Source organism: Thalia democratica, chromosome 7 (genome assembly GCF_965202585.1).
Source record: "Thalia democratica chromosome 7, ktThaDemo2.hap1.1, whole genome shotgun sequence".
Taxonomy (NCBI): domain Eukaryota; kingdom Metazoa; phylum Chordata; class Thaliacea; order Salpida; family Salpidae; genus Thalia; species Thalia democratica.
In genome coordinates this window covers 30,080,269-30,152,357 of record NC_139171.1, presented here as the reverse complement: position 1 = coordinate 30,152,357, position 72,089 = coordinate 30,080,269, and the positions used below count along the sequence as shown (strand labels likewise).

Genomic DNA, 72,089 nt, shown 5'->3' with positions numbered 1-72,089 from the left:
TAGAAAAGCTCGATTTAAAATTTTATTAAGATTAACAAACAAATACACAAATCACATACTTACATCGGTATAACCATATTTAGTCAATCTAATACATTTCTCAGCTAAATTACTGTTTTCACTATAAATAAGTTTACACTCCTCTTCTGAAACTGGTAGGGATATGATATTTTCTTCCTCATTTCAGAACTGCATGATTCTAAACTTTCTATTGCATGCTTCGACATTTTAGCGTCATCACTAAGTTTAGTTGCCTGAGTTTGATATTTGTTTTTTACAATTTCGTCTACTCCCTCTCTACAACGAATAATAAAAATTACATAACTTTTAAAAATCCTAATGAAAATGATAAACGTATTTACTTTGAAGATATGCTTGTTTAATCAGTATTTCTCTGATGTTGTTTTTCAATGTTGTTAGTGCTTGTTCACTATCTTATTCAAGTGGAACTTGTTTAGTTTATTACGAGCACCCAGCTACATTTGCAGCTTCTTGTTGATGGATTATCCCATCTGTTTACTCCTAAATATTGATATATAATTTACTAATACACCAATCATCAATATGATCGCATAATTCTCTATTCAAGTAAAAATTAACGTTTAATAATTCATTTAATGTTAAAATGAATCTTAGGAAACAACTTTCTGCTTCACAAGCATAAGTATCATGTGAAGCATAATTGGTCAGATATTCATTCAGCAACTTTCTTTCAAAGTCATCTTCATTGTAATGTACAATATCAACTACTTTTTTATGAAGAGACCAATTATTACAAATTAATTCTTTTAACATTAAGAAACGAAAAATACAAATCTTATAACGCTTCTTTTCTTAGTAAGATTTTTCTCCATTCTGACTGTTTGTTATTGTATATTTCTTTAGACAATGTTTAAAAATGTTGTTGCACACTATTAGTGATGTACCGGACTCACTATCCGGGTCCGGCCGGATATTGTCATTTTTGTCTGATATCCGGATCCGGCTGGATTCTAATTTCAAAAAAAAAGTCCGGATCGGGTTACGGCCGGATTCTAATTTGTAAAATAAGTCCGGATCCGGTTCCAACTTGATGAGGACGTCATCAAGAGTTGCTTCCATTTGTTGTTCTCCATGCAGATCTGCTTTAATAATTTTCACAAGAATCCCATGTAGACTCTGAATGACTGCCATGTTCTCTGACATGTCAAGATGACTAGTTCCAACTACCAAACCAGCTTTTGAAAGGGCCTCAAATTTCTTATTATCCTTGGGAACCAAATCCTCAGCCATAGCCTTCTTCTTTATGATTTGTCTTATAAGCCCTATTCTCTGCTTAAATTCGTCAGGCATATTTTCTCGGTTTTTTACCCATTGAAACATTAGCCGGTCAAAATCAGTCAACACAATGGCATGAACCATAAGCATATTACGGAAGCCCGCTATGTCTTTGGAACCATCAGTATTTGTCTTAGAACATAAGTAAGGAAGAGATGGGCATCTGAAGTGTCTTATGAGACTAGTAAAGGTTACAAAGTTAGGTCTCTCACTTAATTTTGGATTGTTCCAAACAGCCCAAACATTCATAGGATGCATGTCACAGAACCTTGAAACCGTTAGACCATCGTTCTGAAGACGTACCATCGCCTTGGTTTCATGGTCAATCGAGTGACCCTCTACTTATTAAATCCGTACCTACTTATTAAGACACTTAAGCGCTTTGCTTTCTTTTCGTTTAAGCCTCTCTTGATACGCTCAAAGTTAGTTCCACGAACCAGCCACACATATACAATATCGTTAACATTCCTCCCAAATGTGTCATCATCCATACTTATTATGATACCACTCATTCTAGCTCTCTTATATATCTTCCCAAAAACCAAAAGTCTATCATATGAGTAGAATTCAACATCTGACATAGCTATGTCACCCTTGTACTTTGTGAGTGTCATATCATTGTCCAAATTAAGATGATAATCTTTGAATTCCTCTATAGACAGTTGCTTAGAGACAGCAACTTGCTGAGACCCAGAGTTAGAGCTTATACTCTCAAGCTTGCTTCTGACTGTTTCTACAACCCCTGTGCTCATGAGTGGAATTTTAACAAAATCACTGCCTTCATCAGCTGGAATTAAGTCATTCTCATACTTTTGCAATAAATCTATCTTCTCATCTATCTGGTTTTGTAAAAATTTCCATTTCATTTTCAATCAAAATTTGGTTACAACATAAAGAGTAACAGAGACATCAGTCACATGCGCCACATCGTTACTTGTACGACTTCATGTGACCAGAGTTTTCTTCGATTGAAATGAGCATCAGTTCAAATTTATCATCTATTATTTAAGCGGCTAGAAATAGTTATTAATAAAAACTAATATCTAAAGTTTTTTAAGAAATAATACTTACATCAGCAACAACGTTTTTTAAGTCTATTCCACACATATTTAGCACTTTTTTGAAGCCTCAGGCTATATCTGATGAAGTTTTTGTTTTAATTTTTTGTAAATGAAGAAATGTAGAAACAGTATCTTCATTTAATGTGCTTTATGTATGATATGCTCACACCTGCAAACATAAAATTGTCCAAACCAGTTTTTTATAATTACTTTCTATAGTTATCCTAGTAACCTTCATCTGTATTTACTGAAACAATTTTCACTGCCTGACATATTATACATGATATCACATAATGCTACTCATACATTTTTAGAAACAGTTTTTAATATATTTTTGCGACAGACTTGTGTATTTCTATATGAGCAGCATTAAACGCTATTAGTCAAAGTTGGTTTGAAAAAAAAAGATAATTTGAGTAGTTGAGTTTATTCAATGATTGTTATTCAGATGACACTGTTTACTGTCCGGTAAGATAGCCCGCTTATTCCCCCCTTTTACAACAACTGCCAAAAGAGTGGATATACTCAACATCATTTTGAGTTTCAAAGTTGTGTCTAAATATTTAGTTACAAAGTTTTAGAACCCGGGTTCTTTTTGGTGTGCTAAAATTAAATATTAGTCTTCTTCTTCGTACGGGAATGACTTCTCGCACTTAATCAACAAATCCCTATGCCACGACCACTTATGTGATCCTTCAGGTCTCCCCAGAACTTTTCTACTACTTTGCTATGAACCCAACGGTTAGAAGGATTGACAAAACTGATACTATGATTAACAATATAATGACAATAATCCATCGACGCCCCGTTGGCGTCTACAAGGTTATTAATGATTTTGTCCCCTTAACTGTTATGCTTTACAATGAATATATTTGGTATGATTTACAAGCATGCATCTTCTATCTATTGTTGAGTCAGACATAGGTGTTGAGTCAGTTTTTTAGCTGCATTTCTACCAAAAATATGTTCTACATCCTTTTAGACAATCAGTTTTATATCTTGAGCACCAGTAAAAGGTGTTTTTCTCTGTATTTAGTAATGTGCTATTGAAGACAACTTTTAGAAATTTTTTTTTTTTTTTTAATTGCTTTGTTTGAGAATTAAATTTTGGAAAGTTTTTAGAGTACAGCTCAGACTTGCTCATGAGCTCTTTTTGTTGTTTTTCTAAATGTTTCGAAATTTACTAGACATCCAGCCTTGATTGCTATACGTTATTTTACAAAGAATACACTGGGCAACTACTTTATCTGGCAAACTTTATTTACTTTTAGGTAACAAAAAGCTTTGATATAAGTATCTTTCATTCCATTTTCTTTTTTTAGGAGTTAATTAATTTTTTTGGTGTATCGTGATTGGACATTGCTACTTATCCAAAATTTAACTAATCACTTTTGAGTTCTTGAAAATTCTTTTTATTCTTACAATTCCTGGTATATCGTGGGTACATAAGTGTTTTGACTGAAATGAGTTCAGTACAACTAAATCTTTTTTGTCGTTCAGTATTAAAAAGCTTATCTACAATTTGGTTTGTAATAATTATTGTTAAGTTTATTAATGTTTTTATCAGTTTAATTTACAGATATTAAATTTGATACTTATACACAATATACAGAATAAAAATTTGTTTCAGTATTGTGAAAAAATTTAAATTTATAATGTACTGCACTTACATTTTTCCAGACGCAAACAATATGCTTGTGGTCAAAGTTATTTGATGTTATAAAATATTTGTTAGATAAATCGTTACTTAAAATTTTATCTAAATCATAAACTTTTTGAAATTTTAAATTATATTAAAAGCTTACTTTAATTTCAATGATTTATAGATAATAGTCACCCTTATTAGAAAACATTTGCTTAAAGTGGTTAAGTTGATGATTGTTTAATTCTATCAAACTATCAAATAACTCTCAGTAGTTAAAGTTTAATCTAAATCATAAAACTACTGCAATTTTAAGTTAGATTTAAAGCTTGCTGTGGCTTTAATTTCAAAAATGAAAAGTTATCCATGGTGTTACTACTACTAGGAAATATTGGTGAAATACAGACATTTTCTTCAGGGTTTTGAGCTATTAAGTTATTATTAGCACTACTCCCTTGGTTGCAATCAAGACAAAAAATAAAATCAGGACCGTGAGAGTGATCAACAAAACCTTGGACAGATTTTAGGACTTATACCACCCAAAGTAGAATATCAAATGAGACTTCTTTTCTGAACTAAATTGCTTTTTTGAAAATTCGTAAATTCTCTGCTTTGTCATTTCTCACTAAATGTTGAGCATACTAAATTTATTTCCACGGCTTGATCATCCTGAAAAGTTTTTCACTGGGCAAGAAGCTAAGCAAAATTGCTGTCCACAGTGAAATAATCGGAGCCCATTGCTCTTCAAAAACATATGAAAATTGGACAAAAGATTTTTTTTTTCCTATTCTTCATCTCGACCAGAAATTCTCAGATTTACAGATTCTTCTATTTTCTATAAATAATTTATTATTATTCCTCATTTTTATAAATATTTGCATTCAGGCTTCTTATATTCATAAAAACAATACTAATACAATTTTTTGTTAAATTTCACACTATACAAATTCAAGTAACCCTCCTTGTTTATTTCAGAAATACTAGGCTTAACAGATTCATACAAACAATCATAAGCAAAGTAACAATATTCTGAAATGGAAAAACAGACTGCTTAGATATATCACAATAAAACTTGTAATCCCATTTTTTAATAGCCTTAATTTCATTTCATTTTCAGAAGTACACTCAAAATGACATTTTGGAAGCATGAAAAACAGGTTAAACAATTTTAAAAAGTTTTTCAACTAAAATACATTTTAAACATACAGATATTTTTAGTTCACAGGATTTACAAAAAAAAAGTGGATAAATATTTTTTCATATTTTCGCAAACCTTTTAATTAATACTTAAGAATATTTAAGATGTATCCATTTAAAGCAACCTTCACAAAACAAACAATCATCTAAATTAGAAAAGTTTTTTAAACAAGATTTGCAGAAATCATCACTCCCAACATTAATCAATCCTAGGTTATTTACAGAGTCTACAGAATAAAAAGGATCTTCATTAATATCATAAAAGTTAAACTCATGTTAAGATATTCAACAACAATTTAAATGGAACTATCTCTATTTGTTGTGAAAACAAATGGAATTAGTTTTTGGAGGTTCAAAATCTTTTTGACGTACACTGCATACAAATTCAATTGTTACTCTAAATTATACGCACTCGTCTAAATATATTTAATATAAAGACATGCTTAGTTATAAGTTATTTTAGATCTCTTACTCAGTGAACTAAGATAGCCTTGCTTGTTTCCTTCTCCCTCATCAAAACAACCCCACCTGACTACCAAGAGAACTTCTAGCCTTTTGGAACCTTCTTGTATGGTAAGAAGGTCCCGGCTAAATGGTGACAGATTCTCATTGATGTACACATTATCAATATTTTTACTATGGAGTTTAGATTAGCATTAGCATTTTCTTTTTTTTTTATTTTTCATGATGTTAACCTCTCCTCAAACGGTCTCAATTTAACTAAAATAGGATTAAATACCTTATTCTTGTCTTCAGCCGTTCCGGTTGGTTTCATCCTTTATTAAACAAAACCATTTTTTTGGATACGTAAGTCAACCACCATCAAAGTGCTCATAACTAATCTTTCCAAATTTTCATTGTCTGCTACAGGTACCCCTTGTAATTCAACAACCTTCTTAAAAAAATGTTCATCTTGTTTACTTTCTGATACAGGTCACCACCCTACTCAATTTTTGCACCAGTTTCTGATAATTTAATGTTAACCAGCTTTCAGTAATTGTTTTATTTTCATTCTTGAAGCTAACAGACTTTTCTAAAACAATGACTTTCTTCTTATGAGTTCTAGTTATTATTATGGTACTTATAGGTATTTAAGCTTAGCAAATAGTATTTTCTATAAGTAAATTTCTAAATTCATTTGCTATATTTTTCTCGTTTTAGTCCTTAATGCTTGTTGTTAATTCTTAACTATACATTTTTCATTGACTTATTATCTAAATTTGGATCATCAACTGTATTATTTTTTTTTACTTTAAGATTAATATCAACTTTAACTTTTTTGATGGACACTGTCTCTCAGACCAACCTGATAAAAATTTTATCTAAAGAGTTTTCAAATTATACCAAATAACTTTTATCAAATTATACTCGTTCTGATAGTTTAATTTGTTACTCAACAGAACATGTTGTAGATTGTCTAAAAATAATGCATAAAAAGCATGATAAAAAAAGTTTAACCAGTAATTAGATATTTTTAAGTATTTTTAAAAATTCTGAAGTTCATGTTACTGTACTTTAGAAAAACTTCCACTTTCATGTTTTGACAGAGCTAAAATAATTTCATTAAGTTTTCCTTTAGTGTATCAAAGTTGTTTTTGAAATTTACTAGCCACCCAGACTTGATTGTTTTACGAATCATACACTGGACGACTACCTAATCTGGCAAACTTGATTTACTTGTAGGTAAAAAAGCTTAATGATGAGTATTACAGTTTACATTTGTTGGATAAGACTTTGTAGTCCATGCCAGAACTAGCTATTTTTTTATCATGCTCGTCTTTCTCTTTGCAATGTTCTCTTTAGGGAGCTTTCTTTTGGCACCACATAAAATGTAGTGGGATCAGACCGTAGTATTGCTAACAATTCTTGAAGTTGAATTAGTTTAAAACTTATTAGTATTTGATAAGATGAAATTTATGCAACTATATATAAATAATTTAAGTAGAAAACTAGTAAAATAGTAAATATTCAAAATTACAGTTGTTTGAAATTCCTTTAAAGAATTCTGAAATATTACTATTGTCATCTAAATTTGAAATAAATGTGAAAATTCGCTCATCTGCTTCTTTGTACTTGGCTTTTTTGTTGTAGGTTTGAACCCTGGTATTGCATGATCTAAGTTAAGGTCTCTTGTATTTTGAGTTGTTTTGAGCATTTGAATGAAGCTCCATAGATTAGGATGAGTTCCATTTAACATGCAGTAAAAGGCGCGATGAGCCACTTCAGCAAAAGTATTTATAAAAATTCTGAAGTTCTTGATATTGTTTCTTTAGAAAAACTTTGAGTTTCATGTTATGACAGTGCTAAACAATTTTATTTAGGTTTTCCTTTAGTGTATCAAAGAACCGCTTAGTATAGGTTTTGGTGTCACATTTATTAAATGTTTCCATAGTCAAATTAAAAAAAAACCCATGAAATATCACACTCTACATTTTTGACTTGCTGTGACTTACTGGTATGTTTCTCTAGCAATAGAATGAAATTATCTAGAAAAAGTTTTAATTGAGGTTGTGGTATAATTGGTTTAAATTGCATCAGCAACTGTAAGAGGTTACTGTCATTTGAAATAGGACTTTTTGAACTGAGTAAACAAATGTAGTAGTAAAATGGTGACTTATCTTAATATTTGTTGATTAAACTACCAGTGCAGTCAACATGTAAACTTACAAAATTGTTATTTCTCATACCTGTCTTAATAATATCCAAAGCTTATTGATTACAAAATAAAAATTCTATAAGGGACACATGGAGTTTCTCTTATGTGATTGATTTTTTGGTATAGGTTCTTTAAATTTAATAATTTAAAGTAGTGAATTTTCATTTTTAGTGTGTTAATGTTTAATTTGCCGTAAAGTAGAATTCCTAGGTATATTTATAAAAATATCGTTACGAGCATGCATCTTCTAGGTATTGTGGAGTCAGACATAGGAGTTGCGTCAGTTTTTTTTTTATCTGCCTTTCTGCCAAAAAAAGTTCTACAATTTTAAAGACAATCACTTTTATACCTTGAGCATCAGTGAAAATTGTTTTTTTCTGCATTAAGTAATGTGCTACTTCTATTTAGAATGTTGCAGGACTACTTTTAGCACCTTTTAGCTGCCACCAGATCTGGTTTCAGAGTTTAAAAACTGTTAACTTTAGTTTTTCAATGATATAAGGTCTGTGCTGCTGTTTTAATTTTATTTAAGGGCATAGGGGGGGGTAAACACCCTTTTTTGGTTTTTTATCTTATTTTATATAGTTTTTACTAAGCTACAAGATGGTTTTTACAGATTTAAAAAATTCAAAATAATTTTTGAGATGTAGCCGGTCAAAGTCGGAGGCAACAACAGGTTCCTTATGGGAGGCGCAAACTAAAACGGCAAAAATAGACTATTTTACTAAAAATCTATCTTCTCCTACGTTTTTTGAGATAACTACCTCAAATTTTCAGGAAATGTTCCTTGATATATTTAGAAAATTCTGTCGGAAGGAATTTTGAAAAAATTAAAAAATTAAAATTTTATATAAAAAATAAACAAAAAAAACAGTTTTTTTTTAGTTTTTTTGTTATAAAATTTTTATTTTTTATTGTTTTTAAATTCTGTTCCGACAGAATTTTCTAAATATTGCAAGGAACATTTCCTGAAAATTTGAGGTAGTTATCTCAAAAAACGTAGGAGAAGATAGATTTTTAGTGATTTCTAGTTATTTGCCGTTTTAGTTTGCGCCTCCCATAAGGTTCCAATTGTTGCCTCCGACTTTGACCGGCTATATCTCAAAAATTATTTTGAATTTTTAAAATCTGTAAAAAGCATCTTGTAGCTTAGTAAAAACTATATAAAATAAGGTAAAAAACCAAAAAAGGGTGTTGACCCCCCCCCCCCCTATGCCCTTAATACATAAACCATTGATATTTCATATATACCTATAATATCTGGAAAAATATTACATGAGAAAGGGAAAGATTTATTTTTACTCAAACTTCTTATATTTATATGAAGAAAACTTGAGCTTATATGATTTAAGTTTTTATTATCTAAAGATTTAAAGTTTTCACTAGAGACGTATTGGGTACTAAAAATAGTTGGTTCAATATGTATATTAAATTTTTTATTATATCTTATTGTTCATTATAAAAATCTAGTGTTATTAATTTTATTAAACTGAAAAATATCTTTATTAGAAAAATTGTAAAAGGAAAAAAAGTTTTTAAGAATCAGTATTATTTATTAAGCTATGTGGTATAAAAAATAACTATAATTAACAGACGTAAGAAGATGTTTGATTTCCATATGTCTTTTTACTAAAAATATTGTTGAATTTAAATTTAATACTAACAGTATATTCTTCCTTTATTGCTGATATATTTTAGATTCTTCATTTTTTCTCATGTAAACATTTCCTTTCATGATCCAGCTGAATTTCCATTGTTTTCTTTTTTGAACTGGTTTGCTACATTAAAGATTTTTAGATTTTTGTGTGTAAGGTTCTCATAAATATAAATCTGTTTTTGTTTCCCATTTGTAAGTTTAAATTCTACACTTGACAACTTTTTTATTTTTGTAGATTTAATTTCTTTTTTACTGGATACAAACTTTACTCCTATTGGTACATTAGTACTTTGCTTCTTGTCGTTTTTTAATTTTCAAACTATAAACAGACAAAATTTCATATTTTTCAATTTCTGGATCTACTTTTTTGAGTATTTCCAGAGCTACTTCAGTTGTTTTCTCACCATCTTTCATTTCATAGCTATTATCAAACAATCCCTATGAAAACAGTGGTCAAAGCTTGCCACTGAAATATTTCTTTCGGTTATAAAAATACTTTAGTCACAAAATTTCATACAGTTTTTTGTAGATTTGATTAGGGTAAAAAGTCTTTCAATGAACTTATCTGGAAAAACCTAATTTTTTTTCGTAACTTTCTAAATTATTTACATACTGACAAAACATAAAAATTTGTAAATGAATAACAATTTTTTATATCATTAATTTTTACTATGAAACTTAAAAGATTCAAATTAATACATGGAACAGTTGAGAGATTTTAAAGTAGTGAAGTGCTTACCCAATGTATCATTCAAACTTAAGTTATTTTCTTGCAATACTATCTTTAATTAATTTTAGGTGTTTTCCTTTGCTGTTTTCTTTAAGCTTAATTTTTCACCCAGCTTTGTAAATATATTACATTGAAAATCTTTTTCTTTAGTTTCATCACTATCTAAAACTGAAACTAAACTTTCATCATCTAGGAAATTTAGGAAAACTCAGGTGTTTATTCCTTACCAAAGTTATCATCCAGTTTACTTACAACAAACTGGTGCACTATCAGTAACACTTTTTCTAAATTTTTTCTGACAATGTTACTTTTCTGGTCATTAACATCAAGATTAAAGTTTAAAGAATATTTATTTGCAACATATTGGAAAAGTAGGTAAAGTAAAGAATTTTGCATGTTATAATTAAAGAAGTAAATATTTGGGTGGTATGGTTTGTTGAAAGAAATTTGAAAAAATCTCCTTGTTATTGCATTTTTGTTTGATGTTATTTTATCAAACGGATCACAAACGTTTGTGGTGATTAGAAATCCGGTCAATTTTATTGGAATACTTGGTCCTTGTTCCGTGACACTTGGTGGAAACAAGTTTTCATCAAAAGTGAATTTATAACATTAAAAAAAAGTATCTATTTCTGCATCATCAACTTTAATGCATTTTTTGTGAGCAGTCAATATAAATTTATCAATGCAGAAAACACCTTTATCAAAATTATTATAAAATTTAGGATTTGTAACGTCAAGTTAGTGACATCTACTAAAACTTTTCAAAATTATGATTATTAAATTCATTGTTTATTATTTATATACTCATACTAAAATTCTCATCTTGATACCGAGATAATAAAGCTATTACTAAATGATAAAAAAGATTTTTTGCTCTACTTAATTCATTACATTATTTATGGCTTTAGTTATGTGTGCTGCACACAAATGAATTACTGTAAAATAGGAAAAATTTGATGCAACTTTTAAATTCATCAATATATCAAAGGACCGCTGAATATAGGTTTTGGTGTCACAATTACTAATTTTTTGTATAGTCAAGTTATTGAAACCACTTGAAAATCGTACTCTATTTTTTTGACTTGATGTGACTTATTGGTATGTTTCTCTAACAATTGAAAGAACTTACCTAGGATTAAATTTTTACATAGAAAAATTCAAAGATCATCAAATATCATACGAATATATTTAATCTGTAGATTTGTAAGGTCTTTGAGTTTATTAATAACTTCTTTAAGTGTACCCTTTTTCAGTTTAATTTTTTTTTATTTTATGGTTGGAATTTTCGGCCAAGCTTTTATTTAGGAGTTTACAAAGGCAACGAACACTCACTTCGTTTTTACACAACTTACTCAGAGACAAAGCAATATGATTTAAAATATAGAAGACACATGCCTTTTCTCAGTTGCATCACAATCAAGACAAGACTCAGATTTTAAAATTGAATTTTTCTTTGTTAGAAACTAGTTTTGATTTTTACAGGTTGTTAAGCTTATTAATAATCTTACAATATTTTTTTTCAGAACATTAAACGTTACGCTGTAAAAGCTAGGTAAGAAAATAACTTACATCCAATCCAATTGTATGGTAAAAAATTTTAAAGCAAACAATGAAAAGTTTCTCAAAAGCTATACTTTTTAGACAATGTTTTTTTTTCCCAATAACCATTGACATTAATTCTGTTGACGACTTGTTCCATAAGGTGGTAAGACCTTCCCTTGATGTATACACTATTTATTACAGTTAGTTTTACATAATTGTTACATATCGCAGCCTTTTCAAAATCTGTTATTCACAGTTCTGGTGAAAGCGGTTTAATTCTATTTAGTGTAGTCAAAAGCCTGCTTTGCTGTATGTTTCTTGAGTTTTATTTTCAAGTAATGCAAATACCAATGGAAAAACCGCAGGTTCTTCATCTGTAGTGGTTTCCATTATTTTGCCGTGGATGGTATACAGCTGGCAGAAATGTCTAGGGGCGGTGCTGAACGTACCATCAGACATAACCTTTTTATACCTAGAAAGTAACTCAAGGTTTGTACTTGTGGCAAAAATTATTATTCTAGGGCCTTATTCACCATCAGAATCATACTGCAAAAAGTTAGTGCCATCATCTAGCTTGGTTAGAGCCTCCGGCAAGACTAAATCACGTAAGTTTTGGGGTTCAGGGATCACATTTCCAGCTGTTCTTCTTACCCGTCTGCTCAATCATTTTAAAGCGTAAAACTGCTTGGAAGTTGCATACCACAATTTTCTCAGCCACCTCCAGCGATCGATTAACATAGCTTATTGTGGTTACCATGCCGGTCTTGCTAAGGGTTTTTAGCTCTTATACTGTTTTACGTACCTGTTGATTAAATTTGTATAATTTAACTTTAAGTTATTATATATTATATTTAATTATTCTCATTAAATATTATTAATCAGCTATTAATAAATCTACCTGCACTTTAGAATATAAAGAATCTTAGCAAACAAGTTTTAAAATGTTACAAAGTCATTATATTGTGTTGAACAATAAAACAGCTACAACAAACTCAATTTTTATAATATTTTTACCTTTTTTTTATCTTCAATATTTAAATTTTCTACCAACAATTTTGAGTTTGATGGGAAATTAGGAGTTGCCAAAACTGAGCTATAAAATTATTTACTTTATATATATATCATAAACATAAATATTGGCTGAAAGTCTTATTTTTAGTAGTTTTTTACCAACTTGTTTCTGGATGATAAATTAAATGCATCAAATAAGTTTTAAGACAATTTATTGCATGTCTTAAATGCAGTGGCCTGACTTTGTTTTTTTTATAGCGTGAGATTAACAATGTCAACCTATTGAAAACCATGAATAGGTTGGACTACTTAAAATACAGTTTAATTCTTAACTGAAGGTTCTTTAAGTCTTCATTCAAAAAAATCATAAGACTAAGTAAAAAACTGAAAAAATAAATTTTCAAGCCAAGTCTTATCAAGTTAACATAAAGGGAAAGTTAATAGTATTTGGACAGTTCATTGACTGTCTTTATTAAAGATCTGGTATCAATTGGAGCAAAAATGTGTTTTTTTATTAGCTTTGTAAGTACTTTTCAAGATCTCAACAAAAATTCATCATGTTATGAATGCTGTTTTTATTTTATTTTAGTCTTGATACTCTTTTTTATAGTTTCACCATAAAAAAGGTATTTTGTTATTCGTTTCTAATTATTGAGCCATCTGAATTTTCTAAAGATTAATTATTAAAAGTAATAAACCATCAGCCTTTCACGTCTTGCCTCTCCACCTTGGTATCTTATATTTTGTAACAATGGTTGAACACGTATTGCTATTATGCCATCAATAAACTGATCATTAATATTTTATGGATTTATTATACTCTTCTGGCTTAAACTCTAACCACATTAAAAATTAAAAAAGTTCGATTTAAACTTTATTAAGATAAACAAACTAATAACAGGGTTGCCACTCGGTCAGGAAAAATAAAAAAAAAATGACAAAAGTCAGGAAAAAATGGGGGGTTTTGAAAAAAGTCAGGAAATTCAGTAAAATTAAAAAAAAATCAGATTTTGTTAGTATATATTTACGAAATTCCGTGTTTTCCATAGCCTTCAATTGGTAAAAACTACTTAAAAGTCCTTTAAAGTAAGAAAAAAGATTTTGCAGTGGTTACCGACATCTGCATATCTTTTGAGACGTTTACTTGATATGGTTCTAGTTTGTAAGCATACATGTAATCTTTAATTCTTCTTCTTGATTTAATACTTTCTTCTTTCATGTTATCTTCAAGCAGAGCTTTGTTAATACTAAACCCTCGTCCCACCTCCGCATGTCCATTGTGCAAAACAAACAATGATTGAAACAGTTTTCTGAGAGAAGATTTAGTACAAACTCCCAATGTTTCAAAAAAAAAACTGGTCCAAACGATCTTGACTTTGCTTGAAGCTTTAATACATTCATTGGGCAATTTTTCAAAGTTCTAAATTCATTGATGTTTCATCACCTTCAATGTTGGAGCACATTTTTTTGTTTTTTTAAGAAGTGCACAATTCATACACAGATGGTTTAAGTGATGTACTGGAAGCTTGATAATAGAATTTAGCAAAAAACTGTTGTTTTTAACCTGTATTAAAATTAGATTGAAAGCTTTATATAGTTTCAAGTGTTAGATTATGTATTTTAGAATAAGTTTAATTTAAGAGTTTGATTTAGAAATGTCAGGAAAATTTCGGTAAATAGTCAGGAAAAATCAGGAAATTTTTCTCAGCTTGATCAGTGGTAACCATGAAATAAACAAACTATATACTTAAATCGGTGTAACCACCTTTAGTTAATCTAATCCATTTTCCAGTTAAATTACTGTTTTCACTATAAATAAGTTTACACTCCTCTTCTGAAACTGGTAGATATATGATACTTTCTTCCTCATCTTCAGAACTGCATGATTCTGAACTTTCTATTGCATGCTTGTTTAAGTTGTTTTGTCGAGGATCAAAATAGCCTTTTCTCCTTGTCCAAGTTCTTTGAGTCTTTGTTTTGTTTTAGGTACAAAACAAATAAAATATCAATCATGAAAACTATTAAGATAATTTTTGGTCCATTATAATGCTTATGTGCTGTTGCTGTCAAACAGGTTATATTTTTCCATCCGAGGACTTAGTTTATAGCCAATAGATACTGTTGTGTAAACACATTTTGTCTAAAATTGCGTTTTCTTTTGGCTTTAAGTTATGCCACATCGTCACTTGTACCACTTAATGTGACCAGAGTTTTTTTCGATTGCAATTAGCATCAGTTCAAATTTATCATATATATTTAAGTGACTAGACATGATATTCAATAAAAACTATTGTCTAAAGTTTTTTAAGAAATAACGCTTACATCAGCAACAACGTTTCCAAAATCTATCCCACACATATTTAGCACTTTTTTGAAGCCACAGGCTATATCTAATGCAGTTTTTTCTTTAGTTTTTTAGTAAATGTAGAAACAATATCTTCTTTTAACGTGCTTATGTATGATATGCATACACTTGCAAATCTGCAATTGTCTAAACAACATTTTCTACAGCTATTTTCTATAATTATTATTCTATAGTTATCCTAACAGAATCATTTGGCAAGCTAAATGCGAGTCTACTTTCCATTAAACTTATGTTTGCATCAATTTTTTTTTGAGTGACCATCATCTGTATTAACTGAATCAATTTTTACTGCCTGACATATTAGACATGATCTCACATAATGTTACTCATACATTTTTAAAGACGGTCTTTAATAATCTTATGCGACAGCCAGGATAGACTTGTGTATTTGTAAATGTGGTACCTGGTTAGCAGCACTAAACGCTATTAGTTGGTTTGGAAAAAGTTGAAAATTTGAGTAGTAAAGTTTATTCAATGATTGTTACTCAAATGATACTGTTTACTGTCCGGTAAGATAACCCGCTTATTCCCCCTTTTTGCAACGACTGCCAAAAAAGTGAATATACTCAACATCATTTTGAGTTTTAAAGCTGTGTCTAAATATTTATTTACAATGTTTCGAAAATCAGAGTATTTTTTCGTTGTGATATATTAAAAGTTAGTTTTTTCTTCGTACGGGAATGACTTCTCGCACTCAATCAACAACTGATGAAACTTTTTTATTTTGTGCATTTTTAAAAACAAATATCTTAACACATTTTAATCGATTTTCATGCCTTTGCTACGACCACTTATGTGGTCCTTGAGGTCTCCCCAAAACTTTTCTACTGTTTGGGTATGAACCTAACAGTTAAAAGGATTGACGAAACTTACACTATGGTTTACTGTATAATGGCAGTAATCCATCGACGCCCCGTTGGCTTCTACAAGGATGTTTTTGTACAATGTTGGATAACATATTTTCATATTACAGCTGCTTAAAATACTACCTTGATTTTGAAGTCATCATGTATTGTCAAAATAGGTCTTTAAAATTTATTAGCAGTTTTCTTCCACTCTGCCTTACTTTCGTCTAACAGCTTCTGTTTATGTTGTTGTATTTCATTATTGATATTCCTTCTAACTTTTCGTGTAACTCTTCTGCTGTTTGAAAGAGTATTGTACTCGATTTTTCTTTCCGTTTGAGTGTTGAGACATATCGGTGATAAATTTAGTTATTTAAAGTTTCTTTTAATCCGAATAAATGTTGTGTTTTACCACCTTGAACCACAATTCTAAGATTGAGTTTGTTAATCTAATTGTAAATTAATTTTAAATATTTGTCGACAACGGACCAATGCGCATGTCGTAGATATTTATGTAATCAATAAACCCAGGATGATAATATTTGTCTTATCGATGTTCTTTTTTTACATTTTCAAATTCTCTGAAAAATTTTTTTAGAAATATATTGTTCAACGCATTTTAAAAGTTTCTGTTTAACAAATAAGATTTCATTTTACCTGTATGATCTTCTTATTTTTCTTTGCTGTTGTCACTTTTCATACAACATTTTTAAAGATTTAGGGGCAAGACAATATGGTTTAAAGTAAGATGCAAAATAGAAGACACATACCTTTTTTTAGTTGCATCACAATCATCCTGGATCTTATGTCATTGATAATAATGTTTCATTTTTAATTAGAATATTATTGTACCCTATTAGGTAACAAATTTTCATATTACAGGTGCTTAAATTTGAACTAACTTGATTGTTTTGTAAGCTTAATTACTTTACAAACTAGAAACTTACTTCAATAAGAAATATACCAAAGTTATTTCAACCTTTCTGCTTGCTACATTCACCTTGAAAAGCTTTCCAACTATTTTGTGTTTTTTCGAAGAAGAACAACCTTAACTGTTATCTCTCAACTTCAAGTAACTTTTAATGTTTCCAGCTAGATCATCTACTTATAACTTTCTTACACCTGCACTCGAGTCAAAAACAACAAGTAGACGTTTAGTAAAGCCTTAAACTATAAAAATCCAATAGTCTCCGTTTACATTAAAAAACGAAAAATACGCCTTTTCTAACAAGATCTTTTTTTTCCAGTCTGACTGTTTGTTGTCGTATATTTCTTGATGAGAAGTTGAAAAAAAAATACTTGCAACATTTTTTATGTAATTTCCAAACAAGTAGAAAATCCAACTCAAATAGTGACTTATCTTTATATTTGTTGATTAAACTACGATTACACTCAACATAAAAACTCATAAAATTGCCATTTCTGTCTATATAACATCCAAAGCTTTTTGATCAATTAAAAGGTCACATGAAATCTGTATTTGATTTTTTGGGATAGTTGCTCTTCTCTAAATTTAATAATTTCAAGTAGTGGGTCAGGACCCAGTTTTTCATTTTTATTGTATAAATGTTTAATTTGCTGTAAAGTAGAATTCCTAGGTATATATATAAGATTACTATAAGCATGCATCTTTTAACTATTAAGCAGTCAGACACGGGAGTTGTTTCAAATTTTCTAGCTTTATTTCTACCAAAAAATGTTCTATAGTTATAGACAATTACTTTCATATTTTGAGCATCAGTAAAAGATGTTTTTCTCTGCATTAAGTAATGTGCTACTTCCAGGACTACTTTAAGTAAATAAATTTATGTGTTAAAAAAAAGGGTTAAATAATTTAATTTTGTAGTAGTTTTTAAAGAACTGTTCAGAATTGTTCATGTGCTCTTTTTGTTGTTTTTTTAATCTTTCCTAGTTTTTCTGAAGTTTACTAGTTGCTCAGCCTTGATTGCTGTACGTTGTTTTACAAAGCATACATTTGTCAACTACTTTATCTGGAAACTTGATTTAATTTAAGGTAAAAAAAACCTAATATTGTTTTATTTCGATGACTTCTTTAAGTTGGTCTTGAATTCTTTTTTGAAGAACTGTTGTAACTGTAAGTATGCTTGAAAAAGTTGTTGTCAGTTTAATATCTAAAACTCATGACTTGTTGCTTGTTGTTGAGTTTTAGTTTTTACTTTGAATTTTAAATAGTTTATATCTTCAAAATGAATTTTTAATATCCCTTATGTTTGTATATACAAACGTTATTTAAGACATTTTTCTCAATGTTCAATTCGTTTAATTCTGCCAACAAAGCGTTGTTTTCAATTTTTTCTTGCCAATACTTAATAAGCTATTTAAGCTGTTAAAAACAGTATTCATAGCTCATCAGATGTGTGTTGGTTTAAAAATATAAATCAGCATCATCGACTTAAATACATTTATGAATAACAGGCAAATCGAATTCTTTTATTAAACAAAAAATTTTCTTCCAAATAGTTCTTCATCTTAGGTTCATTACTTAACTGTTGACAAACAAGTTATACTTAGAGATTTTACCTCATGATATTTGTTTTAAACAAAACTACCCAATAAATCTATTTTGTTTTGGTTAAATTGTAAATTGGTCTTGAATTAGAATTTATATACTTCAGACTTAAAAAATAAGTATCATTATTTTTCTTTCAATATTCCTTTCTTATCTTTGTTTTAAGTTATGTTTCTTTGTCATAATTCCGCATGTTTTTCTTATATTGAGTTGTAAGAAGTTTTTCTCAGATTTTTTGCTCGGTATTTATCAGCAAAAGCTATATTGATAATTTTAATGGTCGAGTTGCTTTCTATTCGCACGAGGTCTTACACGAGTTGTCGCTGAAAATACCAAAAAGAGCGCAATTTTGCCAAATTCCACATTCAATGAAATACAATTGATATGTTCATTTTCAATTATTCGACATCAAGGTGAATTAATTATTTTGAATTAGTTATCAATTTATTGTTTCGTATATACAGGGTTGCCACTTTACCTGGAAACCTGGAATTTGACAATTTAGGCAAAAATAACCTGGAAAAACCTGGAATTTGAGATATTTTGAAAAAAACCTTGAAGAATCTGGAATTTTTATGGAAAAACCTGGAATTTTAAATAATTTAAACATTTTCAGTAATAAAATTTCGATTTGACACAAAAAATCTATCATATAAATAATTTTTTTTTGTCATCATCGAAAATTTTTTGGTTAAAAAACACATTTAAAATAACTTTACAGTATCTTTTTAATGTTTTTATATTATTAAACACAGTTTCTTATATAGAAACTAGCTTAAAACTAAAAAGAGACCCAAAAATGTGTACTTTTAAAAACCTGGAAAAAATTTTGAAAAAACGAGTGGCAACCCTGTATATAAAAGGATTGTAAAATAAAATAAACAAATTGCAATTATTCTGTACCAAAAATTGCTGTTTTACTATTTTTAATTTAGAAAGTTTTAATTAGTTTTTTTTATAAGTAATTATAATAACTATCAGTTTGCTGCGAGTAATTCGAGGGATGCTGATCAACATGAGGAAGGCGATCAGAGGCTTGGAAACATCAAGTTGGAAACCCTGATGTGTGAGTCTCATCATAGGGAAAATCCCCAACGATGAAGCGCTCCTATCCCAATCTGAAGCCGCTTGAAAGCTACATCATCAGTTTTCCTTGCCAGACTTGAATTTCTGAAGGTAATTCTACTAAAATTGAATTTAAGTCAAATTGCTAATTGCATTTTCTATAAACTCTTTGAAATATATGTTACCAAGTCTAATTTGCAGCATAAGAAATAAAACGACCAACATTTTAAGGTGAAAAAATATCTTACTTATGAAATATCAGGATAGAACACGAATAAAATTATATATAATTATAATAATACAAAATTATTATTTTTTTTTGATAGGTACTAACTTAAAAAAAAAATAAATTTTACCGAAAATAGAGTATTTTTAAAATATTTATTATGTATTCCTATTTTATGCTTCTAATTTAAAGGAATTTTTTGTTATAAGTTATTCACATTTCAGTCCAAATACACAAGTTTCCTTTGTACAAACTTCAGAAAACAAAGGAAGTGTTTTAACGACGGAAAATTCGACCAATCACGTGCCAGCAATCAGATATGCACCAATCACATTAAGCGAGATGTTGACGAGTGAACAAATCAATGTGAACCTTTTACAATTTCACTGTTTATTTAATTCGTGAATCTATATATAAATGAGCACACTGAATTGTTATTTTGTTTTGCCAGGATAGGTATTAAGTATATATATTTATATAAATTTACTAATATTTAAAAAACAATTACTATTACTAAATATTATACATAAATACTAAAAAGTCAAAATTAGGGAAGTATTAAAGAGTAAGTATGTATAAGATATAGAAAAGGTTTTAACTTAAGAAGAGGTCAATAAAACGACTGAAAGAACGCTACAAATATAATAACTTTAACTAGCGTTTTTCGGCTAGAAATTGCATACCATACAAGTAGTGCGTACCTAGTTGGCAGGTTACTGTACTATTTTAACTACTTCTGAAGCCTTTTTTAGTACTTAGAATATGAGTGGGAATTTGTTTTAAAACAACTTTAAAATTTATCCTTACAAGTTTTATGCTTTCATTAGTGCTCAAAAATGTTGGTCTATGAACCTGTTGTACGAAAAAACCTTACGGTTATTGAGTCGAACACCACATGCTTTAAAAATTTTTACGAGCTAAAAAATTTAATTTTGTTACCTGAACTTTTAAAACTTAAGAAATCAAGAAAGGAAATTAGTCCAGTTATGTGTTTACATAAGAAAATTTTACTGATAATTTACAGAACATATTTTCTGGAAATACACACTAAGCCTAACAATTATAAACTTTGAAGTAAATAAAATTTCCATACTTAAAAAACTTTTTAAAACTTATATGAAAAACGAGATAAACAATAAAAATTGCAGACATCAAAATACTCAAAGAATAGGTCACAACTTTTTAGTTAAGGTAAAATTGTAAAAAACTGAATCACTTGTACATTGAATTTTTTTTGCAAAAATTTCAACTTTTTTTAATCGATTGAAATTTATTAAAGCAATTAATATTTGAATAAACAAACACAAAAAAATATTAAAATTCTTTTTATTTAATAAGCATTTTATTATTCTAGAATATATTAAATCCAAAACGTTTTGCTAATAATATTTTCAAATAAAGTTTTTAATTGTATATAGAATTTAAAAATATAACAATGGTTTTGTTTTAAAAAACTAACGTATATATACCCCTTATATTTTTACTTATTTAAAACATTTGGAAAAAACTTGCTTAATTTAAGCGTGAAATTTACTCGTACTACATGTATTTTATTACTTAAAACTTTATTAAAAAAACAATTCATGAAAAAAAAGTATGATGTCTTCTTCCATAATATGACACACATTAAGTTTTCACTATGCATAACTTAGTAAAAATTTAGTTAATAAAAGCTAAATGTATAGCTTTTCTTTATATTTAATCATAAAAACTGTTTATACTTTTCATTTTATGATATAAAAATACTAACGATAAACAACTAGGATAATTTTGTTTACTTTAATTAACAGAAGACTCACTTATATATTAATACAATATTGGTGTTTTTCGTTATACTTTACGGTAATCTTTATGTTTTTTTTAAGTATACTTAAGATCAATTTGTAATGTTTTTTAAACTAATGATAAATGTATTAAAAACTTAACCCAACATAAGCATTACTTAAAGAGCAAACATTCACTAATGAATTTAAATTATTTACTTTTTCTTCCCATATTATCTTCCTGTATGCGTTATTAAGATAAAATGTATATTTATAGGAAATATCTTTTTAATTTAAATATTTAAATACATAAAGCAACAGAATTAAAAAAAAGAGGTCTATATTTTCAATTTAAACATTTTTATAATCTATTTGGAACTTTTACATACTTTCAATAACATGAAAGGCAAAACTTACATTAAAATAAAGTATCTAAAAATTTTTGGTGAAATCATCGTTTTAAAAAGTAATTAAATTAGTATTTTATTAATAACTAATCTAGATACAAAAGGTGTTAATGTCAACAACAAAATTTTAGTCATAAAAATTTAACATTTTAAGTTAGTTTTATATAAATGTAAGATTATTTAACGTAAATAAAAACTTTAATTTTGTTGTAAAACTTGAACTTAGATGTTATAAGTAAATAGATTAAAAAACATGTAGCTAACATTAAAACCAGTGATAAAAAAAAATAAAACTTTAAATCCTTTTAAAATTGTTCTATACGAACTAATTATACAAACTTAAGCCTTTTAAAACTGTTATATACAAACTAATTATACAAACTTTTTGACCTAAATATTTTTATCATTAAATTTAAAAATAAAGTTAAATGCAAGCTTATAAGTTTTAAAAACAAAAATTTAGTTTAACTAATTGAAGTATTCTAGAGTGTCGGAATGTTATTGAAATTGATATTTAAAAAGTTGATTTTAAGTTATCTTAATGTATAACTAAATAAGCTTGAATATGTTATAATCTGGAACAATCTAATAGTAAATAGTTTGAAATAAAAGATAATAAACTAAAAAAATTATTTATCAATCTATATACTTCTACTAATTTTAATTTAGTTAAGCAAAATTATTGTTTTTTTTTTGCTAAAATAAATTTTTGCAGTTTAGAATAACTAGAGTGCATAGCAGCGCTATTAAGTAGTTGTTTACGACAAAAGTTTCGTTTTAAAGACTTTTTTTTTGATTTGACTAAAACATCTCAACAAATTTTATTATTAGTATGCATACAGTGTTGTTGATAAAAAATAAAAATTATTAAATACAAATTTCTTAAATTGGTAAGAAACATGTTAATAAATAAATTTTGCGATGTACGGTGTTATGTGGTTAATGGTCATTTGAAACGAAAAACTAAAACCACTTTTTACGTCAAACTTAAGTTCATCAAAAACATCACGAACAATTTAATTTGTTTTTAACAAATTTGTAGTATTAAGTGGAAAAGTGTGAGGTACCACACCGCAAGTTTGTGGTTAAAGATAACGTGATAAAACATGACTTGAAGCACGTAGTAAAAATAAAAGCTTAACAGCATAAATATTACGCCTATCGCTTGAACCAATTAAACAAAAACTCAACTGAGGTTTTAGTAACTTTTTTACAATTGTAATTATTTTAATCTTCTAAACGTAAAAGTTTCAACGATTAAATATTAGTTTTTTATTTGATTTTACTTATATACGTCATGTCAATAAACATGTACCGCTATTATAATCAGTAGAAAAAACACACAAACAAAATATTTTTGTTAAAATAAACTTTTAATTAGCCTTAAAAACATAAACTTTAAAATATTCTTAATTGATAATGAAATAGAAAAATTGTTTTTATAAAAATAATTTGAAGCTGCTATAGCAAATAAAAGTAAAAACAAAGGGTTTAAATATATTTAATTGATTGTTTTATTGAAATTATTTCACTTTCCTTAAGTATTAATGTCTATTACAAAAATATGAAAACTTTACATAGATTTTAAATACGAATTTCAGTAAATAGAAGTAAAACTAAAGTGGTCTTATTTCTATCATTAAAGTTTTTATACATAACAAATTTGTACAACATTAAAAAACTTACAATCACTACTTTTTTATTTTTTGAATGTAGAAATTTACAAAAAGCACTTTTAAATGTCTTTTGTAAAAAATAAATTGCTTTCTACTAGAATTTTAAATTTTAGTTGTTGCATATGCAAAAACGGGTTTTATAATTTTAATCACTTAAATATAAAAAAAAGTTGTAAAATTTTTAGTTGTAGCGTACTTTTGCTGCACAACAAATTAAAAGTATATCAGATAACGCAGTATACAAAACACTACTAATATAAAAAGTTTGATATTAAAAAAATTAGGTGTGGCGTATACGAAAAAAGCTTTTTTTAACAATTTGCTGCGTTTTAGTTTGTTAATTAATAAATAAGTAAAAATTTGCCCAGAGGCATTAACTTGTTCAGTGAACATCATCACGCTATAAGACGATCAACTCGATGGTATTTCAATTCACAACAACCAGCTACATAGACAACATGAAGCTCAGTTTTTTCATCGGAGCGCTCTTTCTGTTTTTCTTCTTCTGCTGCGATGCGGGCATGTCGCAGCTTGTGAGGCAGAAGAGGAGCGGCCACACGGCCGAATCCAGTCTTGGACTAGGGAAAGTTGAAAATTGGGAGTTTAGAGCAAATGGAGCACGACTCAATCGACAAGATTTTACTGACGAATGAGTGGTTTAAGTTTCCAGATAAAACTAACTTTAATTAAGAGTGTTTTCTAATTGGTGTTACAATAAAGCAAAAATAAGTGTTCGATTGTTTTTCATTTTGTTTTTATGGCATAGTTTTTGTAGAGTATTAAAAAAAAAGGAAAAAAAAAATTAACAACAATAATTTTTGATTGTTGATCTTTTATAGAGTACTTATAATACGATAGAACTAGCTTTTATTGATTCATTTTTACTTTTTAAGACACATTTTATTTTTTAAATCAAGTTCATGGTGTACATATTACACTTAAAATTAGTAAATTAATTACGTTTATAACAACTCGGTAGTGATCAAGTAAAAAAAAAACTATTAGTTTTATAGTTTGCATCTTGTTTGTGAATTTTCAACTTTCTTTGATTCATTAAGTAATATATTATTCATGATTATGTAAGTAATACAAAAGATATTATTATTACTTAGTGTTTTTTCAGAACAGAAAAGTTCTAATTTCTTTATTTTTTATAAAAATGCAAAACTTATTAAGTTAACCAATAATACCAGCTCTGTTTCATCATATTGTTTTTTTAAACTGGACGTTTTAATTGTACATTCAGATGCTAACTTAAAATTTTAGAACAATTTGTGTTTCAAAACTGCCTAAAATTTTATATTAATAAATACGAAAGCTGTGCTTACTGCCACAAAAAGTATAATTAATTCTAAGTCGTATTTATTTTTGTTCGTACGAAAATATAGTTAGCTTCGTCTGCAAACATTAGACTCATTAAAAATTTTAGTGCAAGACTGTTCAATTTCAGACAACTCAAATTCCGACAATTCAAACTCTAAAATTTTTGTTAAAGAACGACAACTCAAAAAGTAATGTATGTGTGAATAAATAAAAAACTTGTGTATGTCAAATACATACCTACAAAATTTATTTTTTTGAATTTTTTATATATTTTTAGAGGTATGGCCTATATAATTTATAAAACATTGTAACTTTTAACGATTAAATGTTTTTTTATTTAAAAATTTTTACAAAAAAAAGTGTTTGTAGGTATTACCCCCCAAACAAATGACCCCCTTTAAAGAAATTTAAAAATCTATGGCCCCCTTGTACCAATATTACTCAAAAAATACCATGTTAAACACACCTAAAACCTATTTTTTTTTGCTCTTCATCAGCGATTCCAGAATATCTGGTGTAAGTTTTAAAACTACCATAACAATCACCTAAGACTTTTTTTTTGCTCTTCATCAGCAACTCCAGAATATCTAATGTAAGTTTCATAACTACCACTACAACCCCCCCCCCTCTTAGGCCCCTTTGACGCTCATGGGCCTCTTAGTATTATCATGGCCCACTTTGGGAAACTCTGTATAAGATAGACATACATACGCATCTTTTTATATTTTCAAATGTATATTACTTTTTGAGTTGTGGCCTTTTAAACATTTTTTCAAGAGTTCGAATTGCCATGTAACTTATAATTTTATGTGTAAAAATTTGTAATCAAATTTAATAAGATAAAACACTTCACTTAAATCTAACTACAGAAACAAATTGCATTATTTTGTAGTTAATGAAACGATTACAAAGTTTCATCGTGTATTAAATAATTACAAAATTATTAATATTTAGAAAATTCACATAAAATTTTTAAATTAGTATTGATAAATTAGATTCAGTAATTATCTTTTTTTTTTCAAACAATTTTTATACTTATATCTATATCTTCAATGTTAAATTTATGTTTATATCTTACAACAAACATAATTTATACACACAAGCCTTTTAAAATTGGTCGTGTTATTTTAAATTCAAAGTTAATTTTCAAAAAAATATTCAAACTTCTCTGGTTTTTTAAATAAAAAAACTTTTTGAATTAAGTAAGTTATATAATTTTACTTTTTAATTCAAATGTTTAAAATTTTTAAATCTTGAAAATAATAATTGTGTTCATTTATATAAGATAATATCAAAAATAAATTCGCAGGTGTAAAGTTTAATGTTTACAAAAATTTCAACAACAACAAATATTGTTTAATGTTTCGCGGTTAATTTTTTCTAAATTATATTATTAACTGTTGACAACTCTTGCTTAGATTTATTTGTTTAGTAGTTATAAATGAAACAAATGAAAGATAAAAGCTATTTTTCTATGAAGAATATATTCTCTAAACTATCTAGAGTGCAACTCGTCAAAAGTTTTAATTTTATTCTTTTAATTTCATGCGCAAGTTATACTTAAATGATTTTTTTATTCGCAATCTGTTAAAACAGTAACTACGTGGAGTTAAACCAATATTATTATAAAACACCTTGAAATCTATTACTCCGCTTAGAAGTAAATAACTTGTCTTTTAATATGGTACACAAAAAAATTGATACCTTCAGACAAAACAAAAACGAGTTTTTTAGAAAGTAAAATTTATGAGACTAGTTTTAACTCGATATTGGTTTATTTTAGAAACAAATATAAGTTATTGCAACAATTAAGAATAATTTAATAAGCATTTATATCTTAAGAAAACATTTACTTTAAACTTAAATGTCTGATGCGGTTATTTTCTTTTGTAACAACAATATACTGTGACTATTACTTTTACTTTATTATTTTAGTAGGTCATCAGACTAAAACAGAGTATAAAAAACGTACCTAAAGATATTGAATCTTAGTTTTAACTGCAATTAAAGCTTTGAAACAGTCGTTAAACGTTTTTTGATTTGCAAAACAAACAACTCTGGTTAAATTTGTTTTAATAAAAACTCTTTTTTTTTTGTATTCCAAAATAATTTAGAGGTTTTGAAAAGTCATTTACTCTTCTTGTTTTATCGTATTAATATTTTCCAAATTAAAACGTTTCAGCAAAAATAATATTTAAGTAAGTTAAGCAAATGTATAAAAATTTATGATTAATAACTTTGAAAGTGGTAGTCGTTGTATTTATTGTAGTTTTTTCGATTTTTATATTATAGATGATCATTTGGTATAAAATCTATATTATTTTCAGTATTTCTGTTCACAAAAACGATCTAAACCTACAATGCTAACTCAGATAGTTTGAACTAAACCTTGAAATTGTTTTCAAACACTTAATCACTTATTTTTATTGAATATTTTTATTAATTCTGTTTTTACATAAGCTACATTATGTCTTTTGAGTTTTATTAAAAAATTAATGTTTGAACTTACGGTAACTCCTAGCACCTGACATATATGAATTGACCAATTAAAGTTTAAAATCCTGAGTTGTGTTTCAAAATCAATCACTAGTTTTAAACTTTAATTTTGTTATTTATTAACTTTAATTTTAGTTTTTTATGTGAAAAATTATATGCAGTTATTTTGTTTTTATAAGTATACTTACTTAGTTATTTAAAGTAAAGCTTATCCAAAATATTTCTAAACTGGTTATATTTAGGACCTAAAACAGTTCCGCAAACTTAACTTGTTTGTTTTATAATCCAAAGTTTGTTTTAAAACTAACAAGTTGTCCAATTTCGTTGCAGGTTCTTTTTACCAAAATCGTTTTGAATCACTGGACTTTTCCACAGAATTTTACTTGTCGGAAGCTCAACACAGAAAACAACGTTTTATCGTTAAAAGAAAAGCTCCAACTGTGTATGATCAAGAGCATATCCCATATAAGATGCTGAAAGAACAAAGTGTTGTTAAAAATACCACTAGAAACTTGTTCAGTGAGTTAAATGGTAGCGTTGAGGAAGGTATGATGCTTAAGAAGGGCTTGAATGTGTTGAGAAAAATCAGAAGCAAAGCTAATTGTTGGAAAAATTCTGGCAAAAAACACTTACGACCCGCATAACGTATAAAGATCTATTGGCAAACTTGTCATGGATTAAAATTTTTATGCAAACATTCGAACGACAAGTAAGAAAACAGACAGGGAACATTAACTTCAATGGTCTCTGCAGAGCTTTGCCTTTGATAAGAAGTAGAAGATCAGCTGTTAGCATCTTGAAGTGTCCTAACGCTATGTTTGAATATGACAAAGTGTTACTTGCTAAAGGTTTATAAGTCTTGCAAAAAATCAAAAATTAAGCTTTTGAGAAGAAGAAATCAGGCAAAAACATTTATGCTCTGCGCAGTGTTGAAAGATTAATAAGCGATCTTATTAATAATAAAATCCCAACAGAAATATTTGAGCAAGATGTTAGAAAGCAGATTGGAAAAAAAGTTGTTTTTGATGATCTCTTCATAGCCCTGCCCGTGATAAGGAAAAGAAAAGTGTAAAACAAGCTACAAATTTACAAGCTTGTTGCAAACAATAAAATGAAGTTTTTATGAGCTGTACTCATGTGGACTTAACATCTTTTTTGCTTAAAACATATTTCAAACTTTTGCATATAACATTTTATTAAAAGTGTCTATTGTTGGGTGCATTTTGCTGTTATAAAAATAAAAACAGGAAAAAAATTAATAACGATCTAAAACAAATGCAAAATGATTTTATTAAATGTTTCAAATCAAACTTATGGTTAAATACTTTTAAAATTAAAATTTTAAAAATAACTAGACTTTCTAAAATTGTGTAAATACATTTAAAATTAAGTTGTAAATTAAGCACTGATTAGAGCAGGGATGTTTTGTAATAAGTAAACAAATTTTTAAGAAAAAGTTGCTCGCGGGCCGTTCTTTGTAGAAGTACGTCTTCTATGGGCCGCAGTTATCTGAAAATATATAAACTTATTAATATTAAAATACTACTTTAAACCAAAAAAGTTTTTGTTTGTGTTTTTTAATGATAGGTTTTCAGCTAAAAAGTACTTCGCAGGCAGCAGATTTCGGCTTGAAGGTCCAAATTTGTCCCGCGGGTCACAGTTTGCCGATTCTTGAGATAGGGAACTCACCTTTAATTTAATAGTAAAGAATAAAATCCATGATTGAAAACGTGTGAATATTGCGTTTTCTAAAGATTTTACCTGAAAAAAGTTTAAGTTTTGTTTAAATTTATTTATTAGTTATCAATATTTAATTATCATTATGCAGGTATACTCACAACAAAAAATATTGTGACCATGTCTGCTTGATGAGTCCAAATGAGGAAGAAACCAGGTCGCAAAATGTTGTTTTTCCAATCCATGGATTGTTTTTCGTGGTCAAACAGTTTGCTCACTATAACAGGTTTTTAAACATAACTCAGTAGAATAAGCGGATTGCTTCAAGTATCTGCAAATAATTTTCATATATAGTTAAAAATAGATATATATTTTTTTCATTTCATTTTTAACCTATACCATTATCCCTAACCCACCTTTCCTAAACATAATGTAACGGCATATCAAATTGAACTTAATAACCGTTTAAGTTTTGTGGAAAGTTTTGAGCTAAAATCCTTATTCATCCAAGCGTTTAAGAGAAAGTTTTCAAGGTTACGTGTCATACTGATGCAAGTCAAGATAAGGAGAAAAGAAAGAGAAGATAAGAAATTTTTGTTTTAATCAGGAATAGGCAAACTGCAGTCTTCAAGATTGTTGCCAAGCAAAAATATCTTATTCGAATTTTATCTGTTGTAACAGCAAGAATTATTATTTTAAATCTGTGATACAGGTTGCCAAAAAACATAAAATTTACAGTTTAAACTAAAACCTGGAAAACGTTTGCCAAAGACATTTGGCAACCATGGTAATATAATTTTCTTATAATGGTAAACTTTCGAAGTACCAGTATAACTATATAACTACAGCTTTCTTACTAAACAAATATAAAATATCTTTGTAAAGAAAGTATAAGAGACTACGAGAGGTTGAAAACGTGTTTTAGTATTTTAATAAGTAAAATATCTAAAGTTGTTTTTATAAAAATTCAGTTTGTTTCACTACGTATATTTTCTAGTAAGTACAGTAGACTACCGCTTAAGTACGCAAATTGAACCCGACCAAAAAGTGCGTACTTAGCACGGGTAGTGCGTACTTTTTGACGACATAGTATAATATGAAATTTAGTTGTTTGTTTTCTTTCTTACAACTAGCCACCAAATAATTAAGCCAAATAAACAAGTCTTTTTAATTTAAATAAAATAAAAAAGTAATACATTTATTTTAATTTTCCATTAGCTAAAAAGTGTTTCATTTTTTTTTTGAAAGAAAAACGTTTCAGGACTGTTTTTGTAAGAAAGTTTATATCAGTAGAAACATTTATAGTATAAGTGCATAATAATAAGATGCTCATTAATTTTTTTTAACTTTACTTTTTTGTTGCTGTTGTTTCTTTTTACATGTTTATTTTGACTTTATAAAATTAGTAACTAGTTTTTGTGGTTAAGTAGTTTGATATTATGTCACATTAATATTAGCCTTTCCTTTGCAAATATTCTGAAAGTTTTTGAATAAAAAAAAATTTAGAAATTTTAGAAAAATTTAGAGAAGTTTAGAAAAATGGATGGAGAAATGGAGAAAAGCGTCAGAAAATGACTCTATGGAACAAGTCTAAGGATAAAGGTAAAGTCGCACCACCAAAGTCAACATATGAGATAATATGAGGGAACTTCTTAGGGTTTTCAATGCTGAAATGAGAATGGATTCTCGATTTTGTCTTTCTGGATAAGTGCGTACCAAAAAAAGTGCGTACTTAAGCGGTAGTCTACTGTAGTTTTTCGAAACAAAAATAAAGTATAAAAACTTGTTGAACCGTTTTAATATTTAAACAGCCGATTCCTAGAGCTCTGAAGAACTTGTTTGTGAAGATTTAGAATTTAAAACTTACTATAATTGTTTTTCTTAACTGCGAAATTGTGTTATTTTTTTTGGAAATATTAGAATAACAAATATCGATAAATCTTCCATTTAATACTTTAGTAAACAAATTAGTTAACATATTATCAAATTTTAACTAAAATTTACCTTTTTAAATTATTGGTCTATGAGCGAAAGAAATAAAAAAAACTTTAGCTTTATTAAAATACTGAAGTCTTAAAAAAACTATGATTAACATTTTTTATATTTATAGTTTCTAATTAAAAGGTCAGCAAACTTCAGCTAAGAGGTAAGTTGCTGAAAAACCTGAAAACTTTGAAAAACCTTGAATTTGTGAAATTTTGAAAAAAAACCTTGAACTTTGATCAAAAATAACTAAAAAACTTAATATTAAGTTTACATATAACATAAAATAACTTTAATTGGATAAGAAAATCTATCTTAACGATAAAAATGTTTGTACCATATATACTTTTTTATTAATAAACACATTAAAAGTAGCTTTACATTATCTTAAAAAAATTATATTTCACAAATAATTTGTTTCAGTTTAGTATTAATAAAAAAAAAATTGTTTTTTGAAATCTTTTTTTAAATTCAGAAAACCTGAAAGAAGTTTACGAAAAACCTTTGGCAACCCTGACAAGAAAAAATTTTAAAACTATAAGTAGTTTTGGTTATTCACCTAAAAAGCAACATTTTGTTTGAGAATCAAAACATTATAAAGCTTTACAATTGTTTGTTAACATAACAGTTATAAATAAATATAGTTCAGTAACAAAATGACACTTGAATTTAAAACTTTTGATGCCCTCAATGAGAGAGTGCAAATACTGATGTAGCTTTTATTTTGATAAGCCTTGTTTAACTTGAAAATGTTTTGAATAATTCAAAAGTACATGTGAAAAAAAAGTCTGCGTTTGTTCATTTTTTCAAAAACATAGGAGGAATATTTTCTTTATGACAAAAAAAAAGTTCTTACTAAAAATGTAATTGTTTACTCTCTGAACAAAAGGGTTAGCATTGTCTTGGACACTTAATGAAAAACGTTTTGAAATTTATCTGATACAACTAAAGTTAGAGTTAGAGAAAGTTAAGAGCAAAAGTAGAGTCAATCAAAAACATCTGACACATGTTTATTGTGAAATTTATAATATAAAATATAATTTTATTGTACAAAAACCATGTAATGTTTTAAAATTCATTAAAGTTCAATTAAAATGTAAATTAAATATTTTTTAAACAAAACTTTTTTTTACATGAAGTATTTTCAACTTATTAATTAAGTTTTTTTTGAATAAGTATTAGTAGTTATAAAAAAAAACAAAATTAGTTCTTTTTATTGTTTATTAAATTATACTGATCCGTTTTTGAGCAGTGAGATTCGAGCCACAACCTTCCTGCAGACAGTGCTAGTGTCCATATTCAGTTTCAGAGATTGAGTTTGTATTTTTTGTTTGTTTTAGCTTTTATTTGACAAATTTTACTTCTTTTATTTGGGTCTCCTCACACTCTGGGTACTTGGAATAACTCAGAATATTTAGATTTTTAAAAAACTAAGGATGACTTTAGACCATGTTGATTTTTTAAAAAATTTCTAGGATAGTTTTAAGATTAAAAAAAAATCTCAGGACTGATTTGTTCTAGATCTAGAATAAGAACAAGTTGATCCAGCTTCAATATTTTTTACTTAATATTATTAATTTTGTTCAAAAACATGGTTTTTACTGATTTTGAAGTTTTTATAAATAAATTTGTGCTACTGACTGTTATTTGAAACCAATCTTTTGTAGGCAAAAAAGAGTAATCAGGTATGTTTGTTGATTTGACCACAACAAACCCTCTGTTAAAAAAAATGTTAAAATTTAATGATGTTTATAAACTGAAAATTGTAACACGATGGGTAATACTTTAACAGTGTTTGATTTGGAACGCAATAGGTTTACACTTGCTATTCTATTCTCATAATACAAAGTTTTCAATGAAATTAAAATTTTCAACCGAAAGACCTAGAACAAGAATTGGCCTAAATTGCTTTAGGTATTTTGCATGTTATAGGTACACCATGTTGTGCTGGGTCTTTTATTTTAAGATTGTCTGGTTTATAAAAGAGTGAATGTAAAAGAGTTAAAAAATATTATATTATAGTTATTATTTATGAACATTAAATAAATATTATTATTATTTATAATTATAGTTATATTAAATAAATGTTGATTTTGAATATTTTATTCTAAGTATTTTGTTTTGTTACTTTGTTGGATTTCAAGATAGTTGATTTAACTTTTTATTTGACCATTTTTTACTTTAAGTTAGAGTTTGAAGTAAAATAATAATAAATTTTTTTTTTGACTATTGTATTAGGGTATTAGTAACAAACTTTTCAAGTACTATTGCATTTTTTTAATCAATTTAACTTTTTACTACAAATGATAACTTTAATTTATTACTACTATTTTTATTTTCTTCTTTTATTTTCATTATTTTCTTAATTTCTCAATGTTTTTGTAGAACTTGACAATTTTACTTATATTTTTGTTTATTTGAATTTGTAACTGATGATTGTTAGTTTACACTGGTGGCAGTGACAACTTAATCCGATTGTTGATGTGTTTTTATTGTAGTGGCGGATTTTTACTTTAGGATTTCAGCTTTATGACTTTCCCACACTTTGTAATTTTTAGTGTTGAAATTTTAACCTTGTTAGTGTTTTTTTTTACTTAAACAGATAGTTTTATTTTAGTTTTTATGGTTAGTTTAATGTTAATTATAAGGGGGCAGGTAGAATTACAGGTGATGACAGCTTGTTTGTTTCACCTTCAAAAAATTTGTAGAGGAAAAAGTGAGTATGATGTTTTTCATACTCATTAAAGTAAAATTTTCTTGCCTTGTGGTTAGTTTTTCAATTTACTTAAAAACTAAATTGTAATATTTTTTTATCTAACATAAATATTTATCATGATTTAAGTTTATTTGTGCAAGTGAGCACTTTATATGGTAAGATTTAAGTAAGTCAATTACAATGTCAAAAAAAAATTCTAATTTTTTTCAATATATATATATATTAAAATTCAACTAACATGGTTATATAAAATCATCCAAAATTATGTCTTTAAATCTCAATCGATTTAAACTATAAAAGTTGAATCTTTAAAAATTTCCTCATTAGTTTAGGGAGCATACACACACTACTTTCCTTTTTTTGTCAAAAAGAAATGAGCATAAGGCAAAATTTATTTTTAAGGATTAAAAAACTAAGGATGACTCAGGGCAGTTTTTATTTTGACTCAAAGTGGTGACTCTGTTATCTAGTTATCTAGTTATCTATAATTCAAAGTTCTACTAGTTAATACTCATATCAGTTGAAATATTTTTGAAATAAATTTGCTTAGTTTAATTCATGCATAAAAGTTTTGATTCTATTTAAATACTTTCTTAAGCAGAAAGTTATTAATAATATAATTTTGTGCATGATTTTTTAATATGAACACTCAATTTTTTGTTCATAGTAATAAAAGAAATGTAGCAGTTGGTATCAAATAGCAATTAGCAAATTATGTTACAACCAACCAAGTTTGTTAATTTTTGCATTCCTTCATTTTACAGGGTTATACTTTTACCCAACAGCCTAGTAAATTATACATAAATAATGTTAACTATGTTTTTAATGTGTATGTGTGTAGTACTTAAAATGTAAATCCAATTAATAGTTGTAGTAAACTATACTATACTTTAATTTAATAATTTTTGATTTTAAGGTTAAATTTTATCTTACTTGCCTTAGTACAAACTATTATGCCATGGGTGTTGTTTTAAGTTTTGTTGCTGATTATGTTGGTGGCTGTATATTGTTTAACTATTTTAAAAAACTTTATTTTCATAATTTTAAATTTAATGATATTTTATGTTAATTTTAAAAATTATCATTGTAGCTAATGCCATTTGATTTAACATATTAAACAATAAATGTTTTACTGTGATGTATTAGAACATGTTTTAAAAATTTAAACAGTTAACTCAAATTCAGAATTATTAATTGTTATTTGCTTTCTTATTTTATCTATACAAGTGGTCTACTTTAAACATAGAAAAGTTTTAAAAACAATGTTCATTAAATATTTTCAATTGAAAAATATTTTAGTTTGATAATTTAAACAGGCTTTATAAGTTTAAAAATTAAACATACTTCAGTTTTCAACATAAATAATTACTTTTTACTGTTAAATTTTTACAATATATGAAGCTCACTTTGTTATTTAAAAGATGATTTGAATTTTTTTAGCTCCTTTTTAGCTACCAGATACTTTTTAACACTTGCAAAATGCAAAGTAACTCTTAAAGTATATGTAATCTAATTTAGTGTGATTAATTAGGTTTCTTAAGAAAGAAGCAAAATATAAAGAACAAAGAAAAAAAACTAAAAATCTATCTTTTTAATTTTTTAACCATTTTTGTCAAATTTTTACTGTTAGTTGTTTATCTACTTATAATATAATATATTAATGCAGGAATTCTTGCATTTTTCATCAAAAGTTTGTTGTCAAAAACTTACTTTTTCTTTTTTAGAAATTCCAACACTTAAAATTAACTTTTAAACTATTGAAGAAATGTTTTCTGAAAGTTTCAAGTTTTTATTTTAGAAATAGTATAGACTTTGAGTGATTTAAGAAATTTCCAGAAAACTGTCAGGTGTGGCTTTTTGTGAAAGTATCTGTATCTAAAAATTAAAAAAAAAAGATTTATTCCTAAAAACTCACTTGTAGTTTATAGTTATACATTTAAGGAAAAAAAATAGTAAGAGAAAATATTAAATTTTGTAAAACTCTAATATTACCCCTTTTCTATGACCTTAATTTGTAATTGTTTAAGCTTTTTTTTGTATTATATTATGAAAAATATAAGTCGAAAATGGTAAAACTGTATTTTCTCATTTTCTTAAATTTTGTATACTTTTGAGATAAAATAGAATTGTAATTTAAGCAAATTTACTTTACATTATATATTATTTATTTAACAAATCAAAATTACTCTTTATGTACAATTTTACAGTTATATTTTATGGTTAGTTTTTTTCTAAACTAATTCCATACAAATTTTATTAAAATCACCTTTTTTTTGCTTACTCTCCTTTTGAGAACTTTGGACATCATTACAAAATTTACTATTCAATAATGTACTAAAATTATTCTTTAACAGAAAAGGAATTATTAAACAATAATTAATAAGTTATTAGTTTTAAAATGGATCAAATTGGAAATAGCAAGGTGTTAAATGAAAGTTAGTTTTATTTATACAAATTATTGAAAAATTGTAAATATAGTTAAAATGTATCTTTTATAGTTGGCTTTTTCTTTGTTTTTGTTATTAAAACTGGTAAGTAGCTTATAGAATTTTTACTAGCAAAAATTTTTAAATTCAAAGAACTGATTATTAATAAAAATACATTTCTTTTTTGTTTTGGAGCTTAATATGTTAAGTTTTTAGGAAAATTATCTTATGTTTTACTTAGTCATATATATTCTTAGTATAAATATAAAAAACAGTTCTTAGTTGGTAAAATTAAAACTATGATATTTTTGTAAGAAAAAAATTAATCTACTAAAGATAAAGAATAATAAATTAATATTTTCTTTTAGTAAAAACTAGACTAAATTAGTTTAAAATTTATACCCTATAACTAGGGAAGAAGATGGACTATAAATTGAGTAGTTTAAAGTTTATTTTAATCGTTTTTTCCATAAAGTATTTCAATTGAGCTACTTTACTTTGATTCTCAAAAATAACTAAGAGTTTCGTAAAGCAGTAAAAGGCTGTTGGTGGATTAGTAAAAAGTTCATAAATTATGACCTACAATTAAATTTTAATAAAAACATTGTAATTTTTACCGAACTTCAAGTGGTTGATAGTAAATATATTTTCTTAAGGTTTCAACCAAGCTGAGTTTCTGATGACTCGCTTGAAACAGCTTATTGAATTGCAAAGCTCAGAAAATAAAATTTTACGAGTCAAGAACTGCAGTTTGGAAAGGGAAAATAAAAATCTGGCTGAAGCAGAAAGTTTTCATTGTTCAGATAACAATCCACCAAAAGGAAATGAAGTTACACCTAATAATAATAATTTGCTGCAACGTTTTGACAAATCTCCTGAAAGCAGGACTAGTAAGTTTGAAAGTTCAACTTGATTAGTTTAGAATTTCATTTACAAACTTATGTAAACCGAAGGTGGGAACTCAAGTTTTAACAACCAAACTTTAAATATAATAAATGTTGAATCAATAAAAGTTGAGCCAGATGAGTTGTGTATTAATGATGAAAGTTCAAATATGAGTTGCAACAGTTCAAAGCAAGGTATAAATAAAATTTTTACATTTTATTTTAAACAAGTATGTTATTAGAAATAAGTATATCATGTTTGTTCTTCTTTTTTTTTGTTTGTTTAACTTTTAAATGATAATATTTACTACAAAAGATAAAATGAAACCTGTCGTTTAGATAATTTATGATTTCCAATCAAAAAATATACTTTACAGCAGGGTTTCCCAAACTTTTTCCAAAAGCCTCCTTTAAAAGACTGCTAAAAACTACCCCAAAAACTTCGAAGACCTTCTTTTTTTTGCTACTTATCATTAACTCCAGAATATCCAATGTAAGTTTCAAATCATGACCGTAGGGCTCCCTAAACTTTTTTAATGGCCCCCAAGGAGACCACTTTGCCCACTTTCGGAAACCCTGCTGTAAAGGCATATAAAAAACTAGAGCTAGTATTTACACAAATAATATAGTTGTTTATCAAATAGTGATAGTTTCGTAATTTTGGTTTAATTTTGATTGATGACCAATTATTATATATTTTAATATATTAAATTTTATGTATACTTTGTATTTTGTTTTTCACCAAACTTCAAGTGATTGTATATTTTTTTAAGACTTAAACCAAGCTGAGTTTCTGATGTCTTGCTTGATGCAGCTTATTGAAAAGCAAAGCTCGGAAAACAAAAATCTGGCTGATAAAAACATTGAATTGTTGCAAAAAGTTAATAAGTAAGAAAAAAAAAATTATTGTAACTACTATTATTTAGAATGTTATTTTTACAAAAATTACTATAATACTTAAAGATTGAGAAAAAATAATTTATAATGATATTGAAAAAAAGTATAACTCCTTAGGTTATAATGTTTAGGTTTTAAAAAATAAAATTATCACAGTTTAGAAATTGAAAAAAGAATGATGGCTGAAGCAAATGTTGAATTATTAGACAAAATTTATGCATTAGAAAAAATCAAGTTAAAAGATTCAAAGTAAGGTTTTATACTTCCACAGCTTTTTACTTTTATTTAAGGTTTTAATAAATAAATTGCTATTATCATGAAACATATTTTGGCCTATACCTAAATGTCACTTTTCTGTATTTTGTTTATTGAGATGTTGAAATATTTAATTTACATAGTTATTAATTATTACTATTATTACTTTATTCTTATCATTATTATTATTACTGGATATCAAAAGTGTGCAGTTTTTAATAAATTAATTATCAAACATAATTATCCTTTATATTTTAATATTAACTGTTTTAGATTAAAAAATATCAATAGAAGCACATTCTTTGATCATATAACAGAAAAAGATGAAACATCAAACAAAAATCAGAATGGTAAAGTAAATTATACTAATTGAAAAAAGTTCATTATAAAACTATATGTTTTTTGTAGATAGCACAATACAGCCACAAAAAGTAAATGAAGTTACATCAAATAATAAAAAGTTGCTGCAATATTTTGATAAGTCTCCTGAGAACAGGACTGGTAAGTTTGAAAGTTTAACTTAATTTGTATAGAATTTTTTTTTACATATTTACTTAAACAGAAGGTGGGAACTCAAGTTCAAACAGCCAAACTTCAAACACAATAAATGTTGAATCAATCAAAATCGAACCAGATGAGTTGTGTATTAATGATGAAAACTCAAATATGATTGACAACACTTCAAGACAAGGTATAAGTAAAGGTAAAAAATAAAGTACTTCTGTTAATTTTCTTAATCAAATACATTATAAAAAATAAATATTCCATGTTTCATCTTGGTTTTTCTTCTTTCTTAAAATATTTTGTTTACCTTTTAGATGATAATGTTGATGAAAAAACTAAAGCTAGCATCCACACAAATGATAAATTTATTTTTCAAAATCCTAAAGGAACTCTTTCAAATAATGAAATTAACTCAAACACTAAGTAAATATTTTAAAGTAACCTAAAATTCTTTTTATTTAGTTCTTTACTACTTGATTGTGAAAATTACAACTTGACTAACGTTTTTCTTAGGATTAATATGCTAAGTTGGTTAACAGTAGGATGCTTATACATATTGAAAAAAATACCCTGTGCAACATTTTAGATTATTTGAAGAAATTCTCACGTTGGGGATATTCTATTTTCTGAAAACCAACCTAATTCAAACTGTATAAGAACAAAAAAAAACCTTAAAGTTTTTGCTGGAATATTTTTACATGAGGGTAAAATATAAAATAATTATTGTGCACAATTTAAAAAGATTAACAAACAATTTATGAAGACATTTCTCAATTTTTTGAAAAAAAATAACTGGATATTTTTATATAACTTACAAAAAGCAATAAAGTTTGACAAAAATCAAGAATTTTCTCCATAAAACTTTCTTTAAATCATCTTAAATTTTTCACAATGTGTTTATGTGATGATTGGCCACATTAAGAAAAAATCAGCTAAAAACTCTAGGGTTGATTTTTTTTGGTCCCATACAGTTTACATTAGGGTGTAAATAAAAACATTATTTTGTAAATCAATTAATATTTTGTAAAACAAATCTGAGTAAGTCTGAAGAACTGATAGTTACTTACCAATTATTTAAACATGCAAAAATTATATATTTACAAACTAAAATGTTTTAATTCTCTGAATGCTCTCAATGTTTTTTTTTTGCAGAAGTTGCAAGCGTTCACTCAAAAAACTTCAGTTTAAACTCAAACGATGATAAATTAGTCACAACCAAACAAGATAGTGTTCCAAATTTCATCTTGTATTCAAATAGTGTAATTTCAGCTATCAACAGATCAATAAAAGCAACTTCAAAAGGTAAATATTTTTTAATTAAATTTTTATTTTGTTGTTCAGTTATAAATATTCAATAAAAAAATAACAATTTAGTTTGTCAATGAAAATTCAGCTTAAGATTTTTTTTTACAAAATTTAACATTGGTTCTTATATGAAAGCTTGAAATATAAACTCTAAGTCAGTGTTTATACAGTTTAAAAAATTTGTTAAATTCTGAGATATAATTATTTACGGTACAAACGTATTGAGCCAATATGTTTTTGCCGGTTTTTTCGAATATTTGAAATTTAAATAAAAATAAAATATATCTTCTCCTTTATTTTTGAGCTAGAGACCTTGAACTTTTTAGAAACATTTTATACTTTTAATGTTAGGTTAAAAAAAAAAAACAAATTAAAATTTTAGATAAAAAAAAAGAAAAATGTTTGTGATTTAATTATGTTTTAAAGTTTTTGTTTTGCATTTAAAAGGCTTGACATGTTAGCAATAGACTCATCGTGAAAATTTGAAGAATATTGCATAAAACTAAAGGAGAACATATTTTTATAGTGAAGTTGTATTTTTGTGTTTTGGTTTGTGCCTTCTGTTAGAAAAGTTTTTAGCTCACCGACTTTTATCTCAGATTCTTCTTTGAATTTTTTAAGCTGTTAAAAGTTTCTGATAGCTAATATGAAACTCTACAGAATAAGATCAAATTGTAAAAATCAAAGTGGACCCTCTATGCCTTTAGTTGTTGAACAAAATTGTGTGTTTTACCTAATATACATTTTCGTTTCTTCAACTTATAATGCTGGTTTTCAGAGTTACTGTTATTTTTATTAGAAGAAAATTTATACATTTTATACTTAAATTTTTTATTCTGATTATGTTTAAGTTGTTAATGCTTTGGCTTAGTTGTTTCACAGTAAGATATCTATTTTTTATGATCATTAGATAAAAAAATCTTTTATATACAGATGTTTATCTACTCATCTTCTTATATACCGCAAATAAACCAAGCCTTTTGTTTAAAGTTTAAGTTACGTTTCATTAAAATCTTCTAACAACAAGAGAATTAAGAGTGAATGAAAAACTATAAATCAGTTCCTAAAATAACTGAGTTTTTCTTTAGTTATTTATAACTACTGAACTTAAAAACGTTTATTTATGTATAAATTTTGTTCTCATTGATATACATCTTCTAGAAAATAATGCAGTTTTTATATAAATTTGAGACAACAATTCATTTTGCAGTATATTTTATTTTTTGTGAACTAAAAATTTTTCAATCTACCCTTTTCAATAGTTCTTGTAGATAACTAAATAGATTTTAGTAAAATAGTAAAATTAATAAAATTGTAAGATTATGCGTCATAATTTTTTTACTAAATTCCAGAAAAATTGTCATAACTTTTTGTAGTAAAAAAACTGTTATATTTCCTATTCAGACCTTATTCATTTTGCTTTTGTTATAATGGACTTTTATATAACTGGAGGTATTAATAAAAAATGTTAAAAATTTTACATTGTATAAGCTTTATTTCAAATTAAAGTTAGTATGGGTCTTGAGAATTATCATTAAACAACTTGAGTATATGACCTTATTAACTTTTAGTTTATTATTTGTTAATTTTTAGATTTTAAAGGAAATAATTTTCTATGACTTGTTACCATTTATTTCATGTTTGGAAGTTAGATTTTGCATAGTTGTTTGATTATTAACTTATTTCTAAAAATATTACTTTAAATTGTTTACACTAAAATTATATTTTAACGATTGAATTAAAAACAATTGATTATAATTTGGTTTAGTAATTATTTATAACTAAGTTTGAACCTTCTAAAACACTTAAAATCGCTAAACAAAATTATAGAGTTATATATTTTGTTATTATTATTATGAACATTGCCTAATGCTTTAAGCTTATGCCACTATATGAATACTTTAATTATCTTGGTATAATTATTAAAATAACCTCTTGGTTATAAACTACAGATAGTAAATCCAAGCATTTTAACAAAGTAAAATAATTTGAATTATTTTAGTATAAAAAAAATCAATTATGATAGCTTTGATTTTAACTTTAATTTACTTATAACAATTTAATGATTTTTAAAATACTTTTACATAGTACCAGGGTTGCAAAACAAAACATCGAATCCTAAAAAACCTGTAACTTGACAATTTTGACAAAAGAAAAAACTAGAAAAACCTGGGTTTTAAAAATAAAAATAAAACTGGAAAGACCTGGAATTAATACTAAAGGGTTCGTGCGCGTCAGGCTAAATAAGTTTTTTTATTTAAAAATTTGAGAATCTCAGTTTTTCTCAGTTCATATGCTTGAAAATTTTTGATTAAAAAAATTGAGAAATCTTTTTAAGATCAAATTGAAATGTGAATTAATTTATAAATAAAGATTTAATTATTAAAGACAAAATCAGTCAGTATTTGTAAAAATAAATGCTTAACACCTTTTGTTGAATCTCTAAAAAAAAACTAAGAATCTTCATTATTTGTTTTTAGTAGATTATTCACGTCATAATTATAAGATTCATAAAAAAAATATAGTTTAAACATTACAGTTTAGTTCAACAAACTTAGCTGTTTGTTTGAATTTGTTTACATCAGCTATGTTTTTCAGAGCTTAGTTGGTTTAACTGTTTTAATTTCTAATTTAAAGGCTTTATACCAAATACATTTAAGATTAAATTTCTTAGCAGATTATTCATATATTTTACTGTTTGTTTAAAGTTATTAGAGATATTCACAACACTAAAACTTAGCTTAAGTACTAAGTTTTGTGGGAGTACAAATTTTAGGTACAATTCATTTTTCTTTACAAGAACAAAATATTAAAGGTTTTTTTTTTAATTTTAGTTTAAGCTTTTTAAATCTGATACGACGTCAACAATCACTGTATTTATTTAGAGTTCAGGATTTATAATTATGTATCAATTTTAAGTATTAGTCAAAATACTATAATAAACATTTTTACTTATATTAATACTGGTGAAAGTGTTTCATTTTTGATTTTAATAAAACACGAGACAATGCACGTCGTTTTATTATAAATCTTCTGGTTATAATGTTTTTACTTAGTGCTTAATTAAATTTAACAATTGTGTTTAGAAATATATATTACATTTTTGAACTAGCAATAGATTAGATATAACACTAATTTTAAAACTTATCACTGAAATTGTTATGTTAAGGGCATAGGGGGGTAATAACCTTTTTCACAATTTAGTCTCTTATTTTATTGAGTTGTAACTAAGCTATGATTTGCTTGTTGCAGATTTTTAAAGCTCTAAATATTTTTGAGATAAAGCTGGTTGAAGTCGGAGACTACAATAGTACTAATCAAGACTCCCCAGTACCTAAAGTGACTTCTAAAGGGGATTCTCCTTACTTTGAAAAAATGTCAGGCTAAATTGGTCTCAGTCAGGCTAAATGAAAAAAATTTAGCGCACGAACCCTGATACTATTTGTTTTAGGTACAGAAATTTACATTAAATACGAAATATCATCATAAGAAAAAATATTTTGTATTGTTTTTTTTTTAATTACTAGTAGCTTTACAGTATATTTTTAACATTGTTATACTTATAAAGACAGCTTTTTAATTTAGGTTTACTTTTTTACTAAAAACACACAAAATTAATAATAAGTTTGACTATTAATTTTGAATGTAATCTTTAATTAATCAAGTTTTTATATAAAATGGTATTAAGTCTATTGAAATATTTGAATGTTTGAATTTACAGTTATTCTTTGCAGCTGACATATACTTATTTTTACCAATTTATCTTTAACATCCGTATTTATATAAAAAGTATAACTGCATTTAAGTTTGTAAGATTTATAAGTAAGGTTAAATTACGAAATTAAAAATTAAACTAGAGACTGATTTTTAAAACATACTTGCCACATAAATACGGATGTTAAACATAAATTGGTAAAAATAAGTATATCTATTTTGCCAGTTAGTGCTTTTTCAAAATATTCAATCAAACTTTTCTGTTGAATTTATTAACAAGTTAAATAATTTTTCAAACTTTACTGTCGTTATTTACAGTCACAAACAAGTTTAAAAACTAGTAAGCATCTAATTTTCATTCAGGTTACCTTCGGCAAAACCGTTCCGGTTCACCGGATTCTTCTGATTCAGTGGATCATTCCAGAAGAACGCAAAACGTCACTTGTCGGAAGACCAACACAGAAAACAGCGTTTCACCATTTAAAAGAAAAGTTCCAGTTGAGCGCAATGAGGCGAATGTTCCGTGCAAAATGCGGAAAGACGACAGTACTGTTACAGAAAGCACCAGCAGAAACTTGTTCAGTGGCAGCTTTGAAGACGGAATGTTACTCCAGAGGGGATTGGACGTGCTCCTCAAAATCAGAAGCAAAGCTGATCATAAGAAGTATTCGGGAAAAAACACCTGCGCCCCTAGCAACGTCGAAGATTTGATAAGCGAGCTGATGGAAGAACACATCACAATGCACGATTTCGAACAACGGGTAAAAGAGCAGGTAGGAGGCATGTGTTTTGCTGGTCTCTACAGAATCTTGCCCTTGGTAAAAAGTAAAAAAGCAGCTAGGGTCTTCTTCAGCGATCGTAATACTATAGTTGAATATGAAAAAGTAAAACTTTCGAAGGGTTTGAGTGTTTTGGAAAAAATAAAAAACGAAGCTTCTGAGAAGGTGAAATCAGGCAAAAACATTTATGCTCTGCGCAGTGTTGAAAGATTAATAAGCGATCTTATTAATAATAAAATCCCAACCAAAATATTTGAGAAAGATGTTCGAAAGCAGATTGGAAAAAAAGTTGTTTTTGATGATCTTTTCATAGCCCTGCCCTTGATAAGGAAGAGAAAAGTGTAAAACAAGCTACAAGTTTACAAGTTTATTGCAAAAATAAATAAAAAATTTGATGAACTGCATTCATGTTAACATAACTTCATTATATTTGAGTTTACTATAAATACTTTATTGTTAGATAGATATTTGATGTTGTAAAAAATATAAACAGGTAAAAAATTGTATTTTTTTTTCTAAAAGAATAAAAATGTTTTTATCAAATGTTGTGAATTTAAGCTATTCTTAAATATTTTTATTTTAAAACTGATAAATTCGTTTGTATTTCATTTATGTTAATTGTAAAGAAATCTATTTTGTTATAAAACTGCTTTAAAATTTCTTAAATTGTCAATGTTATTTTATAGCTGTCTTTTTTACCATTTATGTTGAAAATTTTCGTTTAAGGGTTTTAGTTTACTTAGCTAAGTTGCTTCAACTTTGAAATTTATACAATTGAATGTATTTTTTAATTCTACACAATAAAAATTTAAATATTCAAAAAAAAAAGTGTTTGGTTTATTGTTTAATCACAATCTATCACTTTTCTTAATTGAATAAAACAATTATAAGTTATCGTCTCCTAAATATATCGCTAACAAAGCTCCTAAGATTTTTCAAGTAAAAAACTAAAATTATTAAGGTTGCATAATCAAATTTAAGCTAAGTGTGATTATGTTTAGTTGAATGTGTCGAGTAAAATTAAGCACTATTTAGATAATTTACCCTTAAATTTATTAGAGCTAAATAAAAACTAACGATTGTAAAGAACTAGATAAAGCTTTTTATGAAGATTTAAATCTACTCTGTAGACTTTATAGTTTGGTTTAAACGTGTTTTTTTAATTATTAACATTAGAATATTAATATTTATTTTTTATGAAAAAAAAACACTGAAAAATAAAAAAAATACTTTGAAAAAGTAAAAAAATTCCACAAATTTGAGCGGTGCCCCCATAAAACATTCTTCGTTTTAAGTTGTGCACGGTATGTTTTAATGATAATTGCTACATGTAAAAAAAAGTTCCAGCTAGGAAATATAAGGTAGTATTTTTTTGGTCGAATACAGTTTGTTTTGTGGTGGTTTTAAGAAAATAGTATGGTGCCAACGTGAAAGTTTTATAATCACCTGAAATATTGCTCTTTTCTAAAAAAAAACTCAATGTATTTTTGTTTAGTTTACTGCTAACAAACTTTTTTGTTTTTGCTTTTTGAAATTTATGTTATCAGTTGAAAAGTAATAACAAGTAAAAAAAATATTCCCTGTTATTTTTAATTTTTTTCCGTTAGTACTAACCTACCTTACCCAAAGATATAACAAATAAATCAAAAATATAAGTTTAAATTGTTGTAATTAACTTCTAAAAAAGATCTATCTTCATATATGCAAAATAGTTGCAGGTTTTAAAGCTATCGGAATAGGGTAACTGTCTAAATTGCGCGAGCGTACAAAATTGCACGAGTTCTCAAAATTGCACGAAGACACTTTTGCATGAAGGGATAAAATTTCACAAAGATAAAATTGCACGGAGATACTTTTGCACGAAGAAACTTTTGCACGAGCAGAAATATTTGCACTAAGACAATTTTGCACGGATTTAATGTTTTTATTATATTTTTAAATTTATTATTATTAAAATTTTAAACATATGTCTGCTAATTTTAATTTTTATACATAAAACAAGTCTTTTTCACAACACAAATATATTTCAACAATTTTCTTCAGTGTGATTACAATTGTAACAAGGTAAAACAAATTTTAAACTTATATAGCCTTTTTAATTATATGAGAAATTATCAATCAATTAGTAAAAAAAACCCTAAACTATAACAAAAAATTAAAAACAACAAGGAAAACATAATTAACTGTAACATTTAAAACAAAAAAAAATTAGTCTAATTTAAACAAGGATAAAGAGTAATCAAACTCTCTTTGTTTGCATAATTCTGGCTTGTCCAAGTGAATATAAATAGCTTCCATTTTAATTAAATCAAAAATGTTCGTGCAACTTCTTAAAACTTTGAACTTTGTCTCACTGTAATTATTACCACATTTAGGATTTTTTACTAAGTGCTCTGAAATTGATGATCTTTTTGTTGCGTTTAAGGTTGCAATACTCATTTTCTTCGGTTGATTTTTGATATGGTCTTTCACGCACTTAGGTACGTGCTCTTTTATTCTTGTTTCTAAATGCCTAGATGTTTGTCCTATATAGCTGTTTGCGCAACAGCATTTATACGTGTATACCACGCAACTTTTGTGCTTGTAGGATATTAGATCTTTACCTCTAGGATTTAGGATAGCAGTAGATGTAAAAATTACTCTTGGTTTAGAAGCATGGTAAACTTTTTCTGTCATATTCTTGATATCTCTTTCAACTTGTTTTGATTTTTCACCCACATAGGGCAAAATTAATAGAACAGGACATTTCTCTGGTCCATAAGGTTTTGTGTACTTTAGTCTTCTCAATTCAGTTTTGAATACCCTATCAATCAACGGATTAGGGTATCCATTCTTTATTAGTAATTCTTTTATAACCTTAAGTTCATTCTGAAATACTTCTGGCGAACATATTTTATTTGCTCTATGAAATACTTCACCAAGCAAAGTGTCAAAAACTTATCTTCTCAAAAATTTGATGAAAAAGACTTGACTGCGTTAAGCTATGGAATGAATTTTTCACTCCCAGCAAAAAAAGGTTGATCAAGTTGCTACTTATTTAGGATTTGAGAAATATTTAAATCAACTTTTAAAACTCCAGCCAAGTTCAAAACAGGATGAAGTTGCTTTGAAAGCAAACTTAGTCTCAGTTGCACACAACTTTTGCAAACTTAAGCCAGAACATAGTTCTGTAATTAATTCAAAAGAAATCATAAGTAGCCTGACTAAGATTAAAAGTAATGAACATATTGTCATTACCAAAGGATTTAGGTTAGCAGTAGATGTAAAAATTACTCTTGGTTTAGAAGCATGGTAAACTTTTTCTGTCATATTCTTGATATCTCTTTCAACTTGTTTTGATTTTTCACCCACATAGGGCAAAATTAATAGAACAGGACATTTCTCTGGTCCATAAGGTTTTGTGTACTTTAGTCTTCTCAATTCAGTTTTGAATACCCTATCAATCAACGGATTAGGGTATCCATTCTTTATTAGTAATTCTTTTATAACCTTAAGTTCATTCTGAAATACTTCTGGCGAACATATTTTATTTGCTCTATGAAACACTTCACCAAGCAAAGTGTCAAAAACTTATCTTCTCAAAAATTTGATGAAAAAGACTTGACTGCGTTAAGCTATGGAATGAATTTTTCACTCCCAGCAAAAAAAGGTTGATCAAGTTGCTACTTATTTAGGATTTGAGAAATATTTAAATCAACTTTTAAAACTCCAGCCAAGTTCAAAACAGGATGAAGTTGCTTTGAAAGCAAACTTAGTCTCAGTTGCACACAACTTTTGCAAACTTAAGCCAGAACATAGTTCTGTAATTAATTCAAAAGAAATCATAAGTAGCCTGACTAAGATTAAAAGTAATGAACATATTGTCATTACCAAACCTGACAAAGGTTCAGGAATCGTAATTCTTAATAAAGAGGACTATAATTCTAAAATGTTGAACATAATTAATGATGAGAAGAAGTTTTTGAAAATAGGTCCTGTAGGAGAAAAGCTAACTATAGTTAAGTTGGAAAAGAAAATTATTCAAATATTAAAAGATTTGGTTGATAAAAATGAACTTTCTCAAGAACATTATAATTTAATTAGACCGGTAGGTTCCATAAGACCTCGTTTATATGGTTTACCAAAACTACACAAAGTGGATATACCTCTGAGGCCTATACTTTCTATGATAAGATCTCCACAACATGAATTGGCAAGATACTTAAATAGTCTTTTAGATCCTGTGTTGAAGTATTTTTCTAGATATATTGTAAAAGACTCTTTCAAGTTTGTAGATGACTTAAAACTCCGGGGAGCTAAAGACACGTTTCTTTGTTCTTTTGATGTAAAAAGTCTTTTTACAAGTGTACCTTTAAATGAAGTGATAGATATTTGTGCAGAAATGTTATATAACCTTGAAAATCCGACTCTGAAAAGAAGTAATTTTGTTCGACTAATGAGACTCGCAACAGAAGAAGTTGAATTCAGTTTTAATAATATATTATACCGACAAATTGATGGTATTGCCATGGGTTCCCCATTAGGACCTACATTGGCAAACATATTTATGGGCTATCTTGAATACAAAGTTCTACCAGAATTCGATTCAAATTGTAAGTACATGAGATTTGTGGATGATTGTTTTGTTATCAGTGATAGTGTAAAAGTTAGTAATTTATTGTTTGAGAGGTTGAACTCTTTGCATAGTGCTATTAAATTTACAAAAGAAAATGAAGAAAATGATCAAATATCATTTTTAGATGTTTTAATCAAAAGAAAGGATAATAATTTCATAACGTCTATTTTCAGAAAACCATTTACTGGTCAATACCTTAATTTTCAATCTTATTGCAGTAAAAGAAGAAAAATTGGTTTGATTAAAACCCTATTTCATAGAGCAAATAAAATATGTTCGCCAGAAGTATTTCAGAATGAACTTAAGGTTATAAAAGAATTACTAATAAAGAATGGATACCCTAATCCGTTGATTGATAGGGTATTCAAAACTGAATTGAGAAGACTAAAGTACACAAAACCTTATGGACCAGAGAAATGTCCTGTTCTATTAATTTTGCCCTATGTGGGTGAAAAATCAAAACAAGTTGAAAGAGATATCAAGAATATGACAGAAAAAGTTTACCATGCTTCTAAACCAAGAGTAATTTTTACATCTACTGCTATCCTAAATCCTAGAGGTAAAGATCTAATATCCTACAAGCACAAAAGTTGCGTGGTATACACGTATAAATGCTGTTGCGCAAACAGCTATATAGGACAAACATCTAGGCATTTAGAAACAAGAATAAAAGAGCACGTACCTAAGTGCGTGAAAGACCATATCAAAAATCAACCGAAGAAAATGAGTATTGCAACCTTAAACGCAACAAAAAGATCATCAATTTCAGAGCACTTAGTAAAAAATCCTAAATGTGGTAATAATTACAGTGAGACAAAGTTCAAAGTTTTAAGAAGTTGCACGAACATTTTTGATTTAATTAAAATGGAAGCTATTTATATTCACTTGGACAAGCCAGAATTATGCAAACAAAGAGAGTTTGATTACTCTTTATCCTTGTTTAAATTAGACTAATTTTTTTTTGTTTTAAATGTTACAGTTAATTATGTTTTCCTTGTTGTTTTTAATTTTTTGTTATAGTTTAGGGTTTTTTTTACTAATTGATTGATAATTTCTCATATAATTAAAAAGGCTATATAAGTTTAAAATTTGTTTTACCTTGTTACAATTGTAATCACACTGAAGAAAATTGTTGAAATATATTTGTGTTGTGAAAAAGACTTGTTTTATTTATTATTATTATTTGTTTTTTACTATCACTGTTAACCCTTACCCTCGGTCGGCGGTAGGTTTTTTTCAATTTATTAATTTTTTACTATCACTGTTACCTCTTACCCTCGGTCGGAAGATTATTTATTTTCTAATTAATTTTTTTTTTTTATTTTTTTTTTAACTATAAATTTTATTAGCTATTTTTGTTTTTACTATCACTTTTACCCCTTACCCTCGGTCGGTAGCTTTTTTTCTAATTTATTCATTTCATTATAACTATTTTTAATTATAATTTTTATTAGCAATTTCTTATTTTTACTATCTTTATTTCCCCTTACCCTCGGTCAGTAACTTTTTTTTAAGTTTTTTTTTCTTTATAACTTTTATTTTCATTTTTTCTTTATTTTTTTTACTCACGTGCAAAATTGTAACTCGTGCAAGATTGACCCTTTGTGCAAAATCGTCTACGTCTGCAATTTTGTTCACTCGTGTAATTTTATGCCCTCGTGCAATTTTGGCTTTGTGCAATTTCGTACACTCGTGCAATTCTGTCTTCGTGCAATTTACACCCGTTCCCATCGGAATAAGTTATGTTTTATTTCTTAAGCATAAGAACTTTTGATTGAGTTTAGGCACCAGATAAGAAGCTAATAATACACATTTGTATACATACAAAGTACAAGCAATTTTGTTTTTTGATCGAAACTTTGTTTAATATCATCAATCAGACTTTAAGGCTTACAATGCCATAAACTGTGTATATATGATTTATAAAATAGTAAACAGACCAACTTATAAACAGTTTACAAAATTGTTATTGTTTATTTGTTCTACTAACATGTCTTTTTTATTTGATGTTGTGTATGTAGTTAAAAAAAATAATACAATTGTTTATAATAATTTAGTCAAGCTATCCAGTATAAAATATTTAAAACGCAGAATCTTAACAACATCAAGCTTTTTTATTAGTTGTGTACGGTTTTGACAAAAGACTTGATTAAAAGACTGATAATAATACTAGCTTTAATCAGGAAACTGAAGGTTTTAACATTGATAACTAAGCGAAAATACCTCATTCGAATTCTATTGTAACAACCTGAACTGTTATTTTGAATCTGTAATATAGTTTTGATATATTTTTAAGCTTTCAAAGTGTCAGTATAACTATGTAACTGCAACTTTGTTACTGAACAAACTTTAACTTATTTGTAATGAAAGTTTACAAAGCTACGACGGGCTGCAAATATATTCTGTATTTTAATAAGTAAAAAAAAAACTATTAATTCTCTAGTTGTCTTTATAAAAATTTTAGTTATATTTTTCATATAACAGGATATCAAATTGCACTTAAAAGCTGTTTAAATTTTATGGAAAGTTTTGAGCTAAAGTCCTTATTCATCCAAGCGTTTAAGAGAAAGCTCGCAAGGTCAAGTTTTATACTGATGCAATTTAAAATAAGGAGTAAATAAAGAGCACATAAGAAATTCCTGATTTAATGTTGAAAGAAGTTAAAAACATTGCTGTATAACGATCCACAGAGATTAATTTGGGCATTCTAGCCACAGCCTGCTGCAGTTAACATGTTGTTTAAGAATAGACATTTATGTTGTTTGATTGTTTTGTGTAAACTTTTATTTAACAATGTTTTCTTCTCATATATATTTTTATTATTTTAGTTTCAAGCAGTTAATTTCCATTTTAATTTGAATATTCTCAAAATATAACTACTGTTAGATTTAATTCTTATGTAAAAGTTTTGACTACATTTAAAGAATCTTTGATGTTCTTTATACATTTGTTTGTTAGTGTTTGCAATTGTTCTTTACTTTAACATGTTCATTTATTGTCATGCCTAGTTTTATATAGAGAAGCCCTAAGTATTATTGAAAATTAGCTCTTGGTGTTAGTAAGTTTACATTTAACTATAGTTTTTAGTGTGGTTGTACACTACAATATAACTCTACAAATGATTTTCTAGTAAGGTGGTTTTTTTGAAAGACAAGAACAGTATAAAAACTTATTTATCCGTTTTAAACGTTTAAGTGGCCGATTTCTAGAGCTCTGAGAAAGGTATTTGTCAAATTTTAGAATTTAAAACTAACTATAATCGTTTTTCTAACAGTTTTTAGATTGTCTGAATTTTTCGGAAATGTCAGAATACTGGATAATGATTAAGCTTCCTTTTAATACTGTAGTAAACAAAACCTTTAATACATTTTCGATTTTTAACTAAAATTTACATTTTTAAATTATTGCTGTATATAGACATGTAAAAAAGGGCTTCTAAGCTTTAATAAACTACTGAAGGTTTTATAAAAAACTATAAGTAAGGTTTTTTATATTTTAGCTTGTAGTTGTAAATCATCAATTTACACGGTTTCCAAAAAACCTAAAATCCTTGAACTAGAGAAATAAAATAAAAAAACCTTGAACTTTGAACAAAAAACCCAATGAAAATCTTAAAACTAATTGCATGTGTAAAATATGAAAATTTTGACTAGATACCAAAAATTTCTCTTAAAGATTAAAAAATTTTGTATCATATATAACTTTAAATTTTTTTAATATTTCAAAAAGGTTTTATATGTTAAGTTTAACTTTATACTTAAAATAAACAAAAAACTTGTTTTAAAACCTTATAGAAATCAGTAAACCTGAAATAAGTTTAGGAAAAACTTTTGGCAACCCTGACTTAAGAAAATTGAGTTTTAAATTGGTGTCCCTGACAAAAAGGAATTTTAAAACTAAAAGTAGCTTTGGTAATTCACCTAAAAAGCAACATTTTCTTTGAGAATGAAAACATTACAGTACATTATAATTTTATGTTAACATATTGCTTTAAAATTATTTTACTTCTATGACAAAATGACATCTTTCATTTTTTAAATCTTGAGTTTAAGTATTTTATTCCCAGAATGAGAGCGTGAAAATACTGATGCAGCTAAACGTTCTACTTGAATAAGCTGTTTTTAACTTGAAAATGTTTTGAATAAACAAAAGTACTTGTGAAAAAAAAAGTCTGCATTTGTTTATTTTTCTGTTATTTTATTTTTGTTTATTAGTATAAGTAGTATTGTATTTATGACAATAATTTTGTTCATAATTAAAATTTAATTGTTTACTGTCTGACCAAAAGGGTTAGCATTGTCCTGGACACTGGAGATAAAAAAAAACAGTTTGAAATTTATCTGATACAACTAAAGTTAGAGTTAATAGAAAAAAAAAATTAAAGCAAAAACATCTGACAAATGTTTCTTGTGAAGTTTACAACCAAATATACTGATCAGTTTTTGAGCAGTGACATTCGAGCCATAACCTTTATGCAGTGTCAACAATTCAGTGGTTGAAGTTTATATTTTTCTTTGTTTAAATTTTTATTAAACAAGGCTTATTTCTTAAATCTGGGTTGCCACACAATCAGGCTAAAGAAATATCAGCGCAGATTGTTTCTAGATCTAGAATGGGATTAAGTTAATACAGTTTCAATATTTTGGAATTTATATAACCAATTTTGTTTAAGAACATGATCTTTATTAATTTTGAAGTGATTATTTAAAGTTTTGTGCTACTGACTGTTAATTAAAACCTATTGTTTGTAGGCAAAAAAGAGTAATCAGGTATGTTTGTCGATTTGACCACAACAAACCCTCTGAAAAAAATGTTGAAATTTAATGATGTTTATAAACTGCAAATTTGTATCGTAATGAGCAATACTTTAACAGGATTTGTAAAATAAGTTTGTTGTCAAAAATGTACCTTTTTTTAGAAATTCCAACACTTGAAATCATCTTTAAAACTATTAAAGGAATATTTTCTAAAAATTTCTAGTTTTCATTTTAGAAATAATATAGACTTTGAGTGATTTAATAAATTTCCAGAGAATTGTCAATTGGGGCTTTTTGTAAAAATATCTGCATCTTGAAATTCATTGAAAATTTTATATTCTATAAAAACTCACTTGTAGTTTATAGTTATAGCTTTTAGAAAAAAATAGTAAAAGAAAATATTAAATTTTATAAAATTTTATTATTACCCCTTCACCTATGACCTTAATTTTGAAATTTATTTAAACATTTTACTGTATTTTTATTTGAAAAAATTTAAGTTTGTAATGGTAACACTATATTTTCTCATTTTCTTAAATTCTGTATACTTTTAAGACAAAATGTAGTTGTAAATTAAGCAAATTTACTTTATATTATATATAACTTTTTTAACAAAACTAAATAAATTATTTATGAAAAATTTTTAGTTATGATTTAAAGTTTGTATTTTATATTAATTGCATACAAATTTTACTAAAAACACCTTTTTTATTTTGTGCTTACTCTCCTTATGAGAACTTTGGATATAATCACAAAATATACTATTCAGTGATGTACTTAAATGATACTTTTACAGAAAATGAACTATTAAATAATATTTAACCAAATTTTAGTTTTAAAATGGATCAAATTGGAAATAGCAAGGTATTAAATGAAAGTTAGTTTTATTTATACATATATACGAATAACTGTAAATACAATTGAAATGTATCTTTTATAGTAAGTTTTATCTTGGTTTTTATTGTTAGAACTTGTAAGTAGCTATATAATTTTTACTAACAGTAAATTTTTAAAAACAAACATATATTTCTTATTTGTTTGGAGCTAAATATGTTGAAGTTTTCAGGAAAATTATTTTGTATATTTTATTTAATCATACAAAACGATTCTTAGTGTAAATATAAACAAAAAATCTTAGTTAGTAAAAAAAAAATATAATACTTTTGCAAGAAAAAAATTAATCTAACAAACATAAAAATTAATAAATTAATACTTTCTTTTAGTAAAATCTAGACTAAATTAGTTTAAAAATTATACTCTAAAGTTAGGCAAGAAGATAGACTACAAATTGAATAGTTTTTTGTTCATTTGAATTGTATTTTTCATAAAATGTTTCAATTGGTCTACCTTACTTTGGTTTTAAAAAATATTTAGAGTTTTTAAAATCAGTAAAAAGCTTGTGGTGGATTAGTAAAAAGTTCATAAATTATGACCTACTACATTTAATTTTAGTAAAAAACAATGAATTTTATGTTTACTTTGTATTTAACACCGAATTTAAAGTGATTGATGGTAATAATTTTTTATTTAAGATATCAACCAAGCTGAGTTTCTGATGACTCGCTTGAAACAGCTTATTGAAAAGCAAAGCTCAGAAAACAAAATTTTACGAGTCAAGAACTACAGTTTGGAAAGGGAAAATAAAAATCTGGCTGAAGCAGAAAGTTTTCATTGTTCTAATAACAATCCACTAAAAGTAAATGAAGTTACACCTAATGCAAACAAGTTGCTGCAGTATTTTGATAAGTCGTCTGAGAGCAGGACTGGTAAGTTATAAAGTTTAACTTAATTTGTTTGGAATTTTTTTACATATTTATTACTTGAACAGAAGTTGGGAACTCAATTTTTAACAACCAAACTTCAGACACAATAAATGTTGATCCAATCAAAATCGAACCAGATGAGTTTTGTATTAATGATGAAAACTCAATTATGAGTTACACCAGTTCTAGAAAAGGTTATAATAAAATCTTTATAATTTTTTTTCGTAGAAAAGCATGTTACTAAATTTTATTTTGTTTGTTTAACTTTTAAATGATAATATTTACAATATAAGTAAAAATGAAACATGTTGTATATATATGTTATGTTCTAAAATCATAAAACATTAAATATAAAACAAACTCTCCAGGTATTGAAAAAACTAGAGCTAGTATTTATACAAATAATATAGATTTTTTCCAAATCATAATGATGATGTTATAATTTTTGTTGGATTTTGAATTATAACCTTAAGTTAAATTTTAATTAAAAACATGGACTTTCAGTTTACTTTGTAATACGTTTTTAACCATACTCCAAGTGACTGTATAGTAACTAAATTTATTTTTTTAAGATTTAAACCAAGCTGAGTTTCTGATGTCTTGCTTGATTCAGCTTATTGAAAAGCAAAGCTCAGAGAACAAAAATTTACAAAACAAGAATTGCACTTTGGAAAAGGAAAATAAAAACCTGTTTGATAAAAACATTGAATTGCTGCAACAAGTTAAAAAGTAAGAAAAAAAATTTAAACAACAAATACAGTTTTTTAGCAATAGTAAACTTAAATGCTAAAATAGTTTAACAATGACAAAGTTTCATCTGCCTTAGTATTAAAAAAAGTTTAAAATTTTAAAGTTATCACAGTTTGGAAATTGAAAAAAGAATGATGGCTGAAGCAAATGTTAAACTATCAGACAAAATTTATGCATTAGAAAAAATCATGTTGAAAAATACACAGTAAGATTTTTTACTTCTACAGTTTTTTATACTTGATTACAAAGAATGTGTTATGGCTTAGAACTAAAAAGATTTAATATAAATAGTGTAAATATCAGTATAATTCAGTAACTTTTCTTAAAAACAATACAGAAAAATAATTAAATTTTTTTTATAGTATTTGTCCCAACTAAATTAACTAGTGATTTCTTCGTTTTTTTTACTTGTGATATTAATTAGTTTTATATCCCTAAGCCTCCCCCTAACAGACTATTAACTTAATTTTGTTAATTTCTACAAATTTGTTTGTATGATGTACTAAGTTATCGCCTTTTATGTCAAGCAAATAAGTTAAAACTGTTTAATGAGATTTTTTTATAGTTTTAAATTTGTTTAATGTTTTATTTATAACTTTTTTTTGTTGAATATAAATGTAGTTTATTTTATTTTTATTTTTCTCAATGTGTGTCCTGTTTTAGTGAATCAGGTTTTGATGCCCGAGTCCAACATTGCACAATAAACAATATAATAATAATAATTAAGATCTAATAAAAATTTTGCTGTCATTATGAAACAGTTTTTGGCTCTATACTTTTGTATTACTGCACTATATTTTATGTAAATGACATATTAAAATTTTTTATTTATAAACTTAAAAATTTACGTGATATAAAGAGTGTGCACTTTTAATTAAGTTTGTTACAAAACAGAATTATCCTTTCATATTTAAACAATAGATATTTCAGATTGAAAAACATTAACAGAAATACATTTGTTGATCATATAAAAGAAAAAGATGAAACATCAAACAAAACTGAGAATGGTAAAGTAAATTATATTGATAAAGAAAATAATTTACTTATAAAACTATATATTTTTGTAGATACCACAATACAGCCACTAAAAGTAAATGAAGTTACATCCAAAAATAACAAGTTGCTGCAATATTTTGATAAATCTCCTGAGAACAGGACTGGTAAATTTGAAAATTTAACTTAATTTTAATTTGTTTGAAACTTTTTACACATTTACTTGAACAGAAGGTGGGAACTCAAGTTTTAACAACCAAACTTGGAACACAATAAATGTTGAATCAATAAAAATCAAACCAGTTGAGTTGTGTACTAATGATGATAATTTAAATATGATTGATAACACTTCAAGACAAGGTATAAGTAAATGTAAGAAATAAAGTATTTCTGTTAGTTTTCTCAAACAAATACCTTATAAAAAATAAGTATTTCATGTTTGATCTTGTTTTTTCTTCTTTATTTGAATATTTTTTTACCGTTTAGATGATAATGTTGATGAAAAAAGTAAAGCTAGTATTCACACTAATGGTAAAGTCTATTTTCAAAACTCTGAAGTAACTCTTCAAAATAATGAAATTGAATCAAATATTAAAGGTAAGTTTTCTTAAGTAGCTTAAAGTTCTGTTTATGTAGTTCTTTACCAATTTTTAACTTGTTTGTGGAAATTAAAACTTGACTAACTTTATTTTTAATTTTTATGCTAAATATGTTAACAATACTTATACATATCACAAAAACACCCTGTGCAAAGTTTTATATTGTTTGAAGAAACCTTCACGGTGGAAGCATTCTATTTTTTTTGAAAACCACCACAATTCAAACTGTATAAGACCAAAAAAAATCAACATTACAATTTTTAGCTTGAATCATTTTTCTAGTGGCAATTATCACAAAAGCTCATTGTGCACAATTTAAAATGAATAACAAAAAATATTATGAAGGAGTTTCTCAAATATTTGAAAAAAAGAAAATAAATAAATAAAACTTAAAAAAATTGATAAAAATAACTTAAAATTAAGAGTTGTCTCCATAAAGCTTTCTTTTAATCATCTTAAATTGTGCACAATGTGTTTATGTAATAATTGGCCACATGTGAAAAAAAATCAGCTAAAAACTTTAAGATTGTTTTTTTGGTCCAATACAGTTTCCATTGGGGTGGTTTTTCGAAAATTGAATTCCATTAACGTTAAAGTTTTTTCAAATCGTCTTAAAAATTTCACAGGGTGTTTTTGTGATACTTGCCAAGTGTAAAAAGTCCAGCTGAAAACTCAACGTTCGCCGTATTTATAAGCACCCTAGTGTACAGTGTACTCAAAAATTTTAGCTATTTTTCTGTGTTCTTAATGGGTTTTTTTATTGACATAGAAAAACTTAAATTTATTTTTAATTTCATACAAGTCTTAATTAGTAATCAAAGATTCTTTTTCTTTTACTTAAGTCTAAAATAAAACAAGATCTGTTTATTTTACAAAATTTATGTTTTGTATAAATTTGAGTAAGTCATGGAAGACCTGATCATTACTTACCAATTATTTAAACATGCAAACATTTATATAACTAAAAGCTAAATCAGTTGTTTTGTTTCTCTGAATGCTTTATATGATTTTTGCAGAAGTAGCAGGCGTCCACTCAATAAACTTTAATTTGAACTCAAATGGTGATAAGTTTGTAATGAATAAACAAAATATTGTTCCCCAGTTCGTATTGTATTCAAATGGTGTAATTTCACCTATCAACAGAACAATAAAAGCTACGTCAAAAGGTAAACTAATTTTGATGAACTCTTATTTAGTTGTTCAGTGATGTACATTCAATTCAAAAAGAACAATTTGGTTCGTCAATTAAAATTCTGCTTTAGATGTATAATGCATATTTTTAGATTAAAAAAATTTAGGGCATAGGGAGTTTAAAACACTTTTTTCACAATTTAATCTTGTTTTATATACTTTTTACTAAGCTACAAGGTGCTTTCTACAGATTAAAAAAGTTCAAAATAGTTTTTGATATAAAGCCGGTCAAAGTCGGAGCCAACAATAGGTTGCTTATGGGAGGTACAAACTAAAACGGCAAATAACTAGATATCACTAAAAATCTATCTCCTTGTTTTTTAGGATAACTACCTCAAGTTTTTCTTGCAATATTTAAAAAATTCTGTCAGAAACAAGGTTAAGTAAAATTTAAATTAGCAGTTTTATAATAAAAAAACAAAACTGTTTTATTTTGTTTATATTTTAATAAAAAAATTATTTTTCAGTTTTCAAAATTCTTTCTGACAGAATTTTCTAAATATACTAAGAAACACTTCCTGAACATTTGAAGTAGTTATCATAAAAAACAAAAAAGAATATAGATTTTTAGTGAAATAGTCTATTTTTGCTGTTTTAGTTTGCCCCTCCTATAAGAAACCTAATGTTGCCCCCAACTTTGACCGGCTCTATCTCAAAAGTTATTTTTGATTTTTAAAATCCGTGAAAAGCCTCTTGTAGCTTAGTAAAAACTATATAAAATAAGATCAAATTGTGAAAAAAGTGTTTTTAACTCCCCTATGCCCTTAACATTGGTTCTTATACGAAAACTCAAAGTATAAACTCTAAATAAGTGTTTATACAGTATAAAAATTTCAGTTAAGTTTAGAGATAAAAAAAAATTTGTGAAAAAATTACAGTATAAACCTATAGACCCAATATGTTTTTGCCAGTTTTCATAAATATTTTATATTTCACTAAAAATATATTTCCTTTATTTTTGAGCTAGAGACCTTTTAATTCACTGAAAACATTTTTTACTTTTAATGTTGAATTTAAAAAAAATATATAAATTTGAAATTTTAGATAAAAAAATAAAAATATTTGTAATTAAGGTTTCATTAATCAGATTTTTTGTTTTGCGTTTAAAAGATCTGATTTATTAGAAATAAATTTACTGTGAAAGTTTGAAGAATATTGGATTAAAAATAAAAGAGAACATATTTTTGTAGTGAAATTCTCTTTTTTTTTATTGTGTTTTGGTTTAAGTCTTCTGTTAGGAACAGTGGCGTCGCGTGGTATTTTTATTAGGTGGTGCAGAATTTTTAAAAAATCCCCTACTTTAAAACTCTTTTTTATCTTAAATAAAGACTTTTTTCTATAACAATTTTATCATCTACTTTAGAATTATTTTACTGAAGTTATTTTATACAGTTTTAATTTAACTAAAAGTCATATTTTATCAATATAAAAAATTCATATTAATTTTTGAGATATGGTAATTCACAGTCAGTGGTACAAAAGAATCCTTATTAATATAATATAAACTCGAACAACAAATAAATCAAATCACTATAATAATATCTTTTTTTTATAAGTTGGCCTTAAAATCTTTCGATGTTTCTTTTATAAAACAAAACAATTTGCTAAAATAGATATTTAAAACACTAAGAAAAAAAAGTTATAACAAAAGTAATTATTTTTTTGTATATATAAAAATATATATTGATACTTAAAAATTTAAAACTTCTCTTCAACAAAAAGATAAAATTTTCTAAAAAGTAGGATAAAAAGTTTGATAAAAATTGCTTTAGGAATTATGGAGAATATAGGTTTTCAGTAAAATTGTATTTTTTTGGTGTTTTGGTTTGCTCCTTGTATAATAAATCATTGTACTCTCTGGCTTTGACTAGTTGTATCTAAAAGTTTAATTGGAAATTTCAAGTTTATTTAAAGTAACTATTAGTTTTCTGAAAACGTTAAAATAAGAACAACATGAAAAAAGAGCCTATACACCCCTTCCCCCCCCCTTACCCCTCAAAATTTTGCACAATTTGTTTTACAAACATTTAGATTTTTGTTAACTTTTTTCCAAATTTAATGTTTTTTTGTTGGAGGTTTAAAATTCAATAGTTCTTTAAGGGTATCTTTTCTTTATTTAAGCTAAATTTGTTTTTCATTTTGATGACAGTATTTTTCTCAGGAGCTCAACTTTTTTAAGTTTAGTTGGTGAGGCTGTTGACTTTTCAAGAAATTTAAAGATAAATTATAAATATGTAACCATTAAAGCATTAAAAAAATTGGTTAGTTAGTTTTCATGTGGCCATAGGGGTAAAACACTTATTTTTTAATTATAAATAAGCTTGTTATTTTCAGAGTAAAATACTAAAACTGCTTTAGTCAGCCTGAATATTTTTCTAATTTGGTCTGTTTTAATTTATCTTGGGTCATCTTTAGTTTTTTTATATTTCTAAGTTATCCAGATTATGAGGCAAGGCAACCATGTTTCAGCAATTTTATCTAAAATTTTTTCTTTGTTAATAAAAATATTAAACCAAAAGTCATATAAAGTAGACTAAATTCTCCTAAAATGTTAAACTACTCTAAGTAATCAAAATTTCTAAGTTAAAGCTATTTACTTTATTTAAATATGTGACTGTATCAAAAATACTAATTTTTATTTAATATAAATCTAAATTATTTTTCTGTAAGAGTAAACTAGAAGTTTATAATAAACTTCTTAACATTTATTTTCAGCACTCAAATTTAATATTTAAATAAAATTTAATTAAATATTTTATTAACTTTATAATAACAATAATCAGTTATAGTTAAGTTTATGTATGCAGATTTAAATAAAAAAACAAATTTTAAAGACTTTGGTGATTTAGGTTTTTTGTCTATTTTTTTCAAAATATGTAATTTATGACAAGTTTTGTTCTTTTATTGTTTCTTTTTAATAGAAGTGATCTCTTAAATTTAAAAAATCATGGGGGTACATAAACTTAAGCTTAATCCTTTGCACTTTGCAGTAGCTTAGCTTTGTTTTTACTTTATGTTTACAATAGCTTGTAGATGATACTTAAGCAAGTCCTGTTTTAGGGAATTTTCAACTTAACTTACTTACCGCAAGATATTGATTTTGCGGTAATTCTTGAAGAAATTTTGCTTTTTTGAGTTCATTTGCGGCAGTCAGCTAAGAGTTTGCGGCAGTGAAGTGGGCAAAATGGTCGTTTTCAAAATTGGAGTTTTAAAAGAGATTTCGTTTAAAAAATAACGAAAACGTTATAGATACTTTTTTTTTTCTTACAAAATTTCAAGGTGGTGCAGTTGCGGCAGTGCAACACCCCACGCGACGCCCCTGGTTAGGAACCTATTGAGCTCACCAACTTTTATCTCAAATTCTTCTTTGGGTTTTTTAAGGGGTAAAATAGCTAATATTTAACTCTACAGAATAAGATTGACTTGTAAAAATAAAGGTGGACCCCCTATGTCCTTAATTGTTTTACAAAACTGTGTGTTTTGCCTACCATTTATTTCTTCCACTTAAAATGCTGTTTTTCAGGATATTGTTGTTTTTATTATCAAACAATTGATACATTTTATACTTACGTTTTTATTCTGATTACGTTTCAAGTTTTTGATGCATTGGTTTACTGAGTAAAATAACTTTATTGAATAGTTATGATCATTAAATACAATAAAAGTATCTTTTAAGTACTGATGTTTCTATACTTATCTCTCTTTTTTACCACAAATAAACCAAACCTTTTGTTTTAAGTTTAAAATATATTTCATTAAAGTTTGCAATCTATATAAATAAATTGAAATAATTTAGCAACTAAATAAAAAATAAGTTCCTAAAATAGTTATGGTTTTTCTTCAGGTATTTTTAACTACTGAACTTAAAAACAATTAATAATATATAAATTTTGTTCTTACTGATATATAACTTCTAGAAAAACGTACAGTTTATCTAGCCTTTCCAGTAAAAAAATTAGTTAAAATATTTTTAATACAAAATGTAATTTTATTCCTCAAGTTGTATCTTGATTATAATTGAGTAATACATTTTCTTGTTTAAATTTGTTTATGTTTTTACAATAATGTTTTTCTCTGTCTTGACAATAATAACGTTTTTAGCATAAGTTTGGAAGCTAGCAAACTAAAAAACTGATAGTTATTTACTTTATTTAAAAAAAATCATATTTATCTACAATTTTTTGTGTAATATAAATTATTATAATTTTTATTAAAACTTTATTCATTTTACTGTTATTATAATGAAGCTTAATTAACGAGCGGTATTAATGAAAAATGATAAATACTTTACATTGTATTAGCTTTATTTCAAATTAAAGTTAGTATGGGTTTTGACAGGGTTGCCACTTTACCTGGAAACCTTGAAAATCCTGGAACTTGACAATTTAGGCAAAAAGGACCCGGAATTTTAAATAATTTTTACATATTAAGTATAAAATTTTCGATGTGACACAAAAATATAGATAATGTTTTTTGTTCATCATCAAAAATTATTATATTCAAAATCACATTTAAAGAAGTTTAACAGTTTCTTTTCAATGTTTTTATTCTATTTAAAACAGTTTATAGCCTTTACTTCAAACTAAAAATAGACCCAAAATGTGTAATTTTAAAAACCTAAAGGAAACTTTGAAACCTGGAAATTAAAAAAAACGAGTGGCAACCATGTTTCAAGACCTATCATTAAAAAAGTTAAGTATATGACCTGATTATTCTTTTTGTTTAATGCTTATTAATTATAGATTTTAAAAGAAATATTTTTCTGTCACTTTATACCATTTATTTCATGTTAGAAAGTTAGATTTTTCATAGTTGTTTAAATATTGACTTATTTCTAAAAAAATACTTTAAATTGTTCAAATTAAAATTTTATTTAAAAGTTAAAAATGTATATTTTATTTTGGTTTAATATTTATTTATAACTAAGTTTTAACCTTTTAAAACAAACTTTTAGAATTATATATTTTGTTATATTATTATGAACAATGCCTTATACTTTAATTTAAACTTATGCCACTATCTGTTTCCTTTAATTATTTATGTCTATTTATGAGATTAAATTCGTTATATATAAACTACAGATAGTAAATTGATTTATTTTACTAAAATGATAAAATTCTGAATTATTTATGTATTTTGATTCGTTTGATATTAAATTAAAAATAAATGAATTATGATAGCTTTCATTCAATTATTGAGTTTTGAAATAATTTAATGATTTTTGAACTACTTTTACACAGTACCAGAGTTGCCAAAAAACATCGAATCCTTTAAAAACATGGAACTTCACAATCTAAGTAAAAGAAAAATCTGTATTTTAAAAATAAAAATTGGAAAGACCTGGAACTTGATACTGTTTTTACATTATAAGTACAGAAGTTTGTATTAAATACGAAAAAATTATTATAAGAATAGAACGTTTTGTTTAATTTATTTTTCATTAAAAACACATTGCAAGTAGATTTACAATGTCTTTTTGACATTGTTATACCAATAAAGACAGCTTTTTAGCTTAAATAATTTTTTTATTGAAAGTTAAACAAAAAGCATGTTTTTTAAATCTGGAAGAAATTCACAATAAATCCTTGGGTAGCGGCGACAGTACAGATACTATTCAAACTCACGAGTTAAGTAATACTTAAGGCACCTAATATATGTTTAAATTTTCAGTCAGCAGTGCTGTGCAGAACCTCCAAGAAAATTTATCAAAATCAAAGGAGACGATTGCCACGGAAGAACCTATACGCCTTCGCAAAAACGCGCGCAAAATGTTTCATCAGTGCGAAATTTGCCTCAAGTCTTATCGAACCAAATTTAACCTCAAAGTTCACCAGAGGACGCACACGGGAGAAAAGCCTTACGCGTGTCTCACTTGCGGCAAAAGATTCATCACGAAATCCAACTTGAAAGACCATGAAGTTACTCACAGTAAGGAGAGAAATTTCAAGTGCGAGATTTGCCCGGATGGAAGGTGTTTTAAAAGCAAACGTGAGCTGAAAATCCACATGCAGTATCATTCAGAACCGAAATACCCTTGCCCCCATTGTAACAAGAAGTTTCATACTTCGTCATCTTTAAACACGCACATTAAAACTCATTTCAGACCCGTTTTTGCTTGTAGAAAATGCGGTAAGAAGTTTAATTTGTTGCCAAATTTGGTTAGGCACGAAGAAAGCAACGCGTGTTGATTATAATTTTTTTAATCTATTTTTTTAACAACTTAAAGTACATCAATTAAATTTTGCACCAGTTTTAGTATATTTTATGGTCGTTTTAAAAACTTATAATAGCTAAATCAATTAAGTTTCAGAATTATGCTTTTTTTTTTTACTTAGGCATGATTGTGACTTTCACCCATCTAGTTTTTAATAATGCAACTTCTTTCAAAAATGTCTTAAACTTTAAAATGTTTTTAACGTTTTTTTGTTAATGATAACTAAAAATCTTTACATAATGTTGTTCAAAATTTGGTTTTAACAATAAAAGCAAAGTATATTATCATTTAGTTGTTCTACTACTAAATACCTATACTTTATGTAGTGTTGTTTAAGATTAAATTATTAACCTAATTTAATAGGCTGTTTTAAGAAATGTTTTATTGTAATTTCAAATAAAAAAAAAAATTTAAATGTTTTTCTTTCTATTTGTCTTGAAACTATATTTAAATTGACTTTACTTTTATTACATAACGTTTTTTACATAAGCTTGAGTATATTGAAATAAAATGCTTACTAAACAAATATTCTATAACTTAACCTGGTTACATAATTCTTTGTTTATAATAAATACACTTTGATTCGTAAAATTATACATTAGTTCCATTTAATTCCTTCCAAAATAGATTTATATTTGTTTTACTATTGCTTTTAAATAATCGTTTGTTTTTAATGAATAAACCAAATACATTTTATTGAAAAGTATAAAATATTATTTTAGACAATTATAATTGTTAATGTTATTTTTACTTGTTTTAGTTTTCCATTCATTTATTTTTAACATTACTTTGATAAATATTGTTGTTATATTAGTTTGTTTTTTTATTTTCAAATTAGTAGTTATTTTTATGAAAATAAAATTACTCTCAAAATTTCTTCTAGAAAACGTGATATAGCGCCAGAAAAACATTTAGAAATTTTGTTTAGCACATTTATTTTTGATAAACAATTTCACAAAATTTTAAGTACTACTGGGATTAGTAGTGTTTCTCTACACTTTCAACCAAATTAAATATAAAATACTCAAATTTTTAAAATTTTTAATATAGAAGTTCTTTAAAACTATTAATTATATTTATTTTAGCTTTAACCTTATAAAATGTAATTTATAAAATATATTTAAGATGTTTTATATAAAACTGTTTTTCATCCCAGCTCTTATTCTTATAGTTCAATTTGTACTTCATTATGTCAACATTAAAAGATTATAGACATTACTTAGGCAATACTTAATAAGTAGTTCAAGATATATATTAAAATTCTTAAATCAGTCCAGGACACAGTCAATTTTTTAATTGTCTTTTTTCTTCTGTCTCAATAATTGTAAAAAATCAAAAGATACCTTTGAAAAACATACAAATTCACTGCATATTACATAAGTTCAAAAAGTTTTCAGATAAAAACCCGTCTTCAGTAAACGTTTTGAACTTATATAGTGTGCAATAAATTTGAAATTTTTGAAAACTATATTATAATCTTTCTAATTAATAAGCGATTAGAATAAAAACAATTCAACATGTGCAAAAGTGTCTTCGTGCGTTTTTGTCTTCGGGGGACAGATCAAATACGCACAACGACACTTTTGCACTAAGGGTCACTTTTGCACAGCGACACTTTTGCACGTAGAACTTTTTTCACGAAGAGTCAATTTTTCATGAGTGACAGCTTTTCACGAAATTGAAAAATAATGGTAACAATAAAATAATAGTTAAGAAAAAAATACCGACGAAGGTTTTTGAGTTTAAGGGTAGTAAAGAAACGGTAAAATAAAAGATAAAATTAATAAAAACAAACTAAAAAAGTTTCAATCCGTGCAAAAGTGTTTTCGTGCCAAAGTGACCCCTGGTACAAAAAAAAAAACGGCACACATGATAATTTTTTATGTCAAGAATATGAACTTTACGCTAAATTATATCTAAAATAGATAGGAAAAAAATAATTTAACATGGTTTTCTTAAAAAAAATAAATTTTTAATAACAACCAATCATTTAATAAAACAATTAACTATACCCGGGGGCTAGGGAGGCTTTAGGTTTCTCAAATACTTTTTTAAGGGCATTATTTATTAACTTAAAAAGCACTATAAAAAATTTAAAGTACGATCACTGGTATGTTATAAAAAAACATTTTATAATGTAATCTTGACTAATTTTCAATAATACAAATGTTGAAATATTAACTATTTTTACTTTAATTTAAATATTCTTAAACTTAGATTATCCTTGGTGAAGAAGAAATTTTGAGTAAGCAAGCCATATGTTGTTTTAATTGGTTGCTCTAGCACAGAGTTTCACAAAGTGGGCCAAGTGTACCCTTTGGTGGCCATGAAATAGGTTTAGGGACAAATAAAGAGCGAAAAAAGATTTTAGGCGTTTTTAATGGTAGTTTTGAAACTTGATATTCGGCTAAAAAATTATGAAAATTGACTTGATGATGGAGAGCAACAGAAAAAAGTTTTAGGAGTTTGTAATGGAAGTTTTTTGAGAAATCTTGTGAGAGGGGCCATAACTTCTTTATTATCTTTAAAGGGGCGTTTTGAAAAAAATTTTTGAGAAACCCTGTAACAAACCCAGTCTGGTTAGTGTCGTTACCTTTAGGGGTAATAGCTTTGCTTCTTTTCTTAGCCACAGCGTTAAACTCTAAAACTATCTAAATCACAAATTTTGTCACAAATTATTAATAACTATTTACTGCCAAAAATATATATCTAATTCTAACAATAACTGTGATCAAGTGTTTTATTAAACAAAAGCTATATACACATACACTAAAATAGTTTATAACACAAATCAATAATCAAACATAAGTACTCTTTAGCGCCAAACTATAAATCAGTGTAGTAGAAATCAAAAATAATAAAGGAAAATTTGTTACAACCCAACTCTAGCAGAAAAAAACTGTATATAAAGGTATAAAATTGAATAAAGGTATAAAAATTTTTATGAAGGTAAGCGGTAGCAAAAACTTTAATTACTTTGTTTCTAAATGACAAAATCATTCTTACCAGTATCAAAATGCCTAAATTTTCTGATCATCAATAACATTGGCGAAAGTCTGCAAAGCAGAAGCCTGGACTCTCGTGTGACGTGAGATAAGCTCAAGTTTACAAAAGGGTTGATCATATCAATTCGACCATCAGAACACAAGCTTCAGTTTCGTCCTTGTTTTTGCTGGTAATGATCAGTGACGTCAGCATTGTCTTTTGCCGTTTTTCTTTTTTGTACCAGCAGACGGTTGCTTCATGCGAAAGCAACATAAACCGTTTGTAAATTTAAAGTGCAAGTTTTTTGGTCGTAAATTACTTATGAGTTCTTATGAGGACGAAACCGGTATCAGTCTACCGAAACTTGAATCTGATGATCGAATTAGTTTGAACAACCCTTTTGTAAACTTAATTTTTTTATATATAAACTTTTACTTTGTTTATTTTAAATAAGTACGAACATGGTTTGCGATACAGTAAAAATTGAGATTTATATGTTTATAGATTAACTTTAATGAAAACTTTAATTATTGAATATACATAATGTAACATTATAATAGTTCTCACATTTTAATATAAACTTACTCATTTTTTTTGTGTTTAAGCAAGGACTAAGAGATAAAAAATTACAAAAGAATCTTGAAGCTATGGAAAAAACTATTAGTTTTTATTAAACCTTGTGATGGCATTTTTAAAGAACTAAACTTTAAATTTTTGTTCTGACAAAAAATAGTTTTATACTTTAAGTAGTTTTTAGGTTTCTCTTTAAGCATTACACTTTTTAAATTTAGACATCATTAAGTTCTTTATTAATTTAATTTCAGTTAAAAGCTGGTTGACATAACTACTGCAAATTTTAAAAGTAGAAGTTATGAAAACAATTAAGGAATATTCTAAATAAAGACATTTAACTAACTATAGGTTAAAAGAATACTTGAAAGCTTTATTTTGTGTTTGTATTGACCATGGGTTTCAATCCAAAAATGTTTAGCAAGTTTTGAAAGGTCATTAGAACCCCTACCCCATCATTTTTATCCAATGGCTTAGAAATTAACACAAAAATTAAATCAATTATTTATTATTTATTTTAATTGTGTAGGTGCATGGTACAATAAATATTGGTTTTTACCTAGAATGATGTCACACCAATATCAAGCTGAAGTTATAATGTATTTGATGTGTTTCTTAACCATAATTTTAAACTAAAAATTTATATTCTACAAATACATCAATAATATGAACTTATTTATCATTAAAAAACCAATAAGACTTAACGACATAAATTTCAATTTTTAAAGCTTTTAATTACCAGTTCTGTTAATATAAAATTGGCATAAATATAAGAAAAATAACTTAAAAAAAAACGTTTCATTATTGGATGAAATTAAAATAAATTTGTCTTAATATTGTAATTAAAAAAAAAATACACGTATAAGTTTTAACTTTTTTGACAAGTAAAATACTTTTTAATGACTAGAATAGTACCTAAAAGCTTATTCTTAAGAATGTGTTGCATAATAATACTTATTTAGTTTGCTTTTTTAATAAAACGTTACACTCTATGTCAAAACAAATATTAACACTGTTCATTGTATTTATTATATCCTTTAGTGACGTAACAAAAAAATGTTAATATTAATAATATGTACTAAATTATATAACAATACTTAAACAATAATTTCTAACAAGTATAGAAAATAAGCTGAAAAATACTAGTTTTGATATAAAAATTAAAGCGTTCAGGTAAAGTTCCTATTTAGATGCAGTTTTGTAAAATTCAGTTATGATGGGTAACAAGCTTATTTATAATTTTATAACAAGTTACTTTTAAAATGAATAAACTCTGAAAAAATATTTCATCATTTGTTATTTGATTGGGATGTAAAGTTTGTTGTTATAGTTTGTTGAACGACAAAAGAAGATGCTCAAAATACTTGGTCCAAGGACCTGGTTATCCGAGTCGTAAACCACTCGGATAACTTTTAATATCTTGTCCAGGACAGTGATACAAAGCTATCGCATTAACCAGTAAAAATAATTTTTGCTAGCATTTAGTAAGTATGTACACCTTATACAAAAACAAGTATTTTTAAGATTAGTTTCTGTATTTCTTCAACATTTTTAATGATAAACACTTATAAGTAAATAGTAAACGAACATAAAATTTTATTAAAAATGATAACAATTAATACAAAATTTGTAGGATAATTAAATAACGAAATATTTTATGTTAAGGTTAGATAAATAAAACTAACTGCACTATTTTTTAGTTTAGTTTGTTTTAAATGAACTACAGAGTTGAATTTAAATTGTTAGAGTCTCTTGAATATTATTTAGTTTTGTAAAATATGATATAATTAAAATATAGATCTATGAAATCTTTAAAACTTTTAACAAATACAAAAACTAAGTCTTAAAATACATGTTTTGATATAAAAACTAAAAGTATTATTTTCTGACGTCTTTTACAAACGCAACCATTCAGGTAAAATTTATAATTATGTGCGGTTTTAAAATCACAGATACAAATCACTAACGAATTTGTTAAAACATTTTGCAAGTAAGCAACATTACTGGTCTTTGCATTGAACTTATGATTTACTTCACGCTAAAGAAAAGAATGAGTAAGGAAATATTTTCGTAACACAACCACAAACACTAGCTTACATGATGAAAATAAATTAAACGAAGACATTTAGGGTGGTGTGGGTGGGATAGATCAAGACAGTCATGATCAAAGGCGCCGAAGGCACCAACACCAAATCCTCAACGACAATCACAACCTTGTCTACATGTTAGACTAAGTAGTGTTATAATGATAACAATAAAGTGACCAAATTTACAATGACTTTACAATTAATAGACTCTCTTGAATGTTATTTAGTTTTGTAAAACATGATTTAAATAAAATATATCTATGAATTCTTAAACTTTTTTAACAAATACAAAAACTAAGTCTAAAAATACTTGTTTTGATATAAAAACTAAAAGTATTATATTCTGACGTCTTTTACAAATGCAACCATTCAGGTAAAATTTATAATTATGTGCGGTTTTATAACTACAGATACGATGCTAAACAAATTTGTTAAAACAAGTTTGCAAGCAAGCAAGATTACTCGTCTTTGCATCGAACTTATATTTAACTTCAGACTAAAGAAAGGGATGAGTGAGAAAATATTTTCGTAACACAACCACAAACACTAGCTTACATGATAAACATAAATTAAACGAAGACATTTAGGGCGGTGTGGGTGGGATAGATCAAGACAGACAGAATCAAAGGCGCCGAAGGCACCAACCACCAATCCCCAACGATGATCACAACCTTGTCTACATACCAGACCGAATAGTGTCATAATGACAACAATAAAGTGATCAAATTTACAATGATGTCAATAAAATTATATTTTATTTCTTGATGTTTGTTTTTGGTGCTCAGGTAGTCTCTTTAAAGTTATTTACAAGAGCACCTTGCTTGAACAATTATTGTATCGTAATATATATATATTCAAATAATAAATGTCAACATTTGTTTGTTACGTCACTAAAGGATTTACGAAATACAAT

The 72,089-nt window shown here is 26.5% G+C and overlaps 2 protein-coding genes across 2 annotated transcripts; both read left to right on the top strand.

Annotated features, from left to right (window-relative positions):
* Nucleotides 1-36,245: 36,245 nt before the first annotated feature.
* On the top strand, nt 36,246-45,130 carry LOC145840825 (uncharacterized). The gene is made up of 10 exons (XM_082948164.1): nt 36,246-36,323; nt 36,971-37,204; nt 37,268-37,393; nt 37,972-38,086; nt 38,252-38,344; nt 38,624-38,700; nt 38,759-38,851; nt 38,913-39,053; nt 40,007-40,156; nt 44,237-45,130. Exons 1-10 carry the CDS (start codon nt 36,287-36,289, stop codon nt 44,995-44,997), a joined length of 1,827 nt encoding a protein of 608 aa, XP_082804290.1. The 5' UTR covers nt 36,246-36,286; the 3' UTR covers nt 44,998-45,130.
* A 9,688-nt stretch (nt 45,131-54,818) lies between these two features.
* On the top strand, nt 54,819-65,683 carry LOC145840874 (uncharacterized). The gene is made up of 11 exons (XM_082948212.1): nt 54,819-54,901; nt 55,557-55,790; nt 55,853-55,981; nt 56,360-56,516; nt 56,650-56,742; nt 57,468-57,544; nt 57,605-57,697; nt 57,762-57,890; nt 58,017-58,127; nt 59,146-59,295; nt 64,991-65,683. The coding sequence occupies exons 1-11, from the start codon at nt 54,865-54,867 to the stop codon at nt 65,506-65,508; spliced, it is 1,728 nt and encodes a 575-aa protein (XP_082804338.1). The 5' UTR covers nt 54,819-54,864; the 3' UTR covers nt 65,509-65,683.
* Nucleotides 65,684-72,089: the final 6,406 nt, after the last annotated feature.

Coding starts and splice junctions, on each gene's coding strand:
- LOC145840825 (XM_082948164.1), top strand. CDS start 36,287: ATGGATCAAATTGGAAATAGCAAGGTGTTAAATGAAA. Junction 38,852..38,912: donor GTCTCCTGAGAACAGGACTG/GTAAGTTTGAAA, acceptor TTACTTAAACAG/AAGGTGGGAACTCAAGTTCA. Junction 40,157..44,236: donor AATAAAAGCAACTTCAAAAG/GTAAATATTTTT, acceptor ATTTTCATTCAG/GTTACCTTCGGCAAAACCGT.
- LOC145840874 (XM_082948212.1), top strand. CDS start 54,865: ATGGATCAAATTGGAAATAGCAAGGTATTAAATGAAA. Junction 55,791..55,852: donor GTCGTCTGAGAGCAGGACTG/GTAAGTTATAAA, acceptor TTACTTGAACAG/AAGTTGGGAACTCAATTTTT. Junction 56,743..57,467: donor ATCATGTTGAAAAATACACA/GTAAGATTTTTT, acceptor TAGATATTTCAG/ATTGAAAAACATTAACAGAA.